Raw genomic sequence first — 63,656 nt, forward strand, 5'->3', positions numbered from 1 at the left:
CTGATACTACCCTGTTTACATTGCAATAATGTTCACTTAACCTATCATTGGGGCATCTGCCCGTCTGGCGTACGTATTGTTTACCACACGATAGCGGAATTGGATAAACAACGTTTTCTGTACAATCAACAAACATATTTTGATGCTTTTTTGTACACTCCAGAGGCATCCCCGTAGACTGATTGACATTTCTGCTAAGCTTAGGCAACTTGTTTTGAGTAGAGAAGACCACAGTGACGTCTACCCCCTTTCGTATTTTGTTTAAGCCATGCAAAACTCTATGTGAATACGGAACCACAGAATTTTTTTTTCTTTAGGCGCGTTTTCTACATTTGCATTGCCTTCTAATCTAATTTTCTTCAACAAGGTGCTTGCAATCGAGGCCAATATGTGTTCCGTATAATTCACTGGCCGAAGGCGGGAATCTTGAGCGTCAAAGCTCACCTGTACCTGATGGAAGCAGCATTTCTTCGAGGCATTCGTAAATCACAAACTTCCGATGCCCCTTTTACCAATTTAAAATGAGCGGAATGGTAAGATAAAAGTCGCTCTAGTCCACGGGGTTCGGAAAGCTAACAAACGTGCTCTTCTAAAAAAATGAAGACGGAGGTCGAAGAAACGTATGGACCCATTGGCAGCCAACTCGTGAATCAAGCACAATAGGGCCAAGCACTCACCAAACACAGACAATACACTTGACACCAAGTGAGTCACGTCATGCCTGCTACTATCTAAAATCACGAGATAGTCGTCAACGTATCTACAACGTTTTACCACATCTCAACCACTAAAAAGCTAAAAAGATATCTGTCACGTTGTGCGACGTATATGTCGCTGAGAATGGGGGCGATGCAAGACTCTACGCACACACCCTTCCTTTGTAAAAAAAGTGCTTTGTTCCCATGAGGCGAATGTTGATCTAAGATAAAAGGAGAGTAATTCGAGGAAATCCCCGACTGGCACGCCTGTCGCATTCTGGAAGGCGACTGACCCGAACCTATCTACGCGTTCCTCGACACAGGTCAGCGATTTCCCGTGGGGTACCGAATAAAACAAATCGTTCATATCCGAAGAGCATGCCTAGAAGCTTTGCCGTTAGGTTCCTTTAAAACTTAATGAGTTTGGTTGGAGTCCCTTAGTAGAAAGGATTTGTCATCTGCAGTACTTAGTTTTAACTTCTCTTGCAAAAACAGGGCAACTGATTTTTGCCAGGTCCCCTTTTTTGAAACTACTACTCATAAAAGGCACTCAACCTTATGGGATTTAGCAGTGAAAAACATGTTTAAACTGAGACTTTTTGCACTATCGATTGACTTGGGCAGACGACTTAAATCCTGCGACCGACACTGCGTTTGAGCTTCCTTCTTGACTTTTTCGAGTGAAGTCTCTTTAGCACATTTGAAAGTAGAATCAACGGCCTCGCAAGCTTTTTTGCCGTCCACGTCCTTTGACATGAGAACAAACCCCCTCCTTATCAGTAGATAACAAAGCCAAAGAATTTTCATTAAAGTATGGTTTAACCCTGTTTGTTGGCAGACAGTTTACAGTTGGCCTGCAGCGCAGCGAAACGTCAAAACCCCCCGACGTACGTCGATCACTCTCAGTCTATGGCGCACGTCTGGATACTTGCCTGACACATGTGAGCAATTCTGTTCCGTCTTCCTGGGCTCAACGGCGAACTTCGGTTCCTTGCCGAGGACCCGGCGAACACCATCCGGAAGCGTTAAGCGCGAAACACATGTACGACGAAACCGTCCGATCCGACGTGCGGACTGCCGCAATGACCTTGGGGGGAGAGGGTTTTCGTAGCATCGGAGAGCGTTGAAAACCCTCGCCTCCGACCGTCGTATTGCGAGGTCGGACGTCGGATCGGACGGTTTCGTCGTACATGTGTTTCGCGCTTTACGTCTCCTACCGCATGAACAGTATTGCATGGTGTCGAAAGCTTCCTGGGCAGCAATCAACGCAGATGGGGCGAGGTGTGACCCCAAACGAAGTTTGCCGTTGAGCCCAGTGAGATGGCGCCTGAATTGCTCACATGTGCCAGGCAAGTGTCCAGACGTGCGCCAGAGACTGAGAGTGATCGATGTACGTTGGAAGGTGTCAACGTGTTCCTGCGCTGCAGGCCCTCTGTAAACTCTCTGCCTACAAAACAGGTTGAATCATACTTAAAAGTAAATTCTTTGGATTCGTTATCTGATGATAAAGCGGGGGGGGGGGGGGGGGGGGGGTCGTTGTCTTGCCAAAGAAGGTGTACGTCAAAAAAGCTTGCGATGCCATTGATTCTAGTTTTAAGCGTGATACCGCGACTTAACTCGAGAAAATCAAGAAGGAAGCTAAGGAGTTGTGTCGGTCGTTGGATTTGAGCCGTCTGCTCAAGTCAATCGATAGTACAAAAAGCCTATGGTTACGCATGTTTTTCACTGCAAAAAACTGATAAGGTTGACTACCCTTTAGGAGGAGGAGTTTCAGAAAAGGGGACCAGGCAAGAATCGGTTGACATGTTTTGAAAAAGAAGTTAAACCTACCGAATGTAGACGACCCTTTTTTTTTGTAAGGGACTCCAACCAACTTATTGGGTTTCTAAATGAACATAACGACGAAAGCTTCAACGCATACTCTTTGGACATCAAAGTTTTGTTTTATTCGCTACCCCATAGGAAATTGCTGTCCTGTGAAGAGGAATGCATTGATATGTTTGCGTCAGTCGCCTTCAAGAATGCCACAGGCGTGTCAGTTGGGGGTTTCCTCGAATTACTCTCCATTTTTCTTAGATCAACGTTCGCCTCATGAAAACAGAGCACTTTTTTCCAAAGGAAGGGTGCGTGCATTAGCTCTTGCATAGCCCCCCATTCTCAGCGACATATACCTCGCACATTACGACAGAGATCTGTTTAGCCTTTTAGGCGGTTCAAATCTGGTAAAAAGTTTCAGATACGTTGACGACTATCTCATGATTTTATATAGTAACAGGCATGACGTGACTTACTTGGTGTCAAGTGTATTGTCTGTGTTTGGTGGCTCCTTGGTCGCTCTGGTTTTGACTCACGAGTTGGCTGCCAATGTGTCCATACATTTCCTCGACCTCCGTCTTCATTTTTTAGAAGAGCACGTTTGTTGGTTGTCCGAACCTAGTGGACTACAGCCACTCTTATCTTGCCAATCCGCTCATTTTAAATTGGTAAAAGGGGCATCGTGAGTTTGCGCTTTACGAATGCCCTGAAGAAATCCTGCGTCCATCAAGCACAGGTGAGCTTAGACGCTCAAGTTTCCCGCCTTCGTTAGCGGGTTATCCGCAACACATATTGGCGTCGGTTGCAGGCGCCTTATTGAAAAAAAATTAAATTAGAAGACGGTGCAAATGTGAAAATGGCTCCTAAAGAAAAAACAAAAGCAAAGCTGCCTTGTTCCCGTATTTACATAGAGTTTCCCACGGCTTAAAGAAAATAGGAAAAGGGGTAGACGTTACTGTGGTCTTCTATGCCCCGATCAAGATGTCTAAGCTTTGCAGAACCTCAAACTCTTTATTTCTCTCCATTTGGAGAGAAATAAAGAGTTTGAGTTTGAGGATGTCAATCAGTCTACGGGGATGCCTCTGGAGTGTACAAAGAAGCATCAAAAGTCTGTTTGTAGAGTGTACGGAAAAAAGATTTTTTTTTTTTTTAAATTCCGCTATTCTGTGCTAAACAATACTTAGGCCAGAGGGACAGAAGCCTCAATGATAAGCTGAGAGAACATTGTTACAATAGAAATAGGATAGTATTAAGACACTTGGGCATTCACTGTCGTGACTATGGGTGTGATGCGGAATTTAAAATATGTACTGTCATTGTAAGAAGTGTCAATGCCCTGACCAGAGAGATTATGGAGGCAGACGCGATAGCGCGCTTGGGGGAAGAGCGCGTCAGGGCCCGTCGGCTCTTTTGTCGGCTAAAGAATTAGATTTTTCTTCACGACAACAGCATGCGGGATTATAAAGCGGGTTTCAGTGGGGAGTCAATTGCTGTGTGTGCTTCCTTTTATTTGGTCGTGTATATAGGCTGCGCCTTTACGATTCAAACTTGAAGGGGCACTGACACATCAAAATCATATTTTTTGTTTGTTATCCGAAGCGATTGAAAACGATGCCGAGACATTACCCTCAAAATTCGAAACTTGGGAATTCAATATATCTGAACTAAAAAAAAAAAAAAAAATTCCAAATGCGGAATTTGAAGTTCCCGCGTGATCCGCGCCAGTGCAGTGAGTCAAAGTTTGCGGTCTCCTGCGACTCGACTTTCTTTGGGACCTTCGTTGCCACCGCGACCCAAAGCGAGGAGGTAACCAGGCGGAATAGAAGGGCACCGGCACGGGAAAAAACCGGTTTATTCCCCGACTCGCCGATAAGCCTCTGCTCGATAAGCCTCTGCTCGAGCGCCGCCAAGTTTTCCGAGGGAGGATACAAATCCAAGAAGCGACATCACACCGAAATCTGATTTTTGGTATTTCAAAAAGAGGGGCCGTAGTGCATTTGCCACTGCGTTAAAAAAACATGTTTTACGATTGCCGTTATTAAATGTTATGAAAATGTCGCCTACAAAGCTTCTAAATGTCTTGATTTTTGACGTCACTGATCAAAAGAAGCAAGGAGGTGAGCGCGGGAAATATAAACGCCAAAATAAAAAGACGCGCGCGCGCGCGGAAAGTTTATTTTCCCGATGCGTTTTTTTTTTTTTTTTTTTGCGTGTCTGTGACTATAATTTGCATCGTTTTAGACAAAAACATTAATACGACCTTTGGGGTGTCAGTGCCCCTTTCAGATATAAGTTGAGCAATTGTTTGTCTCCTTTCTTCCGTCCCGGCTGTTTCGCTGTACTTTTTAAATATTTTTTTCCATGGTTTTGAGTAGTGCTTTCTCGCGCGCCATGTTGCTCCACTTTCTTTTTCTGTTTTACTTCTTGTGCCACCTCATATTGGTTTGTTTTTTGTGACTGTTGCTTTTTTTTTTACTTCCAACTTCAATTTTCACAAACTGCATAAGTTGCGGTGGTTACCTTAGCTGGGACTCGTCTCGAGCGTGTTGGCTTCCTTTGTTAGCCGCGTTTTCAGCCACATATTCTGGACGACACTGTTCCTTGTTCCGGACGACATTTCTGTTAAAGGTTAGCACAAGATCTCCTGGAATCAGCTGAGGTACAAGGGGACAAAGGAGAGTCGAATGAGAACCATCGTTCGTCCCTAGGGACTTGAGACTTTGTATAAGCAGTTGCAAGAGATCCTGTAGTCGTATTAGTTCTCGGACGTCTTGCGATGTCCGAACTGGGTGCCGTTTTGCTAGTTTCATCATGTGGTCATTTACCAGCAGCGCTTCGTCTCTGTAATGGGACTTTATGATTTCCCCTGCATCTTCATAAGACCTGGCCGTTGGTGGCAATCCGGAAATCACTGCAGCAGCCTTTCCCGACAACGCTGATCTGAGGTAGTGGAACTTCTCGGCTGATGACAGTTGTCGGTTACCATGAATGACCCGCTCGATCTACTCCCAGAACGGCTGCCATTGTTGACGTTTTCCGTTCAATTTTAAGAGTTAAAGTTTTGGTAGCTTGACCTTGACTGGAGCTACGGTGGTTTGTTATGCTCTCTTGACAACTTGTACTTTTTCATTCGCGTAGGGTCCGCTCCATGAAGGTCAGTCTTCCCGAGTAGGTGACGGTACGATCGCTGTACTCGACGGTCCGAGCATAATCTTATTCAATGTCACTCTCTGCCAAGAATGGTTCGAGGGCAGAATCCGTTTCTGTAAGCTGACCATGTAGCACGTTAAGTTGAGTCAGTAAGACGTTGAACTCTTCCTTAACCGGCACTTCGGTTTGGGCAACTCTATCAATCTCCGCCAGCGGCTTTGTTAGCGGTAAACGCAGGGCTTTTCGTTTCTGTTTCAGCCTGTCAATGGCATCTTTGCTATGGTCCCTTGCGTTCTCGAGCTGGATGGTGTCCTGTCCTGTATGATCGTTACATCAATGCTTACAACACCCTCTCGTTTGGCACAACGTACAGTCGTGATCTCGGGTTTCAGCAATAAAATGTTGAAACAATTGAGCCGAAGTGCAGATGACTACAAGAAAAACACTTTTTTAATCACAGGTACCTGCGTTACTAAATTAGTTTTGTTCCAACCGAAACTCCTAGATAGAAAATGTAGCTCGCGCTCGGGCCTAGTCCGCACATCCTCGTCTTCTTCTCGCTCCGTTGAAGGGTTACTTCAGCCTTCATAGAAAACAAGCAATCGTATTATATTTCGACATAGTGTGCAACGAAGCAGCGCACAAACACAGCCACGATTTTTTTATGACGTCCTTTATGATGTTATGATATTTTAGCTTCACTACACGTGGAACTTGCAAAGCAGTTGGCGCTTGATATCGCTCGGAACGACCCTCGGCATATTGGGGCGTAGAATAAAGCGATCTAAGAGATAAGCTACATCCGTAGTTTTTCCTGCCAACAGAACAGACAATTTCAGTACCAGGTTTTATTCTCAGCGCTCATAACGAAAAAAAAAAAAAAAACCTACCGATTTCCTTACCATAACAATCTCAGAAGTCTAAGCAAGTTTATCCTGACGTATTTGAATGACAAATCGGAGCGCGGTAAAAGCTGTTTTAATTTAACAGGGCCAATAGTTGGACATTCTCGCTGTAGAGTCTAAATCGAAATGCGTAAATGCGATTTCATTTAAATTCAGCTAGTGAACGTGATCGTTTTTTCAGAAACTGCTATCAAAAGTAACGAGGAAACATTGCATGTTCTAGACAATTTCGAATTGTTTTCCTACAGTAGGGACGGGCGGATAGGCAGTGGCATTATGGCTTTGATTAACCAAAAACTAAAAGTAACTACAAAAAAAAGATAAAATTCTCCTCAACTGAGGCTCTCCACATACTCATCTAATGCATTGGAAAACAAACATCCGTACTAGATGTTTACAGAGACCCCCAGGGAAATGCGTATGAGTTTATAGTTGATATAAACGAATGGTTAAGCGAAAACAAAGCTCACGATATAAATGTAGCTGGTGCCGCTAACTTAGACATTAATAGCTTGAATCCATTGGCAAATCGAAACCTAGATAACATGGCGCTATAAGCTTGGAGACGTTGATAGAAGATTTCACATGGCAAGCAATATCCGGGAGAAAATTGACACAATCGCGTATAGATCACACGCATATACGGACCAAGGAAGAGAAACCTGAGGGTTAAGGTAATCCACTAAAGCTAGCCGACTATTATTTGCAGCAACAACTATTGCAAAGTTTTTAAAGGGGCTGTGCAATGATAATCAATTCAAATGTTTTTCACTTTACACGACCCTACTGGCACTAGTGGGACTCAAGGATACCCGCACGCAACAGCGCTGGCCAAAAAACGCATTTGTTGCAGTGAAATTTCAAGGACAAAAGTGAGCGGTTTCATTCAATCTCTCCTTCGCAAAACTTGATAACGTAGCTGGGTGGTCGCAGTACCGCCCAGTGACGGTATTTGAATGCGGCTCATAGATTGGACGCGAACATTGCGTGGGCACTCTATTTGGGTTCGTGATAATCGATATCTCGAGAAGCATCCGGGTAGCGGCCCATGTCCAATCGCGGCAATGACGACAATAGCCAAACCATAACAATATCTGAAACTCGGCGCTTTTCCTGTGCCTTGCCAACCCCAGCGTGTGGCTATGATCAATATTGGCGGCATATAATCGGCTCCAGGTCATGTGGCCGCTTGTTCTGGCTGCGAATTGAAACGTTAAACGCTGCTCGTTTTTTTTTTTTTTTACATTTTTTTGCGATTTTAATTGTGTTTGGTGTAAAACGAATGGGTTTTTCACAGGTCTTTAACGTCAGGGGTCTGTTCTAAGCGGTATTTACGAAAAGTACAAAAATCTTTGCAACGACCCTTTAAAACTGAGGAAAAAGAATACAGTGGAGGTCACTTTAAAAACAACATAAAGTAGATACATATATTAAAAAAGTGAAGAGGAGTAATATAGCTAGAGAACAAAATTCGGAGAAACTCTATGATGATACGATAGACACATTCAAAAACATATATGAAAAATCAACTCAAAAAGAGCAACATAAAAAAACGTAAGCAATAAATGAATGGATAACTAAGGAGAGTGGTGATTTATTAAAGGGGAAGAAAACGGGCATGGCGGCTCCTAAAACGCTTTCCTAATAACAAGAAATATGAAAACAATCATCGGGAAACTAGGAACAAAGTGACACCTTTGATGAGAATCACAAAAGGAAATTATTATTGGACCAAGTTTTACAAAACGAAAGATACAGCACAGTGTTGGTCATTAGTAAATCAGCTGTTATGGCGAAAAAAGAAAAATCGACTGAAGAAACAATCCAAACTAATTTTGGCCTTAATTATGACATAGAAAAGCTCGCTTGCGTATTTATTACAGAATAGGTACAGTCAATCGAAACTCTTTCTAGTTGACCAACAGAGCGACCGCATCATCAAATGAAAATTTGTGGTTAATTATTTATTCCAGATATGACTCAAAACGACATAATAGAAATAGTGGAAAAGATTAAAATGAATAAAGAACTAGTGTTAGATCAGATAAAGCCAAAGGATAATGTTAAAACCAGTGCTGATTCAGCTGTACGATTGTGTATTCTGTAGGAGTGTCATTCCTAGAAAAGTTAAGACAGCTGTAGTAAGTCCAATATACAAAAAGGAGAGAAAAACAAGCGTCTTAACTAAAACCAGTGTGTGTATTCTCGGTATTGAGTTATATAATAAAAATATATTAATAAAATACTTGTAAGCTTAATCATTAATCGTAATATAGTAATTAAGACACAGTATGTGTTTAGAATATATATTATATATATCCTGCGCTTCGTTTTAGAGCGCAGCTCTTAGGCGCCCGTTTCCGGCTTGAGCGGCGTCGCCGTCGCCGTCGGCGTAACCAAGGTCACCCCAAGGTCACGTGACCCCCAGGTCACGTGACCCTCCTAAGGTCACCCCCAGGTCACGTGACCCCCAGGTTACCCCAAGGTCATGTGACCTCCGAGGTCACGTGACCCCTCCCAAGGTCACGTGACCCCTCCCAAGGTCACGTAACCCCTCCCAAGGTCACGTGACCCCCTCCACCCCCCCAAGGTCACGTGACCCCCCTCCCCCCTGAGGTCAGGTGACGCCCGGAGCATATTAAAGAATGAGGGGAGGAGGAGGAGGAGGGGTCTACCCTCCCCACAGTACCCTTCCCTCCTCCTCCTCAAGAGCTGCGCTCCAATTCGGCGTTGCAGGGAGTTGTAAACGGCTTTCACTTTCTCTCTCTCTCTCTCTCTCTCTCTCTCTACATATATATATATATAGGAACGCGTGATTTAAATATTTTATTTATTACGTACGAAAAAATGGACAGCAAGAAATATATCGGAGCCTTATGTGTTGACTTCACTACGGCTTTTGAAACGATAAATCATTCGGTATTATTACATAGATTAGATAGTATAGGGATTCGGAACAGGGTAAATGATTTGTTTCAAAATTATCTTGTTGATAGACACCATCTGGTACGACTGGGTTCCAAGTATAGTAGAGAAATTAAAGTAAACCTCGGAGTACCGCAGGAAACAGTACTCGGCCTATTACTTTTAAATTTATATGCTAACGAGATATTCAAGGTCTAACTAACCAGTAAAGGCTTTCAGTTTGCTGATGATACGGTAATAGTCTACGCCCACAAGAAATATGTAAGCGCCGTGGGGGAGGTTCGCGAAGTTGTTTTCAATGTTCTTCAATGGTAACGTAAAAATCAAATAATTGTATATTTTCGCAAAACCCAAATAAAGTGCTTCCGAGACCCAAGAAAAAATACATATTGAAATACCAATAAGAATGCACGAGAATAACTATAACACTTGTTCTTGCTCGGCACTAGAATACGTCGACAGTGTAAAATACCTTGCAATGTACCGGGTGTTTGTGAGAGATCCGAACCCAGCTTTTTGCAACGCAAAAATAAACTAGACATTGCTGGGGGCTCCAACTCCGCCAGAACGTAGCCCCAGCCGTTCGAGCAAGATGCCAAAGTTTCAGCACTAACCCTTGTCTTGCTCAGAAATTATAATCGATTTTCTGAAAATTTAAATGAAAAATGGCGGCCGGAGGAGCTCTCGAACAGTGGAACTCTACGGAGCCAGAAACTGAAAACGGGTGAAAATAAACCCATTTCCCGTTGAAAGACTTAAAAAAAATTACTTATAGCTTTTAATAAGGTAACTAACTCTTGGTGCCTAAACTTTGGCATCTGGCTCAAAAGCTGTTGAAACATATATTTTACCGAAGTTTCATATCCAGCAAAAAATTATTTCACTGGATTATCGGACTCTTTTCTTTTCCGGTAAAGCCGGAATTTACCGGAAGTCACTGGATTCACCAGAAATTACTGAAAGTCACTGGATTTGCCGCAATTCACCGGAACTTACGTGTTTTTATTTTAGAGCGCAGCTCTTAGGGGCCCGTTTCCGGCTTGAGCGGCGTTGGCGTCGGCGTCGGCGTTGGCGTCGGCGTCGGCGTCGCCGTTGGCGTTGTCGTCGCCGTCGGCGTAACCGCGAGGTCACGTGACCCTTCCTCCCCCCCCCCCCTCCCGAGGTCACATGAGTCTCTCTTCCGAGATCACGTGACCCCCCCCCCCCCCCCCGAGGTCACGTGACCCCCCTCCCCCCGAGGTCAGGTGACCCCCCCCCCCCCGAGGACATTGAAGAGTGAGGGAAGGAGGAGGAGGAGGAGGGGTGCACCCTCCCCTCAGTACCCTTCCCTCCTCCTCCTCAAGAGCTCCACTCTAATTCGGCATTACAGGGAGTTGTAAACGGCTTTGACTTTTTTCTTCCGGACGTCGACGGAAGGCACTTAGGAAGAAGCCTGTGAATCGTGCGTGGTGTATGTTTACCAGATGCTGGACGATTCGGTAACAATTAAAGCGGTTAGTCCATATAGACCTGAAGGTTCCATATATTTATTTAACAGGGTCGATACCAGTGAACCAATTTGCACAGCTGTAGACAAAAACAATCAGGCCAAATGGGAGCAACTTCATTCTTTGTCGCAAAAAAATATCGTTCAAGGTAATCACAATACCGCTGGGTAAATTCCTATATGTACGGTAGTTCAACTAACAAAACCGAGCAGGTGCACCACACGGACACACACATACACTGTCAGTAGCACGTTTAGCGAAAAGTACGAACGCGGAAAACGAACATCAGCCGCCGTTGAGAAATAACGGGCACAGTTACTATGCCGTCCTTGTTCCCTTTGATGCCTGATGCCCTGATGCCGTCGCCGCGGGTGCACCACGCGGGCACATAAACACTATTTTTTAGACCACCTGAGACTGGTGCAGAGAAACACGACGACGTCTCAATCGTTGAGACGTCGTCGTGTTTCTTCCACCCAGTCTCAGGTGGTCTAAAAAATGGTAAACTTACACCAGCTCGCCTGCGCCCTATCTGTTTTACATAAACACTGTCAATAGCACGCTTAGCGCGAACGCACGGAAAGAACATCCGCCGCCGTTGGGAAATCTTGGGCACAGTCTTTTTCGCTCGCTGGATGCTTCTGAAGCAGGACGGACAAAGAGTCGTCGCACACATGGAACAGGAAGCCGAGACTGAGTGTCCGTTTGTGGCGGGCCGTCGCTGGTTGACGGACAAAGAAACCGGTTGCAAAAGGACCTGCTCACATTTTCCCTACGACCCCAATGCGAGAGAGAGAAGGTGCGTGGGGAATCGTCCTTGGTGCGTTCTAGGAACCATAATTACACATCCAGCACCCGACTCGTCTCGGCTTCCCCCTCCCCTCGCGTCGGTTTTCACGGAAGTTCGGTAAATGTGGAAACGAGTCGTTTGCTTCCGGTAAGATTTCCAGTAAAGCCGTGTCGTCAGGTAAACGAAAGGGGCTCCCGTTGACATTCCAGCGAAATCTGGTTTCTGGAAAATATTCCAAAGAGAGGTAAACTACCCTGGTTTCGGATCAAAACGGGTGAAACTTGACCATTTTTCACCAGATGTCACTGGAAGTTCGCCGGATGTCCCTCCAAGTTCAGCGGGTGTCACTGGAAGTTTTTGCTGTATTTTTCAATAGGGCGGGGCCACGTTCTGACGGAGTTCGAGCTCTCCGCGATGTCTAGTTTATTTTTGATGTGCGAAAAGCCGGGTCCGGTTTTCTCACAAACACCCGGTACATATATATAATCTTAAATGGAAAATTCATGTAGAATGCAAGAAATTGAGAATACTGACAGCACACATGTTTCATATTCAAGATATAGTACCCATTCTATACTTCTCATTATATATAATTCCTTAGGGAAATTTTTATTACAATATGAAGCAACTGTTCACGGGCACTGTGTCAAATACATGCAAATAAAAATCGAAATTTGTCAAAAGAAGATATTTATAAAGGTAGGACCTAATACCGATGAAAATGATTTTAATAAGTTTAAGCAAAAAGATTTGTGAGTGCTCTGCTTTAGTGATCAATTGAAGTATGACAAGGTAAAAAAATTAAATAATAAACATAAGAGAGAAAGAGTTAAGGAGAGAACGTTATATCCAAGCAGAATATATGTAGAACCATATATAAAAACGAAATATGAAGAGGCAACAAGAAAATAGTACGTATAAACTTTTTAACAGACTGTCTGAAGATATAACGCAATGAAAAAATCCCCATAAAATAAAAAAAAGAGTAGCTGAAGCATGGATGTATGAGGAGAGAAGAAAAAAAGCAGCCAAAAGGCAACTGGTTGTAAAGTAAATCAGAATCAAGGAAGCAGACCACCCATGCGACCGTGTCTATTATTATATATATTTTGTTTATTGCGATTTGTTCCACCTCAGATTGTTGAGAAACGTTGAAATTACACTTAATATTATAAAAACTTTTGTTTGCTTTGGTTTAAACTCGTACAACAAAGTTCAACATGTATACTATGGCAATAAACTATTGGGCATGCGATATGCACAGATTGGTTTTTAACATGAATGTGTGTTTACCTGAGTGTTCCTGCCGCGCCTCACGCACAAGCCTTATTGACCTACATGGACAAAGATTATAAGATCTTAAAAACTGCAAACAAAATGTATGTATGCATGCTCTACGTAAGTCCACGCTCGGACAATGCTGAAACAACCAGGCAACGACCGCGATATATCGGTCGCCATTGCAGGTAACAAGAAATAAAGGTAGTGGCAAGTTCAGCTGTTGTTTGCCCATGAGATAAAATAGCTGAACTCAGTCGTTTTTTCCTGTGTTCTGAGTCCAGTTGAATGCACCTTGCATTTGGGGGGAGGGGGGGGGGGGGAGGTAAGCGTAGGACTTAGGACTCTTTCGAATAAATCAGGGCGAGTAAAATTGAAACCGGCTTAAGTGTGTGTCTTTTTTCGTTTTTCTTTCTAATCATACTTAGTCAGGTGGCAGTGGATCTCACTCTGGTCCGCATTCATACGCACCCCTTTGGAGCGGGACCACTTGTGTTGTCTCCATCAATGTAAAAGATCCATTCAGAGCTGGTGGCCGAGAGGGCGGTTGGTGGGGGCGCTGCTCGCGCTTTGGCAGTTCCAAGTCCCTCCGAGGGAAGGGAAGGCGCTTCGCCAGTTCGTGCCGCTCGGCTGCGCTATCGTCAACGTTACTAGAACGCTCAGTTGGGAAACGCCCATAGAGACGGCTTTGAAAAAATGGCCCCAATCTTTCTCCGAGCACCGAGCTAATTTCTCCCGCGGCGGCCACTCGAAGAACTACACGTGATTTTTATTTTGGCTCTAAGAACAGATACAGCGGTAGAGGTTACGGGGGTGCCACCCCCGTCTCCCCGGCGGACGTGTCGCGTTCATTTACTGAAGTTAAAATGCACCTAGGGCGGGACGCGCTACCTGAAAGGCCTGCTGAGGCATGGTTGTATGAAAACAATACTAATTGTTCCGCAAAACCCTGCGAACTAAAGATGATAAAAACATCACGCCCCCATCATTTGGTACTAAACTCCAATAAATTTCATACAAAAAGAGTCTTTTCCGTTTGTTTTTACGCAAAAACAGGTTTTCAAAAAGCTCGAGGTGACCATAGTACAGACAAACGAAAAAGAGTGGCACTGTTGTCGCATTTAGCTCGGTCTCGGTTGACGCCAGCGGCCCAGGTTTCGACGGCGAGTTTCCCAACTGAGTGTTTTAGTAAGGTTGGCTATCGTGCTTCGCACCCCCCGGAGCGATATGGAACTGTCCACAGCGCGCGCCGCGCGTTCACCAGCCCCCGTCTCGGACACGCACATCGCGTGGGTCTCCCGTATTGGGGGAGTGTGTATGCACGCATTTTTTCGTCGTCGCTCGATCACTTTAGTTTAGTTCATCCAAGGAGTTAGTAGATTCGAGTTTCTTTTTTATTGTATTTTTATGTGACAGTGGTTTCATTGAAAGCGAGGTTGTATTACGTACCTCCATCAATGTTTGTTTCTTTTTTAAATATTTGACTAGATCAACTGTAGCTCCTGTCGCACAAACGACAATGCTTTCTCTCACAAAACAAATATATGCCCATTGAAAAAACAAAAAAATGGAGAGAGAGGAAAATTTCGGGTTTTCTACGATTGCCATTTGCGCCGTCTGGCGTGGTTTTAAGTTTGAACTAGTTAATATAAAGATATGACATGCTTAAGAGAAATCTGTTATCGCTAGCGTGAATTTCCTCACAAAATATTTAAACATAGTGGTTAGCAAATTGATTTAATATAACATATCCCGTTATTACTGGCTCAAATGTAGTCACATAATATGTCTTTACAAGCGAATTTAAATTAATATTTTCGTTCTTTCAAGTTCCTAGAGATTTGCCTTTGAAAATTTGAGGTTTTTCACATGCGTAAAAATTGGACATGGAAGAAAAAACTTAGTTTCTTATTTTCACTCTTTTAGCCTAAGTGTAGGTCATTAGCTACAAAAACAGTTTGAAAAGTCACATGGCTGAACGACTACTCTAGAATACGACGTTCTCAATACATCAACACGCACACAAACAGTTTGTAAACGCAAACTGCTACGTCTTATGTTTCGCACCTATTGTAGTACCGTTTGGTGACTGGGTGTAGAAGAGCTGTGGGTCGCCATATTGTACACGGCACGTACGAAGACATTTCTTGAAGACAACGCGAAACAACAAGGCTCACCAGAATCCTGAGTACCCGATCGAATCCAATTCCTGGAGACGATTCTGCACCGAGCTGCCGTGGCTTAGCTTCTCCACAGCGGAATGCGCAGAATCGCCTTTCCAGCTGTAGAAGTTACGTCGCAGAGTGCATCAACTTGACGCTCCCTCAAGTTTGCTGGCGCCGCTATTTTAGAATCGATTGTGAAAATCATCACCTCGCTTGGTGGGAGAAGTTCCTTTCTTCTCTTTGTTGCGGTCGTTCAAAACGAAATAATATGTCATTCAACTTGTCAGCGTAGCAGACTGCGTGTTTTTCCGTTGCGTGCTTGGCACGTCACGGCTTCTGACGTCACGGAACTCACGGTGCGAAGTAGTGATGTCAGGTTACACCGTGGTTTCAACAGCCTTATCGGATCTAGCGACGTTGGTTGTCGAGTCATCGTGTAATGTGACGTAACGTACCGCGACAATATGTGACGTGACGTGACATCCCGTGACAGCACAACTTGGCAGCGCTACTTGACACATCATGTCATACTCGACGTCACTTGATTAGTCGGAGGGCTATTAAAAGGCAAGGAATAAAAAATCAAACGTCAAATTGCTGGGCGATTGTGTTGCATACGTGAAACATTCTAGCATCACGTGGCACCAAGTAAGGTGACGTCGATTTCCCCTTCTAAAGTTAGCGGAGAAATGGACGACACGTTACTTCATGTCACGTGACCTGTACGCTAATTCAACTTCCCCGATAAATTTAGCGGAGAAACCGAATTGGTGCGTAGGCCTGTGGCATCCCACAATGCAACACTGCGCGCGTCGCATTATGTGATGTCACAGGCTACAGCTTCACGAGATGCGGCTTGCTGAAATGCGGCTTCCCAAAATCTGGAGCAACTAACCAAAGAACATTTCACGTAAAACAAAAAGACAAGATTTTATAGAATGCAATTTTGTTTATGAATATTCGTTCGATAGATCAGAACGCTAGTGTCATCTCGTTTTTTCGTCGTAGAGCCCACGATACACCAACGAGCGGCTCCGATGTCACGCCGCCGCTTTGTCGCTTTTGTTGTCGGTTCAGCGCGTGCTCTCACCGCTTCACGCAAATCGTTTCTTTTTTTTTTTCTCGAGGCCGCGTTTGCCCACACTTTGTGCGGGCAAACGCGGCCTCCTTTTGTATATGTTCGTGTTGGGCTATACAGCGTTAGCAATGTTTTCTCTATGTCAAGGCGATTCGTTGCGAAATAGAGCTATTTCGTTTAACAAACATCCTTACCGGAGTGTTGTTGTCTCAAGTTGTGCGTATTGCGCAGAAGGCAAAGAGAATTTAAAAAAAGAAAAACAAAACGGATTTGTATCGCGCCAGCTCTGGAGCGCACTCGGAAGCCAATGTGAAGAGGAAACGTAGAAAGATTTCTTTTTTGGGAGACATCAACTGAAGCGAAGATCTAAAAGCTGGTCTAAAACAGGGGAAAAAAATTCGCAGACATGTTACGTAACATTTTAAGCCACCGCCAGGTGGCAGTGGATCCACGGATAATTGCGATTTCAATATCAATCGGATAAAAAAAGGCGTTTTCGGCATCTTAATATCTGTTGCGTCAAATCTCCGTGCACGGTGTATAAGCGTTTTCCACGCAACTTGAGGCAAGGATTTAAAAATGTTTGTGCATTTTAGAACGACAAAACCAAACGAATAAGTGTGTTCATTGTTTGTAGGAACTCAGGCTTTTTGTTGTTTTTTCTCCAATGAACTAATTAATTAGGATGAATTAATTAACTTTTAAAATGTTCAGTTTAGAGCAATCGTTCCAAAGTCAAAGTTGTAGAGCGTCCTCAGAAACAACAAATGCAGTCTTTTTCAACAAGAACCCTCTAGCACGGTTCGTTCTTATGGGCTTTAAAAGAAAGTGTCCTAATTATTAAAAAAAAAAAGAAGAAATGCGAATGTGTCAACAGTGCCCACTCAAGAGTGCTCTATTCAGCATGCCGGCCTACTTTAATGAAACTACGGCTGAGAGCGCTGCAATTCGAGGTGCACGTGCGCAAAGTAACACGTTTTTTTTTTATTTATAATTCGCAAACAGTTTTTTGAAGCCCATAAAAAGGGTGTTAAGGTTTCTGGATACAAACCACTGAATTAAATGTTTCTGAGGAGCCTCGACCACTTTGTCATTGAAACTTTTGCTCAAAATTGAATATTGCAAAAGTTAATTGATTAATATTATTAAATACTTCATTGGGCAAAAAACAAAGATATAGTCTGACATGCTACAAACAATGAACAAACCTATTAGTTTGGCGTCGCCTTCCTAAAATGCACCAAAATATTTGTAAACCTTGGCTCAAATTACGTAGAATACCGTGTATATACGCAAAGAGAGTGTAAATGCACTCTTTTACGTAACGCATCCCGCAGAACATCAACCAATTCATATGTTACTTAATTTTCACATCGTAGAAAGCCAGTCATAAATATATTTAGTTAGTGAAACCCATCACTTCAAGAGGATGTGAGGAAGATCTAAGATTGGCTTATCTCTGTTTTCCTCAAACAGGGTGTATCCGACAACGTCAGCAACATCGTTCCTGGTAAAAATGTGCAACGCAATGAAGGTGGAACTTTATGTCGTATGCCGACGGGCCTATTTCAAAAAGGAAATAAGAGCGGTCGTTCTTATTTCTTAGCTACAGCGTGACAATAGCATATAAAAGTCATAATTGTAAATAAAAATGTTAAATTTACAATTATGAAAGTGTAACTGTCATTACTTCTTTTGAAAATTAATTATTCGCAATCACTAATTGCTCAGCAAACTAAAAACCATGACCTAACCATACAGCCCGACCGGTCCAATCTTGCCAAATATAAAAATTTAATTTTAGGAGCGCGAGTAATTATGATCGCATCCCTGACTCGAACAGGCACACGAGGTAGAGGAAAGCGAGCTTCAGATATTCCAGGGCAAACGATGATGTTCAGCGGCCCTTTGTTTCATTCAAAATCCGATGTGCCAGACGTCGTAAGTGCCATATGGTGTGTTTTACGATGCCTGCGCCGTTTCAGAATTTCAGGAAAAAATAATCTATCAACCCACCAAACAAGCATGACTTATACCTAGATGTTTTTTTTGTTGAGAGGATGTTTTTAACCTTCTGCGAAAATATATTCTCTCGTGGCTTTGTAGATCCGCAGATCGCGGGTCGCTGAACGTCCGGTCTTCGAAGGCTTGCTGCGAGTCTGCTAGCTTTTATTTATTTTATTCGAACTCTAACTAAATCGTGTTCCACGTGTTAGGCTCCGAACATGCTCCCAACTAGACATTTCTATACACGTTTCCAAAGCTTACAAATCCACAGCCCAGCGTACGATCTGCACAGCCCTGCACGAACCTGTGTATAGCTTCGGGACGCTCGAACATACGCTCGAACGCTGGAAATAGCGCCGGCCAGAGGACCTCGTATGGAATGGTTTATACTAGTGCCTCTAAATAAGCTACACCTCAGAGTAATGACACTTAGCCATAATGTGTCTTAAAATCATGGTTGCCTGAGCTTTATTTGAAATCTTAGGAAACGCTTTTCCGCCCTCCACAAATGTTTAAAGAGTTCGCGACAAAGCAAAGGAATTTTACATGAGCGTCTTAACAACGAATATAATGCTGAGGAAGTCGCACTTTTGAATCATGACGATCGACAGTTACGTTTGCTCTGCATACGAGCCAAAATGGCGACGCCCACAACAATGTCGGGGAACGGAGTGCCGATACTCTCAGCGCATCTCATTTAGTGGCTCTAATCTATACTGTTCGGACCCACCGATTTTTGTTTGTCCCCGCCCTCAACCAATGTCAGCGCGAGCTTGGCTGCCTCATCATTGCAAGTTCTTTACGCGCTCTTTGTGTTGCTCGTTTAGTAGCGTGCCACCTCCATGCGCGGGGACGCGTTTGGAAACGCCTCCTCGAGGTAAACAGTGCTTCATAACTAAACACTATTTATATTCTTTTTTTTTTTTTACATTTGTTCTTCGTATGAAGTAAAAAATAAAATATTGCAACCAGTTGTATTTTCCACGTTGACACAGAATACTTTTTTTTTTTTTTGGCAGAAGTAACTTCGTGAGAATGTAAAACGCGAGGGTGAGGCATGAAAGTGACTCGCAAAAGCGTTACGACCAGAAAACCGCTAAACTTCGTTTAACGATAACTTGGCGAGTTGTGGAGGCAAGGGTCCCGCGACCGAATAAGAGTGTCGGAGTGAGGCACGTGACCCGAATTCAAGAGAGCATTTGTGTCCCCACACCAAATGCGAGGCGCAAGGTCCGCAGAAACCGGCTGTCGTCTGCTTGCTAAGAGTCGTCTGCTCCGAAACCAACCTACTTCGGATGAACGTTCACCGCAATAACATATGCATCCCCTACAATAGCGAGCACTTCGGGAACAGTTCATGAGACAACCATACGCTCAATTCAGCCGTGAATCTCTAACGGGTGCTAATGCCAAAGCACAGTGCGATGTTTTGAGCGGACCGGAAGATTACACGGCTGCGATCGCCGGTGATCGCCAACAGCCACGGCGCTACGAGGCGAAAACAATCGAGCGGATACGGATATGACGTCACTTTTTGGTTTAAACATATTTGAAACTCATAAATTTCTGATTATCTACCTATACGAAAGAATAAACTGTCCCTTGAAGCGAACCGGCGTTATAAGCTTTTGAAGTCGCGCGCCAAACTGCACCTAAATTTCCCTGTCCCAATTCAGCGAGTTGATGGATAAGCTTTCATTGGCTGGTGCGCGTCATAGTTTTAGGAAACGTTACTCCCATTGGCCAGCGAGCGTCATCATTTCAAGGAACGCCAACCATGGCGCCGCGGACCCCGCGCCGGCAGCGCGCCGGCAGCGCGCCGGTAAAAGGAACACTGTTGCGCGCGCTCGGCCGCATCTGCTCCTCTCTACGACGACAAACATGGCGGCGCGTCAAGCATCTACATCGTCAGCGGCCGCACCCTCGACAGTAGCGAAACCTTCCCGTCCACGCGGGTACACCGCAGAATGCGGCAATACGAGCGAGGTGGCAGGCAACGAAATCGACTATCGCTTGTCAAGTCGCTGAATACACGGCGGGCGGAACGAGCAGAGGCGCAACGGGCAAGGAGACACACAATGCCTTTCGAAAACGTGAGGCGCAAGTGGATCGCGATTCAAAGCATCTCAGGCGGCAAGAGGACGAGGCCATTCGAGAACGCGAAGCGGAAGCAATGCGTCACAGGCGGAAGCAATACGTTGCAGGCGGCATGCTTTCGCATTCACAACTCATAAGAAGTGCTTAACTGCCTTCGGACTATTGTTTATTCTTCATATCGTCTTGTATGAGGAAGAGGTTGAACAGTCCCTCCTCTAACGGGACGCTCATGCTCTGGGGAAAATAAGCCGAGTATTTTTTGTTTGTCTTTCACAAAAGATATCGAAAATGACTATTCGAAGGCCTCTCCTTGAGCAACCAAAGCACAGGTTAAAGTGGAGCACTCGTTCACAGACCACGCTAGCCGCTAGCCGAGGTTCAATATCTTTGTTATGCTGCATTAGTGCACACCGACCTGTGGGGACAACAAGCTCGATAAAGTGCTTTCGATCTCCTGTCCAATAGATGGAATCGCGCGAGTTCAATTGCCCTTAAATGAAAAAGAAGCCTAGACCTACTTTTAGACGCGGAGGGCTGTGTTGCTGTGGCGGTAACGAGGCCCGGGTGGCCTCGACCAAGTAGTGCTATTACGTGCCTTGCTCCGGCGCCCTTATTGGGTCGCAGGGCCGCAGCCTCCACACACTCCAAAAAAAGTCCGTGCGTTTGCTTTCCCGCACAACACTTGGAGAGCCAATCACCACAACTTCCGGAGGCAGCTCAGCGAATGACGATGCCGGAACATATTTTTAGAAAAAAAAAAACGCAGTCTGAGTTGTGACATTGAGCACTGCAAAACGTCACGCTTGCATTGCTTTATGTCACAACTCATACTGCGTTTTTTGGTCTAAACATCTGTTTCGGCATCGTTATTCCCTGAGTGGCTTCCGTAAGTTGCAGTGATTGGATCTCCAAGTGTTGTGCGGGAAAGCAGACCCAAGGGCTTTTTTTAGGCTGCCATTCGCCAAGTTATAGTGAAACGGAGTATATACAGTGTCAGCGCCGCGACAGGGTGTGATTGGCGTCGCTCTTCCATGGACATTGCGAACACCGATTGCGTTCATGACGGAAGTCGCGGGAAGAGTTTTGGTAGATAAAAAGTAGCACCAAGATTTGCCACAGGGAAACGTGTCCCACGAATAACTATTTTGTCAGGCCCGCTTCAGACGGGCGATTTCTTCCATAAACTTGGCGTCGCAACTCCAGCAACACGGGCCGCCCGCGTTCGCACGCAGCAACCAAATTGCTATAATATTCCATTATCATTATTGTCTTGCACGTTTTAGACACACAGTTACGCGCTATAAACGTGTTTTATATTTCTAAGTTGCGTTAATTGAGAACACTAACTCATCTTTTTACAACGATTTATTCCCGAAAACGATTCATTCCAAACCAGATCCAAATCTTTCCTTGTCATCATCCCCACCACAGGGGTGTCACGTGAAAATATTGCGTCCCTGATTGGCTGCTCTCGCTTCAAACGTCTCCAAGTTGTCTGAGTTGCTCGTCCGGTTCTAGCAGGACTCGATCCCAGCAATTCGTGTTGAAGCGCAAGGGTCTAAGGAAAGCTAGGGAACAGCCCTCCAGCAACGTCGAAATCATGAACATTGCCCCGACTGAAGCGGACCTTAGGCATAACCAAGGTCTGCCGCAATTATTTTTTTAGCGGTGGTGGATATAGTTTGCTTTATCTAGCCAATTTCTTGCGACGCACATGATTTCGTCCAAAAGGGGGATATTGGACACATATTATAACATAACGTACGTGTTTTAAATTTCGTAGTAACAGCTATGATGTAAAGCACACGCACTTTGTCTTGATGTAAATCATGTTCTGGTCTGGGAAGAGAGAGTTTGGAGAAAGTATGTTGGGTCACTTCACGAAATTTTGATTGGATCTGATTGCTACCGCCAAAGGGGATTGTGAAATTTTATTTAACCCTGTTTGTTGTACAACAACTGAGTTAGCAAACATCAGTAAACTTGTGTTTTTTGGATTACTAATTACTAACCAAAAGGTTATTTATGAGTAGATTAACATTTACAAGTGATGCACCAATCCACGCAACTCGTTTTTAAAACAACAAAAAAATGTGGTTAACAACAAAGATATGTTACGCGAAGTGTGCGACATGCATCGGAGCAGTAATATTTTAAGCGCGATCTTTTCAGTGATGCTTTATGTGAAGTTGTGCAAGGCATGTCATGTACAGTTGTATTTTCTCGGGAACGGCATTGAACGGTCGAAAATATATTGAGAAATCCTTCCCCTCGTCACGTATTGTAACTGAAAGTGTTAGAAAAGAACCCCTGTCAAACCTGAATTGTTGTACACCATAGATTACAGCCCCATTCGTAATACTATACTGGCTTCCTTTTAGACTATATATATTTTTTCGTCATAAAAAAGGAAGTTGCTAAATAAATACCTTGAAATAAGCGTTCCTACGCAGTTACGTTTCGATATGACAGCAACTTCCTCCGTTGTAGGTTTTCTTCCGAGAACCGGGAATAACAGCCCATCGACAGAACACATCTATGCAGCCTTGTTGCTCTGCTTTCATAGCTTCGTTTTTCACGGGTGCCATTCTTGGGCAATCAAAAAATAAAAATTTAATCATGCTCTCGCTGAGAGTTTAGGCCCTTGTGATACTCAGTGCGTGTGACTAACCTGAATAAAAGTTAGTTACTTATATAGAAGTTAAGAATCCGCCTTTAGCACGTGCTCATGCCTTTCGCCGCTCCTTGGCTGGACGGTGCACAGAAGACACTGACGTGTTACGCAAGGAAGAATGCGTTTTCTCGAGACTGATCTTGTGGCGTATTATTAACTCGTGTCTGACTACAGCCCAAGTTTGTCATAGCATAAGCCCTGGAGTGAAGCTCCCTCCATAAAAAGTACAACCCCGCTGCCGTCAAAATGAAAACATATATAGCTTTTAAAAAATTAATTAAATTATATTAACTAGTATATCAAGTCTAATTCGATTTAAATCACTGTAGTGATTTCTTAACTAGATGCATTTTTCAACAAGGTACATTGATTGATGAATCATCATCCGATCAATGATAACCATGCAAAAGAAAAAATTACTTTAAATTTGAAGTCCTGTTTAAACAATAACTTTTCTATCGTTGTAGGCCCTGCCATACTAGAACAGACAGAGCGTGACTTTTGTAGTTAAATGAAAAACACCTTAGTTGATTTTTTAAAACTGCCAGCTTGATTTTATAGGGCCATTCTATTTATTGTTTCTTTTTGTTTCTTTATTGCGCTAATTTTGTTTTAATAGGATGTGACGAAGCTGACGAAAGAAGTGGAAGATAGAAATGAAGCTGAACATTCCAATTCGCTCATATATTTTTGCTCTTGTCCAGCCTCGTATACAATTTTCTACCTTGCTATTTTTTATTTAAGAAAATAACAGGCAAATAGAATATAAAAATATTTTCGAGATTACTTTTGCCAAGGAAAGGTTTGATTGATATCTTCACAGTAAAACGGGTATGATTTAAATCATGATTCAAATAAAATTTATGTTTATTCTTTACCTTTGCTGGCGCTACAGTGGCCATTGACTGGTAAAATATTCTTACTGGTAGGTGCTAAGCTCATTTGATGTGGCAATTAAAAATATATAACGGGTTAATCTATACGGAACCTGATATTGCACGCGCTGCTGGCCAAGTCGGCGGCGCGGCCGTGGCCAAACGGTTATTGTGCTTGCTTCCCACGCGTAGAGCTAGGGTTCGTTTCCCGGGAGTTACGCGTCCTTTTATTCATTCTTTCAGTTTGATGTTATGGTGAATTCGAGAACTCTGTTGCGTGTTCGGGGTACGAATGTTCTAGTCGACTGTTCCAGAAGCCAACGCGTGCACATATGTTGCTCCGCGTGACGATCAGCAGTCAGTTTCGCCCCAGCGTTCGACACTGCTGTCACGCCGACTACGACACCCACGACGCTCTGCTTTCCTCTGTTTCTTTTTTTTTTCCTTTTTGGGCACAAGTTCGCCCCATTAAACGTTTAGTTTCTTCAGTTATTACTGCCTCATCAATTGTCATTCGTGACGATATCATTACGGAACCATATGTTTCGTAGTGAATTGTTCAGTCATGTCTGAAAAAAACGTTTCTCGCCCATGTTCCACGGCTTGGCATCAACATCCCCTGCTGTTCTTTCAGGGGCCCCTTGGGCACTGTGTGTGGCTTCACCCTGTTCTCGATCTACATCAGCGAGGTCACGAAAGTCCTGCGCTCCACAGCAATTTTGTACGCCAACAACCTGACACTGATTAAGCCCCTAAACTCATCCCTGTCCTACCTCGAACTTCAAGCCGACCTAGATGCATGTCACATGTAATCCATAAGCTACCTACTCCCACTCAACGCCAAGAAAAGCGTTACAATGACACTCACCACACGTACAAAGAGCCCGACCCCCCGCTCCTTGTTTTGGGCTCTGTTCTCCTCCAGCGGGTCCAGAGCACTACTCTGCTCGGGGTGAGTTTCGACAACCATACTTGAAATTCGTAGGCGACATAAGGAGCATTATGGCAGAGGCGCGTCGGTCACTAGGCTTTGTAACACATGTCACACGTGGCATGCCACCGACCGCGTTCCGGCATCTATTCACCTTGGTGCTACCCGACCAAGAGTTTTGCTCACCTGTGTGGAGCCTCTTCCAGAAATCCTTCGAACAAGCCCTGGAGAGTGTGCAGCGCAGGGCTGCTTACACGCTCTACAGGCGGAGTGTCCCTCGTTCCGCACTTTCACCCTACAGGGACATATCTACGACAGCCCTCCTACGGGAAGCTAACTGGCACAGCCTTGCACACAGAACAAATGTGGCTTTCATCCGTATCTTCTTCAACCTGATGGGAACCTCATGTGAAGCCCTCAGACACTCCTCGCTTCAGCGCACGCACCGGAAAGATGCAGCCTCTCCTGGCACGTACGCAACGCCACCTGGAGTCGTGTTTGATGCGCGCAGCCAGGAATTGGCACTCTCTGCCCCCTGAGCTGACTGAATACATTCCCGTTGACACCGAGGACATTCGGGATCTCTGCCGGCAGGCCTCAAGTGTGTTTCCATAGACCTCTATGGTCCCCCCTCAACCATTCGGTTTGTTTTCATCATCAGGGATTTTCACATCAATACGTCATTGGCATCAGTATAAATTCATGACTGTTCAACCTTTTATTGTGTGGCGTCGCATGCCTCTACGGTACGGGCCATCCGCCTTAATCCACCGATCCAAAATATATGTATGGGCATCCGCCGTTCCAAAATATAGAAAATAATAATAATAATAATAATAATAATAATAATAATAATTATAAAAATATATTTTATTTTCACACAAAGTGGAATTCAAGTACTAAATACGGGCACAACAAAGCCTGCAGAGGGCTTGTATGATGACGCCCTTAAATATTCAAAAGGCGGTTATCGTGATTCCAAAATGTGAGACAGAAAGTCCAACTATAAAACACAAAAAAGCTTGACAAAAGAAAAAAACACCAAGAAAAAAAAGCACGAAAAGCGTTAAAAAAAAAAGAAAGAAAGCACGGAAGAAGAAAGAAAAGCGCCTAGAAGAAAAAAAAATGAAAAGCGTTAAGCAAAAACGAAGTAAGAAGGGGAAAAAAATAAACAAAAGGCGAAACTGAGTTAAAATTAACTTAACTAATTACAGTTCAAGCTCGAAGCATGCAGACACAGCAAAGAGATGCTAGATGAAATCAAAGTTGGTGCACTTGGGTTCCTTCTTCAGTTGTTTCAGTGATGTAATGTCGATGAAAGTGCCAGGGAGGGCGTTGAACAAACACGGAACGTAGTAATCCCGAGTGCATTTCCCGTACCTGGTCGAGCAAATTAACACTACAAAACGAGGAACGCGACGCAGTATTCGGAGAGATTGAAATGGTGTTTTAAACTCATTTGTACAAAAGCTACGGAGCACTACCGTTTGCATAAAAAGAGAACGCAGATTAGGCAATTGAAGACTTCGAAAATTATCACTGTTGCTGGAAAAGTTCGAATTATATGCAACGCTTGTCAGGATTCCTTTTAATAAAGAATTAACATTGGAGTGCCAACGACCCGAACAGTAGCGAAACACCGTAACACCGTATCGAAGGATACTGTAAGCAAGAGCATGGACGATTATTATTCTGATACCGACTGGCATAAAGAATCTAGTATTATAAAGCATACAAGACAAATACGTAATTTGCTACAAATATATGACATACGTATGTTCCAAGACATCAAAATCAAAATGTACACCTAAGTATTTCACGTGATCGACTGACTCGATTAATACACAGTTGCATTGAGCACAACTGGAGGGGTGAAGCAAAAACTTTACTTGAGCTTGGCGTCTTTTAAGAGGGTTGTGAAAACATACCAGCTTTCTCTTACAGCTGTTTATGTCTTGCAGGTTATCGCAGAACCAATCCATTATATGAGAGGCGTTTATTTCGAGTGTGTGGAGTGACTCAAAGAAATTAATAGGACGTGACACCAGGAGAGTGTCATCGGCATATTGGTAAATTTTACACCCGGTGATAACCTGGGCCATGTCGTTCGCAAAAATATTGAAAAGTAGAGGAGAAAGAACAGAACCCTGAGGCACTTTCGCCAGTAAGGAAAGCCGGGAACTCTGAAGTTTTCAATCTGGACAAACTGGGTCGTTTTAGATAGAAAGTTTTTCAGTAAAGGATAAAACGGACCACGAAAACCGAGGCGATATAAATTTGCTAGGAGCAACTGAATGCTGATAGTATCGAAAGCCTTGGACACATAACGAAAAGAGCACATGCAAACATATTACTTTCAAATGTTGAATATAAGTAATCAGAAAAATCAAGTGCCGGTTCCGTGCCTTTCCGAGTAATGAATCCGTACTGAGTAAATAGAAATATTTCATTCCTATCTAAAAAACTGTTCATAGTCAGAAAGAGATGTTTCTCGAGAATTTGTCCTAAAATAGGTAGAATCAAAATAGGGGCGATAGTTTGCAACATTTGATCGTTCTCCTCTTTTGAAAAGTGGCCGCACATTAGCAGCCTTGAACTCATCAGGTATGCTGCCAGACGTAATGAAGCCGTTCAGCATAGCGAGCAGAACGTTATTAACATATGTTAAATTTCTCTGAAGATCATACGCCCGGATACCATCAATACTAGGAGATTTTCTGGCTTTGAAACTAAATAAAAGAGGGTGCAGATCCTTCTCGTCCAAGCAAGGAAGGAAAGCTGACGCCAAAAATTCATTCTTTTGTGTGCATGAGTTCACAGCAGTGGTTCTTGGCACGTCAGAGTATTTAGCAAAGAAGTCGTTAAAGTCGTCTGCTAATTCTGAGGTAAGTAAGTGACCCAAAATTTCGTTCGAGGGTTTAGTCAATAGAATTTCCAGAACCAGCTCCTCGGAATTGATTAATCAATGTTCATATTTTGGCTGGACTAAATCTGAATTATCCGAATTGTGATTTTAAAAAAAACTGCCTCTTTGCTGAACGAATGACAGCGTTTACTTTATTTCCCAACTGCTTGAAATCATTTCGTAAATCTTTGTTGTTTGGATATCACGACACCGACTCCACAGGACCTCTTTTTTTTTTAATCATCTTAAGTATATTAATGTTTAGCCATTTATGATGAGGTCTCCGCTTTTTCAAAGCAACAGTTCTACTGGCAGCAACAGTAGGCGAGCGAAAAACTTGAACAAAACTTGAGTATGAATCAGCGTTGTTAACTGTACCTAAAAAGGCCTGCAAGTCATGAGAGGAAACTGACTTGTCGAAAACAACCTTATCAATAATTGGGGTTGTCTTGAACTTTCGCATTTAGAGTATGACGCCACTGTGTGTGTTAGTTGACACCCCACGAAGTAGTGATCTGCTCATTTTTCCTCAATCGCAGCAGATTACACAGAGACACCTGGTGCTCGTATTAAAATATGGTCCATGCAGCAAGTGACTAACTTTGTTCCCAAAATTTCTTCTCGGGTTCGAGCATCAACAACGCATTCCAATTCAAAGTTCGACAAAATGTTAAGATAGTCGCATACGATAGAATTGGCCGCTTTCATTGTGTCTATATTAAAGTCGCCCACGAACAAAATTGCTGTATAGAAGATAATGTGGAGAGAGTTGCCTTCAGCTCATTTAGAAACATTAAAACATTTTATGAAGCAGGCCGGTAGAAACATAACAAAGAAAATGAGAAGGTGGAGTTGTCAAATTTGATAGATACATTTTCGGCGTGATAAAAATCTAGATTAAGGGGAGAAACTTGCCACATTTGATGTACAAAAACCGCTATGCCTCCGCCACTACGGTTTGAACGCGTGAAACAAAAGTTGTTGTAGTCTTTGAGAGTGAATTCATAAAGCATGGAGTCTGAGACACTAATTTCCGTAAGTAGAAATGCACTTACATGAAACATAATATTTTGTACCATTATGAGAAAATGATACCAATATTTTCGAAGGCTCCGGATATTAACATGCTAACATGTAAAAGTCGCACCTTTTGGTTTATCTAGCAAGTTTTGAAAAGACGAAAATTATTACACTGGGAAAAGGTGGCTCTCATAGCTTGAACGATTTTTGCAATATCCCCTACGGAGCTGAACCGTAGGAGAGGTGAGCCTTCACTCTTTCGTCCATAGATGTGTGCATGTTTTACCCAGATGTACTTGTAATGGCTTTCTTTTCCCTTGTTCCTCGCCATCCAGAAAAGCTCACGGTTGGAACGAGTGAGATTGTCATTAAAGAATAGCTTGGGCTGACTGCCGACGTTGCTGAGCTCTCTTAGTCACCCACGGCATCTCATCCACTGCTCGTTGAGCGCAACCGACGCAAACCTGACCAGTATCAATGGAGCAGTGTTTGGTTTGTCTGCCTTCTTCGGGGGTAGACGGTGGACGGAGAGAACATCCGATGGCGTAAACTGTGACAGGCCGATGTTAGAGGCTAGGTCACAGAGAACCATGTTCAAGTTTTCTTTTGGCGTGGAAGGCATGCCCTGAATTTCCATGTTAGGTAGTCGATGTTGTTGCTCGGCATCATTCAGTTCTGCCGGAAGCAGGTGAATAGCATTTGCCTGCTCCTTTACGGTGTTTTGGACTGACTGGACTTCCTACTTACGGTCATTGGTTACTTTTTTTGCTCAGTGATTTCAGTGAGAGCCGAGTCGTACTAAGCACTCAGGAAGACAACGGAGTCCTGGACCTCTTGGACGGTTGTCCGCAGCAACTCAACTGTGGGTTTTAAGGCCAACAAGGCATCGACCTTCTCTGGAAGCGTGAGAAGAGAATCAACGCTCTGTTTTAACAACAGCAGCACGTCTAGCTTTTCGTTGACGGATGCTAGCTCGGCGGAGAAAGAGTGAGGTTCATCTTGAGATGTAGCCTCCACGTTTCCAGCGCCCGAGCGGTTGTCCCCGCTGTGACAGGTCTTGCAGCGCCACTTTTCTCGTTTAGCTGCTCCCATCGTCGTAAAGGTAGCTTCGGCCATCCCGGCACATTGACCCAAGTGAAGGGAACTATGGCACTCCATGCACTACATACATCTACCATCCGTCGACACACACACACCACACACGCCGCAGGCAGGAGGTGGGGACATAATGAAGAACGGGAGACCCAGTTGACAAAAGACAGCGATGAGGAAGAGGATGCAAAGGTTGGAATATGAAAGTATGGGCTCACGGAAAAAAACCTGAAGGCACACAACTACACATGCAGATACCACAACACATACATTGATGAAGGCGCCAATGATGATGTGTAGAAGTCTGGTTGAAGACGAAATCAGCGGAGAGTCGTATGTGGTTTAGTCCGCAAGCGGTCTCGCCAGGATGAGACCGACCATCGGCATAATAGCGGTGAACTTGCAGTCGACTGAGTAGTCGCCCCAGACGATCTCCCCACCTGGTATAGATGGAAGATGTTCGCCAGGAGCCTTAATTCGACGAAGCCATAGAAAGCCGAGGCAAATATTTCACAGCGGTGAAAAGGCCTTCCGAATCATGAGACTTCTTCTTCTGTTATTATTATTAGCAGAAGTAGTAGTAGTATTCTTAGGAAGAATAGCTTTATGTAATATAACTGGTAGAACTCTTTATTTTTTTATTTTTTTGACCCGATAGCACTAATCATATCTGAAGCAATTTATTTTGTCACTGGAAAATATCAAGGTGTGACGGAGGCAGGCTTTAGTGCTTCTTTTATGTTTCAGTAGTTTAGCAGATGTGGTTTTGAGGAAGGAATACACGCATTACGTTTTTTTGTTTATGTTAAGTATGCTGTTTTACCCTTCTTCAATTCAGAGTATAGGAAAAGCAAATATATAACATGCTACGAACTTTCAGTGCCACCTAGTTAGTATTTGAAATAAAATAAAGCTTTCCTCAACTCCTTGAGTGTTTCTTTCTAAATGAGTAAAAAATATTCGTAAACAACCTGTATGAAACTTTTAAAAAAAACTTAACGAAAGGATGAATTTTTATTTATTTTTGTTATCTTTGTACAATCCTGGAACTAGCTCCGCACATACGCCATCAGACGTCCACAGGAAACGCATGGGACAAAAAAAAAACAAAAAAAAAAAACGTATGAGCGGGCCTGCGGGACCATCTGTGTCGAAGTAGATAAAGAGCTCTGCTCTGCGTGGTAGTTCTGTAAAGGCACGTGGATGAAGCGCGGCTTTACATTCCTCACAGTACACTAAAAACCTCACGCTGGCCTTTAGAAACATATGGCTAAAGAATGGTTTTCCTTCCGCTTTTAAAACAACTAAGAACCCAAGCCGCGTAGAATGGAAGGAAATGAACATCTACGGATTACCTGCATTCTCAACGAATTCTCGCTTCGTTTGTAAGTGAATTCAGCCTTCTTTTCTTTTGTCTTTTAGGAAAGCTACCTAGCCAGATATTGTGTCGGTTTTTACGCAATAAAAAAGCAAATGAGACGTTTTTATTTGGTTATGAAATCGACAATATCAAAGTGGAACTTGCCAAAACTCAGCAATAGCCTGCTCTTGCTATTCCTGAAATATTGACAGCTCCCTTATGAAAGTTTATTTTTTATTAACGAATTTATTGTAATATGCTCCTTCAGTCTTCGTTTACAAAAATGTTTAAAGCTTGAATATAACGCAACCACGTTTGAAATCTCGCTGGTCTAACTATTTCTAAAAAGTCTAAAAAATTAAAGTTTGAAAAACCGTAATTTTTCGTTTAGTAGACCTCTGCGCCTTTTTGAAGGCCTAAACCGTACCTCTTCAATCCAAGAAAGTGAATTTCGGCTTTTTTTCAGTAGTGCAAAACAATACAGTTCTCTTTGTTATCATCTACAAAGCCCACCTGGCACATATTACGACAGAATTCCGCCTAGAAGTTCATTAAAATCGCTATCAAAGTTTGAGAAGCACGAATCCGCTGGTTTTCCGGCAGAATTTCCGCTTCCTCCGAATTCCTTCTCCCGGCACGTCTGTGACATGGTCAAGCACGAACAGTTTCTTTTTTTTTTTTTTTTTTTTCAGGGAGAGCACGGGTGGCGTTAGCGCCGTGAGAGACGTGAGCGACGCGCTCGGCCGGGTCGGCGCTCGAATATTGATACTAGTGATGGGCCGAACTTTTGCCGAATCGAAAGTTCGGCGCCGAATTTTGGGATTCGGCAAAACCAACCTTCTGCCGACTTTTTCCAGAGATTGGGCAAAGCTTCGGCAAAAATACATTGTTACCAGACTTAACGTTGAAATTTAGTTTTTTCTGGAGAAAAAAGGTTTTATGTTGTTTTTTTCTTAACTTAACTGCAACATGTGATGCATTTTGACAGAGTTATTACTAAGTAATGGGATATTCTACAGGATAATTGTATCGGTGTCGTTTTTGTGTGTTTTCTGGCAATTTTAATGACTCCTTGAACAAGTGGCGTGGTTGGGTTGGGTAAAAGCGAGCGTGGCGCAGTCACGAATCAGGCTACGAGAGTTTCGGTTTTGAGGCATTATTAGCGGAAGCCTGCACGTGTGTACATTGTTAAAATGAGGGAAATAACGCTGCGTTCTAGCTTTCTCTAAGTTTTACCGTTCTGTGTGCAAAAACGAATGCAACGGTTGCTGAGCCGTCACCAGATGATATAACGATATTATTGTAAATATGCATGTTTTTCGATTTGAGTCACTTGACGTCAGGTTTATATAAAGGTGTGCGTCTCATATGATCAAGGTCTCGTTTTTAACCTTTAAAATTCCAGTTACTGGTGTTAGGAAACACACGAACGTTTAGGAAGATAGGGAGAGTTAGAAACGTCGGATGTGCAACGTCGAGCTTTATAGTTCTGTGTTTAGTTTTATGCAGACAAAGGAAAATCGCGGAATAACGCTAATTGAAAAAGCAATATTATTTTGTTTTGGAACACACTACTTCTGACCCGAAAACAGAATTGTTATACCAGCGAGGAGTGCTTTAAATTAATTGTCGGCCAATGTTTCAACTACCTCGTTGCATCACCAGAAATGCCAAATGAGAATCTCAACGTCCAAAATGTACAACATCATTTGTTTTGCGCAGTGGACTGCTTTAATTACTGGCCGATCTTTCATTCCTAAGGCAGAAAATATTTAAGAGAACCACGCTCGCTCACAAACGCAGTTACCGTCAACCATTTCGTCGTTTACCCCGAGACTGTTTTTTTTTTTCGAAGAGCAGAAGTAACAGAAAAAACATACAGGTCTCAAACTCAGCTACACGTTTATTTCAACAACTTCCTCTTATATAGTTCGTTCTCGTCGTCATCAACCAATCACATACGACTTGTCCTTCGCACCGTGACTGGTGCAAAGGACAAGGCAAATGGTGGTTGACTTCCACCAGCTAGCCTGTACTTTGACTCTTTTCTTTTTTGCAGTTACCGTGTTACCTACTCACTCTACACTTCGCCCTAATCCCTGGTTGTACTACGTTTCAACACCGTGCACTGCACGATAGTAACCGTACGACTGCACGGCGTCCATTTGCAATCCATGGCCCCGCCCCCATCGCGTTCTCGCGCATGCGCAGACCTTTGCCGAATTTTGCCGAATCTTTGCCGAACTTTCCTTTAAAAGTTCGGCAATTGCCGAACTTTGCCGAATCTGATGTTCGGCAGATTCGATCCATCACTAATTGATACCCTACCGATAGGCCCATCGCCTCGTTGAGCGCGGCTTGTGCGTTCAGTCCGTATTGACGTGCAATGGCACGTGCTTTGCAGACGACGCGACGATGTCTGCGAATCGGATGTCCGCGTGATAGATCACGTGACCCCTCGTACATCACGTGGGTGTACATGCTTAGTGATGCCGAAGATACAATGTTGTCCGGCTTTGTCATCGTTTCGGTTTCGGTTTGGGATTATGGCTAAAGTAAAATAGCACGAATAATATTTTATTTTTCGCGAAACAAAGGATTGAGGATTGTTTTTGTGAGCTTCTCAAAGCGAAATCGGCTCCTATTTAGAAATTTTCCAAATTGAGTGGAGTTGCCTTTTAAGACGTAACACTCCGTTTTGTAGTTTCAGTTTCACTCCGATGAATAAAATGTTTTCTTGTAAATATCAAAATTTTAATTGATTTGTGCTCAATGATACCCACGCAATTACAGTCCTCAGGAGCATCATTATTGTTTCTCAAAAAATCTGAAATTGGTCATTTGGTTAGTGCAACGAACTAGATTCAATGCGAAAAAAAAAAAAAAAACTGTAGAGCCGTAGAATACAAGCTATACGAGCCCGAAAGTTTAATAAGTGATGATGGATATTTTAAGACCGCCATCTAAGATATCATTGGAATCATTGCGACGTTTGTTGTTGTTTGTTGTTATTGGACATCTTCAAGGCGTGAATGTCCAAGAAAGGTTGGGATGGGGTTACGAAAGATAAATGATCTTTCAAACTTTTCAAGATAAATCGGACGTTTCAAACAACTTTCAGAATTCCCCAAATATGATGGTTGAGTAAAAAAAAAAAAGCTCCTTGCGGGAACAACTGCCAGCAATTGAGGATATTAGGGATTTCCAGAAAAACATACTAATTAGATAAATATTGAACTAAAATTGCCAATTAACTTTTTAATTAGTGACAATTAACAAATGGCTCCCGTTCGAAAATTGCTAGGCATCATTAGAAAACCAGTAGATTAATTTATTTTTGAAGATAGAACGCACGTAGTGCATTCTACAAGGTTTAAAAAAAAAGCTAAATTTGACGCGTTTTCTAGATTTCGGGTTCCTATCGGAGCACAACTTTGCGTCAGCGGCAATATGGTTGGTTCTGCCCAGATATTTTTCCACATACAGATCTGCTAGCTCTCCCCCTGCCAATTTTACTGCATAGACGAACCGATTTCAACGGTGCCCAGAAAACCAAGGGCGCACCATGACGTTGCACTACATTTTTGAGGCTGAGGAAAACCTCATGTAGATATGGCATAACCATACAGGCCTTCTTTTAGGCTTTCCAGGGCAACCTGTAAAGGGTCTCGAAGCCCTTTTAACAGGCTTTACACCACTCCAGCCAGTAAGTCCTCTTGATAGCCATGCACCGTCAAGTGAGGCTTATTGTCTGATTATTAAAACTATAGTCCGTCTCACTAGAACCGTGCAGTACGGCCAAAGCTACAGGGGAGAGAGCGAATGCCAACCGTATCAAGAGGAGGGAAAGGGGAACGGGAAAGAGGGGCTGGAATTCCCCCGTTTTTTTCTTTTCCTCCTCAAGAACAGGTAGGGATACACTCTCTCCCCTGTAGCTTTGGCGGTACTCAACGGTTTTAGTGAGACAGGGCAACACCTCTTAGAAGAAAAGGCCGTAGCGCTAATCTCGTGAAGTCGCAAAGGAAGGCCATCGAGGGCGCGCGTCGAAGCGAAGGCAACGCGTGTTGATCAACCGTCATAACGCGTCTTATTAGCTAAAATGAAAGCTGGGCAAAATATTACACCTCTAAATAATTGGCATGAAATGGCACGAGGTAGGCGTATAAAAGAAAACATTGAGTTACGCAAGTATTGCTGAAGGAATGCATATTTTACGCAGAAATACTCCAACAAAATGGCGAGACACGCAGTGATTGGACGCAGCAAAACATATCACAGTTAAAAATCAGGTAGAAGTAGTTGACGCGGACACGGCCAGACAAGTGTCACTTACGATAGTGTAAGCATGTTATCGCGTGCAGTCGCTGAATTCTCGCATCATACCGTGGCCACATGGCAAAAATAATATAATTTCAACCGAATGACATTATGAGGTAAAAAAATCTGCTTGCGACGCTTTTATAATCACGCAAGACCGCGAACTGATTAAGTTCCATATTATTTAATGAAAATATATTAACTGTTCCGTGTGGCAGGGGTACTAAAATTAATGTTTACAGTCAACTAATTTACTTCTCGCAGTGGGCTCAAGCTGCCTTAGAACAATATGTAACTTATTTTGTATACAATAATACTATTACATTAATACAGTAAAGATTCTAATATGAACGCGGTAAAGGCAAACAATAACATTAGTATAAATAAACACATAAGCACAAACAACACACTTTGTATAATCACACAAACTTGTTATTTACCTTACACTGAAAACTGATATCTTACCACGCATATTTACAAACGTCGACGCAACCGCACACGGATAATGACGAACAAAATTTCATTCAATATCACGAAAAAAAAAAAAACCCCGACTGCAGCACTTTACTTGCGTCCCACATGACCAAGAAAACCCATAAATAAGTTGTTTCTTACATGTCAACCGTATCCATACGTTCCACAATACCTGCCACGAAAACATTTCAACACGAACTTTAAGTCTCTCTCTGTCGAGAAAGGGGTCTATCAATAATCGACCAGTGTCATCGTTGACTAGTTGCCACACATGTCACTCAATCCGTAGCATGACTTATTCTGCAAATCCACGGAAATGCCGTAGTATCAAGCGAACACAAAAAAACTACCCGAGACTGCGGTGACGACCAAGAAACGAAGGGTAGGAGGATCAAAAGAACCACACACACACACACACACACACACACGCACACGCGCACGGACACGCACACACACACGCACGCACACACACACACACACGCACGCACGCACGCGCGTGCACACACACGCACGCACGCGCGCGCACACACACACACGCACGCACACACACACACACACTCACGAGAGCAGCGGCAGCGGTGTGGGAGGCTTAACGTCGTCGACCCATCTCTTGCTCGTGTGCGCTCCCTGCGGCCATGACTGAATTTTTTTCGGTTTCCTTCCCTTCTAAAAGTCTCCATCTTCCTTTTTAGACAGTCAGCGACTAACACACAACGTAAATTTATCAAAAAGCCTTTTTAGACAGTCAGCAACTAACACACAACGTAAATTTATCAAAAAGCCGGGGGAAGAAAACGTCGCAGCAAACCGCTTCATTCGAAAAGTGTGGGGAGCTGCGGGGCTGCACGTAGTCCCGCGGTTACGGTGATAATCATAAATATAAATTTGGAACTTTCAACCTTGGGTAGCGCGCTGTATATTACGTTTATATTATGTATATAATAAATTGCACAAGACTGGCGCTTTTAAAACATATATTAATGTCGGATAAACGCTCACGAATACCACCGTGGCAGTCAACACAAAACGTTTTTTTTTTGTTTTTTTTTTTCACGTGGATGCGAGACATTTTTTCACGTAGTTGCGCCATGGACTTCCTTCTCCGACATTGTGACGTAACCACTCGAAGCGCTACGGCCTTCTCTTCTAGGAGGTGCTGGACAGAGCATACCCTTCTAGAGTATAGTCAGCATTCGGTGTGGGCATGACTTAAAGGGGAACTCTGCCGATTTTTTTTAGCTACATAATCCAAAGGCATCATCTGAATGTGGATGGCTTCCTGATTCCGAAATTATATCTCGTTCCCCCAGATTTACTCTAGCTAATTAAAAAAAGTTATATTTTGTTCGCTGCCGAAACCGAAACAACGTTATCGCTAGTTTTTCCTCAGTTTTCCCCCTCACCCAATTGTAACGTTACCAGCGGGCACCGAGGCGCGAGGCCGGCGATCGAACACACTCGCCCCGCCCCTCTCGCGTCTAACAGCAAAAAAAACAGGAGCGTCCGTGCAAGTTCATAATAGTCTCTATCGGCACAAAGTATGACCTTGGCCTAAGCGGTAAACTATGAAAAAGTAAAACAAGAAAGAAAGAAGAACAGCAAATTGGATTTTGAGAAAACCATTTTTGCCAAGCCGCGGCTCGCTAGTTTCGTGAAATCGCTAGCAAATCCGTTCTCCTTCCATCAGAAGCTGGCAGTTACTCTGGCAAAGATATGTGAACGAGTCAAGCAATAAACAGTTTGATAAATTACCGAAGCACCACAGAGAATGTTCGAAATGTGGATACAGCTGCTCCACACTCTCGTCTTATACCTGAAGAAACATGCCATTTGTTTTATAATTTCTTTAGAAAAAGTACTGTTGCAGACGCGGCATGTGTAACTACTCTTGTAGCATACATCAGCTCCCAGCCGCTTAAGCAGTTTAGCGAAATATCTACAGGCCGCTCCAGAAAAGCGCTTCTGGTCGGTGCCATTTTCAACGTTCGTGCTTGTGGTGAATACTTTGCTCGCCTTCCAAAACAATGAACATGCCCGTGCTGGGCTGTGACCTAACACACGTAGGCTGCGATTCTCATAAACAATGAAATGTATGTAATGATATGAACTGGATTCGTGTAGGACAGATAGCAGGTTTTAGTTTGTGAAGATCGCGTTAAAAAGAAACTGTGAAGAACTCCGCAACCCCCAAGCCATACATCAAGGTGCAATGAAAGGCTTATAAAATAAACAAATACACTATTCATCTTCAAATAAACAATTTTTACTTGAAATAGTGCGTAAAGTAAAAAGATGCTTCATAACATTTTAAATTATAAATAAGTTAACAAAAGTTACACCCCCCCCCCCACCCCCAAAAACATTTGTACCATATTTTTTATTGTTGGTGTCGAATGAAACACGCTCATCAAACGCTCATCCCCGAGTGCACATAAGAAATAGTGCAACTCTATATACGATTTTTTTAAAATTAAGTTTTCGTTTTTCACAGTTTTTATCAGCTATAAATTTGCTTGCCTCTCCTCAACGAAATTAATATTTTCATAATTTTAAGATCTTTTCAGCCCTAAATAACATTTCTCCGCAATAAAATAAGATAAAAACGCTTTCAACAGTTTTTCTGTGAGACAAAACTGCATGCCAACCATTTGACAAACTAGGGAATTGTTCTATCGTATTTTCATGGAGCTCAAGGCCTACTGCCTAAATATCTGTAATACCAGATACGAATAGCAATGTGTCGAAAGTCATATCTAAACTAAGACTTGAACTTTGTCTAGACGTTTCGCTTCTTGTCTTCAACAAATCGGTCGCGTGAGTGGAACTCCAAAAGTAGCTCAAGCTAGATTCGATTTCTAAAACAGATGTGATGTTTATAAAAAAAAGAAAATACATTGAAGCAATCGTGAGCAACAAATGAAACTGCACCAAATGTCGACTATAATGCTAGAATGTGCACTATTTTTTTCGATATTATTCGCGCTCCTCTTTGGACGGATGTCGTAGTGGTTACAGCCGGCATGAGTCAGCGCTTGTCGCTCTTTAAGCTGGTCCAGCTGCAGAAGGATACTCAACTCGCAGCACACGGCTATAAAGTATAAAGCGGTGTACTGAAGCCCGTAACTATTCCGGGCATAAGCGAGAATGTTTCATGCGATACTTGTTCTCTCGGCACACATTTCGCGCAAAAGCACTTCAAAGTGGCTGGCCTCCATTGCTGCCAGGAAGCGCATTTTGTTTTTTCTCCCACAAAACTAAGGGTAAAAAAGAAGCTTTCCCCAGGCACTGTTCCTGTACAAGCTATCACAAAGCACAGATTGCTACCCATTGCAAAGGAATTTTATTCTTGAAGCAGTGAAAAATTAATCTCGATCGCTGGCGCCCGAAAGCCGCTTCTGGCTGCCCGCGTTGCTCGTCCGCAGGCCCGCAGGGGACGTACACGGATAGGGAAAGTAGGTTTTTTTTTAATTATTGCCAGTAGAGACTCGTCTCCTGAAAACCTCGCAGCCGGCGTAAGTTTAAAACTCAATACCTTCAGGGGAAAATTTTACTTTTATCAAATGTTTTGACCATTAGTTCATGTTCCTTTTGGTTTGGTTAGTACGTGTTCAAAGGAGCAGTATCAGATCGGACACACCAATATCTTATTTAAAAATGAAAGACGTTTACAATCCTCTCTAATGCCAAATTAGAGCGCAACTTTCAAGGACGAGGAGGGGAGGATACGGAGGGGAGGGTATGCCCCTCTTCCCCGTTCCCTCCTCTTCTGCCTCCTCCCATTTAGCGGGACATTTTCGCAAAAATTCTCGTTAAATTTGGCGGGGAAATTTTTTCGCTAAACTTAGTGGAGAAATTCCCCCGCTAAATTTAGCGTGAAAATTTTTCCGCCAAGTTAAGCGCTGAAATTTGCTGGCTAAATATAGCGGAAAAACTTTTCCGGTAAATTTGGCGGGGAAATTTTTCCACTAAAGTTCGCAAAGATTTTCTTCCGCTCGCTTTAGCGGGGAAGTTTTTCCGCGAAATTTAGCGGGAGATTTTTTCCACTAAATTTGGCGGGGATTTTTTTCTGCTCGATTTAGCGGGGAAGGTTTTCCGCTAAATTTAGTGGGAAAGGTTCCCTGCTAAATTTGGCTAGAAAATTTTCCTTCTAAAGCCGCAGAAAGTTCCCCACTACATTTAGCGGGGAAATATTCTCGCATTTTCGACCGCAGACCACAGCACGCGCTGACGACCGTAGACAAATAGAGGCATAGATAAAACGACGATAGGTGATTATGGCAACAGCGCTGCTGTGGATGCAGAAGTCGACAAACTTCTTCCTGTTGATAAAAAAAGGGTCATTTTTGAATGAATGAATGCAGCACAAAGAACGTGGAGCCCAAGGCCATAGTATAGGGGCGGCTTGAGGACGGCATTGATGCACATCGAAGACTCATTCGGGAGTCTCGGACGACATGCCCAACAGCGCAAGCCACAGCAAGTTAGGCGATCCCGGTTCCACCATCCCACTCAGCAAAACCTCTAAAGTTGCCAGACACGCGAACAAAATACTGCCATTTGCGAAGATGTGCAACGTCAGTCGCATGGGGACTGTTTGTCCAGCCCGAGTAAAAGATTCCCCATCCCCCTCGAATGTCTACATGAGCTCGGCTGCGCGGAATTGCGGGATGTTGTTACCGCGTGATGCAAATGCTGGGGGAGCAAAGTGGGGGACGACAAAGGGAGTGAAGAAGCTCCTCCCTTTGTCGTCCCTACACAACTCAGGACAAGCGAATGAGGTTTGTGACGTCTAAAAGAAAAACACCTGGGTTCTTTTATTTAGTTTTTAAGGTAGGCGATCACAAAAACAAAGCTGCGGCTAGTGCTCCATGTGCCTGGGCGTTGTAAATTCGGCAGAATGTCTTGTTATGTGTGTGTGGGCAGACCCTTGACTGCATATCTTAAATTAAGGGCTATTGAATGGCAAATTGTAGCGGCATCGGGTCTCCAGGTACGACACACGAGAAAAAAAAGAAATTACCTTAGGCTTGGATGGAGACTACGAAAACATATAAAAATGTGCCTGCGCCACCCTTGACATAATGAACATTGTAAAAGCTGCGCGTGAAACTGTATAGATGGTATCAGGGATGGGCAAAATACAGGCAAATATGTATCGAAATACAAATAAAAAATACTTCATCAAAAATGTATTTAATTACAAATCTAATTACATTTCTAAAAAAGCATTTAAGTACAATATACAAATACAAACAAATTTATTTTGTCTTCTCCAAATGCTTTTCCAAATACATTCCTCAAAATTTGCGTCAGCGACTTCAGGGCACTTGCAACAGGTTTCTGGGTTTCTCATTTTAATTTTGCATCGCGCACTCAGGAGTTAGTGTGCGAGGCTCTAGTAACGTAATAGAAAATAATCACGAAAAAATGTAATCACCTTGGGCGTAATACGTGAAAAAAGTACAGAGCTTCAAGCAGCTTTTTTAGGGGCGAAGCTCCTTAGGGGCTAGCCATGTCCGTATGTCCGCCCGCCGTCGGGTGCACGTGCTCCTGCCCGTAAGCTCACGCGCTCACGTGCTGACGAGCACGTGAGCACGTGCTCCCGTGATCGTGTAGGGCAAAAAAAAAAAACGCATCTCCACGTGGTGAATGATGTTGATTGGGGCGAAGCTCTGGTGGTGCTTGTCTGCGCAGACGGTGAGCCGCAACATGCCGAGCCTTTCGTTCGTTTTCATCCATGTCGGAAAGAGAATGTGTGGTATGGAACGTGATTATATACGCATTTGAGCATTTGAACGCAGCGTGACATGGATGAAAACGAACGAAAGGCTCGGCATGCTGCGGCTCAGCGTCTACGCAGACAAGCACCACCAGAGCTTCGCCCCAATCAACTTCATTCACCACGTGGAGATGCAGTTTTTTTTTTGTCGATTACATTTTGGTATAGACCAACAAAGAACGGAGACGACCAAGATGCGCAGCACTAGCTAGAGAATTTTTTTATTGTTGCAACTCGCACCAGTTGCGAAAATCTGGACGACCCGCGCATTTAGAATGTTCCGGGCAAAAATATGGATGGATATCAGGATGGAAAGCATCACAAGTTGTCACAGGCACTTTTTTAGCCAGTCTGCCTGTGAACGTCGATTTCGTCACTCTCCTTGGCCTGGATTAGCACCGTAATCACAAAGTCACTAAACGCTTGTGCTTGATTGAGAGACACTGCATTCGGTGCAGAACGTAGTTTTCTTCCAGCTCTGAACTGTGACAATACATTTGAGGGATGTATTTTCTCCCACAAAATTGTATTTAATTACAATTGTATTTGAAATACCCATGTTTTAGTATTTAAATACACACGTCAAATACATTACCCAATTTGTAATTAAATACAAATGCAAAATACACAAAGTATTTGAAATACTGCCCATCCCTGGATGGTATTAACATGGCGTAAAATGTATAATGCGAATCTTTTTTCTCGATGTCACAGTGATGAGACTTATACACTTTTATGCAATATATAAATTTGAGGGAGTCATAAGAATCATTGTGATGGTGGCCGTTTGCACGTGTCATAAAACTCATCGCATAAAAAAGTGGTCGAAATTACGTCCGTGAATACATCCTATACCATTCTCATCAAAAGAAAATGCATTTGCAAGGGTCGGCAAAAAATGCGCACATGGAACACTATTCGGGAAACCGTAGCTTCACCCTGCCCTCTTCAAAGATGTTTTCGTTCACAATAAACGTGTCCTACCCGGTTAACAACAGGTGCTGAACGAAGCGAACCAAATTCAAGCAATGTCAACGGCGTTTCTAAAATCAGTGTGTTGGCTTCTACCACGGTATCTATTTTTTCTGAAAGAGGGGAAGCTCGCTAAACGTCCGTAGCACGGTAAAAATAAATGCGCATGAAAACAGATCATACACTGTTTTCGCGCTATCGCAGCGAAGGCTTCTGACGTTAAAGCACTAAGAAACGGTTGTTCCTTTACTCTTTTTGAACGCTGGAAACCGTTGAAATTTAGATTGCAATTGTTTAAAATATTAGATTATTCGTGAAGACAATTATATTGAGAGTGTCACTATATTTTTTCTCATTCTTACCTGCCAGGTGTACAATTGCTTTCTTTCTTGGTGTACAACAAACGACGGCCACATACCGGTGTGACCTTATAAGTTGGTTTTATTTGTCCGTAAGGATGTGGAAGGTGCGAACTCTTTCAAACCTAGCCGGGAAGCTTTATACATATATTTTGCAAAATAATGTCATCAGAAATGGGTGATAAAAAGGAGCCAGACAGGTCTAATGTTTCTCCCAAAAAATATGGCAAAAATGTGAACAGTTCCTTCCGACGTTGCATCACAAAGCGAGGAAAATTGATTGATGCAGTATCACGTGTAAAAGACCATGAAGTGTACCATTCTCTTTTAGTTTAAACCACGAGTCACACCCGTCATCCAGGTGCCAATCAAGTTAATATACGTGAGAAAATATTTTTGGTAAACGGAATAAAAAACCGAAACGCTAGAAATGTTATCACCTTTTTCTTATCATCCTGGGATGACCCACGAGTAGATCGGAACACCGAAACGAAGAGATAAGGTGCTCGCTTACTTTTGAGTCATACGAATATTTTAGTTTCTGTCGCCTTCGAGGTCGTAATTTGTTTTGTGGCTCATCTGCGTAGTAATCAGCAGTCAGGTAGGAGATGCACAACCAGCGCAACATCTACCCTTGTCGTCGTCTTTGTTTGGGTTCGAATAAGCCGCTACCGATTTAATTAACGGTAGTTTTACGGAAGGTCTTCATAGGCTGCGGGAAAGAACTGTGCGTGTCCGACCGGACAGTGCTATACCACAGCCTGCTAAAAAACTTGATTACATGATGAATCTTTTGGCGCAAAAATACACACGTCTTTCAACCTTCGCCTTAGACTCAAAAACATCCAAGCGTTTCATTTTCCGCAAAGCTCTTGAAAAAGTCAATCGTTGCAATGTTAGAGAGCTGAGCGAAGAAAGAGGCTAATATAATGTTTAGATCTAAGGAAACAGCCCGTAGTGTAACAATGATGAAGACCTTATGCATGTTAACATCCTGTCCGGTTTACCAGCAATTAGTTTACTTTCTACATAAATATATTTACAGCCTCGGGATTCGAAAAGGTCCTTCTGTAGTTTAAAGTGACCCGTTCTCCCAAGTTACGAGCGGGAAAGCAGACACAGCAGATTTCTTATAGTGTACAGCCTTGGCTTGGCTCCGAGTGATTTCTATGCTTTCTCCAATTAAATAAAAAGTAAATATTTTAAATCATCACCATTACAGGCCTCCCAATCGGATCCAGAAGACTGCGACACACACGTTGCACATTCACAGATGTCAACCTTCGGCACTTTTCCCAAGAATGACGCAGCAATTGGGACCGGCGTGCCCCTTTCCCAGCAGGAAACTTCGAAAAAAATACAAAATAACTGTTCATCTGGTATGTGCACCGTCATAATTATATATTGCTGAATTTGCTTCTACTGTTCCAAATTCCCTAGGAGTTAGTCTGTCAAACGCTTAGACTAGAGTCTGTGTAAGGACGCTTTGTAAGAGCTGTGCAGATTGCCACAATACACGGAGAGTTTTCTTCTTTTTATTTTTTTATTATTGTGCACGTCTTTCAGCCTCTCTTGAGATATCACCTATTTTAGATAGACGCCTTGCGCACAATATAATGTTTATTTTTTATTAGGTGTTCAACTCTGTTGTTCTTTTTCCCCTTTAACAAAATAGCATCTCATTTCATGTTCCCCAACGACAAGATAGATTTCCGACCTTCGTTTACCCTTCTAACTTAGAATCTAGTGCTCCATTGACACGCATGCAGTTTATGTATGACACGTTAAATAATTGTAGCGTGGACTTCTTCACTAGAAAATCTGAGGAGTTTCAGAGGAGCGTAGTCCAAATTATTACTCGCTAGTTTTTTTGTTTTTTTTTGTCCTTCGCATTATGCCTTCACAAATCTCCTTAGGCCTGCCAGCTAAGCGGGGGGGGGGGGGAGGGCAAAGTAAATGTGAACTGAATGATTGATTGATTAATCGAGAATAAATTAATTAAAATCCCTAGAGACCGGATTCTAGGCAAATGTCTATTTTGTTCCTTGCTTCATTATCAAGATTTTGGCATGGCTCTCGGCAAAAATAAAATATAGAGTTGTACCTTGGACAAAAACATTTTATCACTTTTCGTTTTGACAGAACGGAACGAAATGGTAGTGGCGACTTAGGTGGAGTTAGTACTGAGATCCCATCCTTTGTTATGAATATTTACAGTTCTCTTGAAATAATTTGGGTGTGTATTACCATTAGACATAAAAAGCTTCTACAGGGATGCTGTTATCGCACACCATCTCATGCTGCCGACTTTTCTAGAAAATAACATAATGCACTGAACCTCCTCTGCTATTGAGGAGCAATTTTAATGACTTGTCAATTGCTTGATGCCCGAGTGCAGCCTTGTCTGATTTATTTTCAGTTGACTGTGCCAAGTTTTTAGAAGTATTTTCCGATTTTTACTTGCTTCAAGTATTTAATAAGTAAACATGGATAACGGCTATTTTATCTAACGTTTTAAACCTTATCCTAACTACTGTGCCCAATTTGATCTGTTTAATCAATTATCTTCCACGCCTTAGCGACCATTTATAATTGCATTTTGCGGTGTGTGTTCCGTTAAACTGTGCCAAAAATCAAAACAGGTTATTCGAGATTACAGCAAAGTCAATTTATATGACATTAACGTTGAATTTGGGCGATTTCTTAGATGCATTTTTGATATATTCTGAAAGCGCTCTGTTGACCAAGTGGACATTTTTTAAAGTTAAGGTTACTTCACTTACTGAAACATACATACCACTAAAACCATAACCTAAAATCATAACACTCTGAGGTTTAACAAAACTCTCCTCAGGCTGTCCAACGACAAGAAACGCTTTCCCGACAGATGACACAATTATTTAGTTGCTGCTCAGTTCTACAAAAGTGCTGTTAAAAATGATTAGCTTGATTTCTTGGTTGAGGTTAAGGTTAAGGTTAAGGTTGAGGTTAAGGTTAAGAAATAACCCACGTCAATTTTCGAACGTAATGTCTTACCGTGAACGACCTTCCATTATCTCACTGCAAACGCCAGAAGAAAATTTGATTGATGAGTTACTATGTACTGCAACATTTCAGGAAATGTTGATTAAGTAATTTTCTAATACCTCTAACAATGCCAATTCAAACTAGCATTCTGACTTGTCTTCTGTTAACGAATTATTCGGTCATCATTCGTCCCTGATGGAGTTCTAAATCCTAAAGGGTCTGAAGCTGTATTCGGCAACCGGAATAGATAAAAAGTAACTCAAAATTCCCCAAAGCTACAAGTCAGTATTAGTCACTAATTCTGGCACATAGTTTTTAAGAATCACTTGACACTTCCTTTTTCCCTAGCGACTGGAAAGCTGGTAAAGTAATTCCATTTGCACAAATCTGGTAATAAGCACTCTTCCATTAATTGCAGTCCTGTCTCACCAAGCAGCGATCCCCGTCAAGTTTTTGAGTATGTAATTTATACACAGCCCGTTAACTTCCTAGAAATAAATTTGTTCTTTACACCAGTCCCACATGGATTTATGAAATATTATTCTTGTGGCGCACAACTCCTCTATATCACCAACGATTTTCATGTTACACTTGATCAGGATTCTTAGGTGACCTGACTCTTTTTAGATTATTTAAAATCTTTCGACAAGGTCTAACATAAACCTCAAGTGCTTAAGCTAAGTAAACTTTAACATTGACCCTAACCTGTTTAACTTGATTGTTTGATTTTTAACCACTCGTTCTCAATTTGTAAAATGTAATGGCGCTACCTAATTTCTCATCCCTCTCTTCAAGTGCACCTCAAGGGTCTATTTTAGGTCCCTTACTTTTCTGCTTTATATTAATGACTTACAAGTTTCCGTTTCTTTTTCAATCAAACTCTTCGCTGATGACTGTTACATTTACCTGTTATATCTAGTGACTCGGACTCACAAAAAGTGTAACGTGATTTAGATTCAATATTTTCAGTGGTGTGAACTCTGGTCGATGCAGTTAATATTAACAAATGCAAAACAATGCGCATATCATATAAACCTAAATGATCTGATACTTAAAACCTTGATCATACACCCTTAGAGCTTTTAGATGAATACAAGTTCCTGGGCGTCATCATCAGCGCCGATCTTTCCAGGCAGCTGCATGTTAATTACGTGACTAAGAGTGCTAATCGCATGCTTGGCTATCTCCAGCGTAACATCTACCTAGCTCCTTTATCATTAAAACATTTTCTCTATAAAACGCCTGTGATATCTAAATTCTAGTATGCAGCACCCATCTGAGATCCTTATAGTAATTATCTCACTGGCTCACTCGCGCAGGTCAGAACGTGTACCCATGTTTTATACTAGCCAATTATAATCGCATTGCAAATGTCACATCAATAAAAAATAACCTACTTCTTTCAAGTCTCGCATATCGTCGCAGAATGTTTCGCATTGGTATGTTTCATAAAATCTTGCACTATCTTTTTCAACTCAATGCACAGTTAATGATCTCACCGTAGTTTGTTTCGGCTCGCATTAATCCTCGTCACAAAGTCGGCGTCCCGTTTTTGCCACCCTAATTAATTTTTTTTGCATCCTTTTTTTGCTAAAACATTCAATGATTAGAATCGCTTACCTGCCACACTAACATCAATTATCAGCTACACTCTTTTTGTTTCAGTATTGCAAATTACCAGTTCACGAATGTTTGAGAATTTATTTTGCTCCCATTGTGCTTCACTTTTTGTATTATTTATTTCCCACTCCCCCGTATGAAATGCCCCGTTCCTTGAGCGCAAAATAAATAAATAAATATATCAGCTCAAATGGAGTGTTAATAAGACGTTTATTAGTTTTTATAGCGCCTATGTTTTACTATTTCTGATGTTAGTTCCTGTAACGGCCTATTTTCAACATCGGCGCCTATAAGAACACTATATAGCCTTCAGTTTTGCTTTACAGTGTAGTTTCAGGTCGTTATCCATGTTACCAGTCAACACTGACAGTTCTAAACTATATTTGGTTCCCGTAGGGTGAAGACTCGGGCGAGTTGGCTTTACATATCTATGGGGTTCAAACGGCTTCAGAAAAGCAACCGCTAAGGGTGACATGGTTGCTCGTGTCAGTGTATCCCGCCGCGCTGACATGCATGGCGCGAGCGGTTGGCGAACACAAAACCGCAGAGAGCCGTCCGAGAAGTCTTCGACCTTTTCGGAGAGAACAAATGGGGAGTCTATGGCATACTTTGTAAATGCATCCCAGAAAGTTCTGTACCCTGCACAAGTCAAAGACGCTAAGGTTTTGTTGCCCTACACAGACGCCGCAGCCTACATGTTCAAGGTTCATCATTCAGCAAAGACCTCCCACCCGCAGATAGTACATGGCGCGTGCCTAGCGCACGCGCTACATCGTGCTTGTGAAGAACAGAGGAAGAATCTCAATGACGTCAACGAACTTATTGCTTTTGCCAAGTCCGTGTTCCTGAAGGTGGCCTCTCAAGTGCGGTCCTTTCAGGAGGAGTTGCCGGACGTGATCCTTTCGCCAGAGCTGATCGTCACACTTGAGTGAACATAGCTAGAACCTGCTGAGTATTCCATATGTTATCGTTTGAACGTCAATTCCGTGATCAACGGCTTTTCAGGTGACGAGGGGGCTTCAGTCAAGATTTCTCAAGCTTCCATTTCTGTGGATAGCCTCCAAGGAGACCACGCACACTTGTACGCCAATTTTATGTTCTTCGGAAATACCCTCAAGAAACCTGAAAGTTCGAGTGAAACACTACTTAGGTACATTGCGCTAATTTTCGATGATAGCAAAATAGTTATTCAAGCACGTGTGAAGCTCCAGTCGGTCTTGGACAGGAACGGGGGATTTTCTGTCCTTAAAGAAGTTTCAGGAATTATTGCTGGTCAGTACTCTAGAATCCCGGCGTCGGTGAAGCTATCGAATGTTCCCAAGTACAACTACGCTCCAGTAACATCTGTCGATGTCGAGAGTTCCTTCTCAGCGTACAAGCTCATTCTCAGTGACAACAGGTACAATTCTAAATAATATAACTGGAGATGGTTGTGGTCTGCTATTGTATGCACTATTTTCGGAGTGATTTTTAGACTACGTTCCGCGTGCTCTTCAATCAGATATATGTGAACATGTGCAGTCGCATTCTCGTTTCTAGAAGCATACTGAAATCCAAGTATATTTTCAACACAACGGTTGAGCATCCGACACACCTTTGTTAGCAGATCACACCCATCTCGAAGAGCGAAAGGCAAAACATCACTGTGCTGATGCATTTCCATTCGCCTTAAAATGCACACGGCCGAAGAAACTTAGAATTCACTTAAAATGCGCACGGCACCTTTAGAAAATTTTTCTTCAAATGTTTGGGAGTGTATTTTGCAGTGCAGAACGTCTTGCCTGTACAATTTAGATTATATAATTGTATACGAGCAAACGGTCAGAGCTGTACCTAACATTCCTCATGTAACAACATGCTAATTGTTTAAGAAAATATCGTCCTCTTGCGTTTATTATTTCTGTCTGTTTTTGTTGTGTCGCAATATATATTTGCGTCAGGCAGAAATAAAATGTTTTTCTTTAACCAGTATTTTCAGTTTTCAAGTATTCTTTTTCACGCCTGTTTTACTCCATGCGGCGGCTCGAGCAAGCGACAGTGTCCATTGAACATGAATATGAGCAGTGCGCTGGTTAAATTAATCCAATTGGTCGTGTTCAGTCGAGCAGTTTTATGGAATAATTGAACGGCTGTGTTAAACTGTTGGCACCTTTGTGCCATTTTAAATAACCACTTTTTAGCTTTTTCTGTCGTATATACAGGTCGCGCACGTCTTAGTTTAAATTTCTTTGCATTTAAGTATAACAATTATGGTGGCAATATTTATGACGTTGGAGGCCTAAAACGTTTGTTTATTTGCCTATTTTCGGCGCCTAATACGCGTTTTTTTTTCATGACGAAATATTTGGCCTTTACTCATCACCTCTGGCCACAGCATTCTATGTCTTTTTTATGTTCACCTACTGTTTGTTGATCCGGTGTAGAGCTTGTAATCTGTAATATTAAGCGTTTATTATCATCAAATAAGTAGTTTGTGTATATACTGACTAAATTTTACCGAAATCATCCAATGGTAGGTATACAGACCGTACGTGATACTTGAATGTCAATTGAGAATTAATATTAATATGCATACGCCATTGTTTCATAATGTATTTAATCTACATGAGAGTGCACGTTAAAAGTTATATTCCTACAGTGACGAGCGTTAGAGTTATTTATCAAAAAGTAAGTCTCCGGTCTCATTCTTCTATCAACAACGAAAAGGACAGGACACACAGCCCTTGTGCACGCTATTACTTTTTTTTTATATGAGATCGTGGCCGGCGATGTGTTGTGGATCTTCATTTGCCTCGAGCTTGAGTGAAACAACTTTGCACCACTTGGCAGCAGTGCAAGTTTGTCCTATGTGCCTAAACCTACCTTAATGAAGTATAATCGTCATATCCACAAGAACTTGCACTTCAAGCCCTGCCGCTGAGCGCAATTTTTCCTAGGCTATACTAAAGAAATGTGAAGTGCTTATCTCCATGATTTTTTCTTCCTATTTAAATTATTAAGCCCTAAACGTTGATTTATTATGGGGTTCAAATGAAATGCGAACAGTGACAGAATTTACAGCGTACTACCGTCCAGGCCTGGGTTGTGGGTCAAACACATCACAGTACACACAAAAAAATATATCTATTTTGAAAGGTTCTTTGACACCTCAAGACTCTTTTATCTCGCGAAGTACGGTTTAGCCCCAAGCACTATATCTTCCCTGCGCACTAGAATGGCCACTGGGCGATAGAGAGCTCTTTCACATAACAAAGGAGCCTAAAAGCACACCTTATATGTTTGTATTCGAAAAGCCTTTTTAGGGAGTGCTAAAAATAAACTTTTTATGGTGCAAAATATTCACAAGCCGAACACCCCTAAGAGTTATTTTACGACCAGACTTTTTTCAGTGTGCAGGGCGCACACCCTCGCATCTTCCTACTTTGCACCACGCAGTGTCATCACTATTTAGAGGACTCCAGGAGGCGCATGATGTGAAGACGGCCACGCGCTCCAGAGCTCGCATTTTGTTCGAACCCGACAGTACACTATTTCGCCTCTTTGTTCCTCCGAGGTAAACGACCAATATCGAGTAAACTTTTTTTTCACACAGGAAGAATAAAACCGGCACATGCCTCTCATATACTGTGGTCGTCACGAGCGTTTCACTGCCCGGAACGAAGCGCGTAGTGTGTCGCAAACAACTTTTACACGAAGCGGATATTACGCTATTTCATTTCGTAAAACTCTGCGGAAAAAAAAGACATACTCAAGGCAACTATATGGGTTTTGACGACCCGGGATGTTCTTGATACCGGTAAAATTTGCGAAGTCACCCCCTTTAACTGACGCCTTCCACCGTTTACAACTCACGCATGAACTCCATTTGGCGGGTAAGGCAGTTGTATCAGTGCAAAGTTTACAACTTTAAAATGCATAACATATTCTCCAAGTTTTATCCCGACCTCACTGAGCTTCGGGTTGTCGTATAGTAGTTTCCATAAAGTACGACACTGCCGTTAGTGTATTCATTAATCCGAAAACAAAATGGTGATACCGTGTTTACTCGAGTAATAGCGGCACCATTTATGAACAAGGCCCTCGCGTCTACTATACGATGTTGTCTCTGTCCTGTAAACCGCTGGAATCATGCTGTCGAACACCGTGATTGGCAATCTGCGAGCTCCACAGAAAAGCGAACCCTTAGGTTTTCTTCTTAAACAGTGCGACTATTACTCGAGTAAATACGGTACATTCTAAGAAATGGCTGCGTGTCTACTTACCCGCAAAACACTCAAAGAGCCAATCTCTGCGATCTACGAAATCAGCTCAGCGATTGATGAGGCGGGACATCCGTTTAGACCTAAAACTCAAGTCCGCGCTGTTGCATTACGCAATGCAAGCATGACGCTTTGGATTGCGTAATGCCACAGCTCAGACTTCATTTTGTGGTCTAAGCAGACGTTGCGCCTCATCATTTGTTGAGCTGATTTCGTAGTTCGTAGAGATTGGCTTTTCGAGTGTTTTGCGGGTAAGTAGACCGCAGGCATTTCTTAGAGAGTATAGTTGGATCGACACGAGGTTTAATCGTATGAACGTAAATTAACTTCTACATTTTTCGCTCATATATTGCGTTGACAATTGGGGGCGCAAATGTGCGTATTGAACTGCAAAGATTAATACAGGTATTTCATATGGAGAGGTCTACGTTTTGGGAGTATGTGCTTATTCCTTTGTTATACCCTACATGTCCGAACTAAATGTTCTTGCGAAGGGGTTTGATAATAAAATGCCATTACCTCTGAGCCTTTGGAAAATGCATGCGACTTTGGGCCATATTGAAAGCATTGTCACGTGATAACCGTTACGCAAAGTTGTGTCTTTAATTTGTTTATCTGTGGAGTTTTACATGCGATCAAGGTTCTCAAGAAGTCGGGAGATTCAAATAAATTTAAATTTCTTATTATCGTCAATTGGTAGCCACCAACCCAAACACTTACATTTGAATCAAGGCATTAATTACCTAGCCACTTTCTTCTGTAAAATACTCGATATTGGTAAGTGTATCTTACGGTGTATCATATAAGAAACCCAAACCATACCTGGTGGCAAGATTAGTTGCTATAGAAAAACGCTGCACTATCCCTCCCGACAATCCATGCAGTCACTAATTTCCAGTTTTTAGCATTTAAGATTACACTTCCGTTGTTTGCTATATATTCTAAAGCATTCCCATGTGTATTCAAGTGCCTACGACAATGAGCCGCTTCCAGTGTTTTGGTCGTATAAAAAAGCATTTCAAGGTATAAACGAAGCGACCCTGTCTAGCAGTGATCGCATTGAACAGTGGATCTGAAAGCTTGAATTGTTTAAAGACATAAATAACTCAGTCGGATTGTAGACCGTAATAATTAATGTGGAGAGTGTCATAAAAAAAACTAAATCATGCAGATCTTACGCTCATCTGGTGTAGCTCATTTTAAAACATGAGTTCTAGATTTATTGTCATCTGCGCGAAATATATTCCCCGATGAGAGAGTTTAAAATGCCGGATGCTTCCCACAGCAATATGAAATCTGACAGCGAAATGTTTATGTCTATTTTAATATTTTGTCTGAGAAAGCTTATTTAATATAGTGTGATGGCTCAGGAAAAGCAGAATGTGACAAGTACAGAGCAACATATCACAGCTCGGCAGTTAACAAGACTGCGCCTGTAGAACATAAGAACGGCTGAGAACAAATCGCAATGCAAGAAGCATCAATGAGCATCGCCCTTGGTTTCTGAAGAAATCACTGACAATAGCAAGATGTCTAAACTTTCTTTCAGCCTTGATGTTGTAGTTCTATAATCTGGAACGAGATGTTATGGCGAATGCCTTGCAAGCCTTCCGGAACGCTACCACCTATTTAAGATCTAAAAAAAAATACTGGAAAAAAAGAGATTTTCACCAAGAAGTGTACAAAACATCAGACGCACCCAATGCTTTCTGACAATTTTTGTTATATCTTCTTTCCGCGCAGGAAAGCATGAACAGGGAAACACATCCGACCCAGGAAATATGAAACAAACCAAAGTTGTTGACAAGTACTGGCGTTTCACCATAGTGGCAGCCTCTGCCCTGTGCCTGAGTTCGGCTTCATTGCGGTCGGCCGGATACATATACGCGAGCTTAATTGAGGATTACGGACTGAGTCGTTCAGTCGCGTCTTGGCCGGACAGCCTCACCGCTGCCTCGTTTGAGATGTCAGGTGGGCTTTTCTTTTCTCGCATCCTGTCACAATTTTTTTGTTACTGCTTGTTTCACAATATATGCCGTTGTAGTAATTTGTGCCTGCGAAAATAGTTTACCATCACAGTTTGAGAAGGAATCCGAATAGCTAATTAAGGTGATGTTTTTATGTTTCCAATTAGTTTATGATTTTTCTCATCGGGTATACCTAAACTTTTGTCGGCCTCTTTTTGATAGTAATATGCTTAAGGCTGGCTACGTCCTTTCACTTTAAGTGTGTCAGTAGAAACACCTTAAAAGTGCCTACACGTAAAAGTTTTCCTCAAAGCACTGGATGAGCCACTTGATGCATACTACAGATCGAGCTCAAAGAGTTCAATATTATGATTAATCGTGGCTTAAATTATGCAGTTTGGTGCGTGCCGAGCATTTGATTATTGCTCCGCAGGGAATGGGATTTCGGGGTTAGCTCATGAGAATTCCGGAAAACACTTTGCGAAGCAGCAGACATGGAAATGAAAGCCAGGTTGGCGTTTCCTAGACTGTCAGTGAGATATATAAAAGGCTTCGACCTAAAATATAAGTAGCCTGCTGTGTCTATGAGCGCGATCAGAAATTTCGAAGCGTTACGTTCGATCCAGACTTGGAAAGTAACCGTTACACGTAACGGAGGACTTGTAAGTTGTTATTTTTTTATTAATCTTGTATTGTCACATTACTTTTTTCGGCAGGAATTCGTAATATAATTTTGGCACAAATATCTTTAACAGGTTACTTTATTTCCTCGTTACCTTTTAAAATATATAGTACAAAAATGAATTAATAAAAGTGGGCAATTCAGCAGCATAAAGGTAGTGAGTTCAGCAAAAGAATAACCAAAAATAAAACACGCTTTTTGTTTTTGTATGACCGGTCACTAGAATCCCTTTAAAAACGTGCAAGGCATATACAAATATGTTTAAAACAAAGATCAAGAAGACAACGCCGAGAAAGCGTTGTCATCCTGATCTCTAAACGAATGTAGACGCTGATACTGAGCATGTGCATCGCTAGCTTTGTCTGTAGAATTTCAGGGATAATTTCCGGTCACCGTAAGCTAGCGGGATTGCGGTATGGTTGCAGCTTTCGCTTCCTTGGCAGGTTCTCACAGCTGAAAGGAGTGCACCTACACTCTTTCTCTTAAAGGCGTCACGAAACGATATCGGGTTGGAATGTACACGACTTCGCAGAGGCGTACTGATCCTCTGGCCCTGATGTACTCGCACATACCGGTTCCGATTCACAAGCTTCTTTGTCGCGGGGAAATGGCGAGGATAAGAGGAGACTATTTATTTCAGTGTTGCCTTAGCAAAGCTTCATGACGCAGTCATGGTAACGAAACTGCTTACCTGACGACAGTCGAGCGCGGCTCATAGATTAGAAACGGGAACGGTGTGAGCACTCGACTTCGGCTCGTAACAATCAATGCCTCCGCGGGCACTCAGGTAGTGTCTGGTGTCAAACCACTGCGGTGATGAGGATAGCTGAACTCAAACAATGCCTGGAGCTCAGTACGACTTTTCAACTTTGCCAACCCGCAGAGCGTGGGTATGATTAAAGTTGGCGGCGTAGGATAGGCACCAAGCCACGTGGCCGCTTGTTCTGGCTCCCTGTTGAGGGGATGAACGATGCTTCTATCTTATTATTGTTTTTTTTTGCGACTACCACTTTTTAGAAAAAAAAAAACTCAGGCATATTTATTCATTTATTAAAGGGACCCTCCGGAGCTTTCTGCGATCATCTGTTTATGTTGTTACATTGCGTAGTAGGTGCAAGTTAATATGTATACAAAGTTTTAGATTACAAAACCGTTTATGAAGCAGATGGCAGAAGAAATATATCGGGACTATTTTCTCTTGGAAGACAATCCCCCATTCCCTGCCCATTGCTAAATCTTGACCAATGGAAATGCTGCATCTCGCGGTAAATGCGAACGTTATTATTGCAACACTTTTAAAGCTTGTTGTAAATTAGAGTTTGAGAAAAACGTAAACTGATCGTGGTGCGGGAAACATAGTCCGCAATTATCGCTCCAAAACCAGCGAACTATGTTTTCTCCCCGCAAGCTTGTTGCTAGGGGGTGATGCGTCGGCGCGTCGGCTCGTCTGCTTCCCGGGGCGTCTGCAGGCGTGCGTTTGCGGGACACGTGTTCCTTCTTGCCGTGAATCCCGACTCCGAAGCCAGCTTTGCGATCCTTCCACGTCAACGAGTCGAACTTTTCCTTGTCATCTGTGGAATGCGACAGTGTATTGCAGTAGCAGCGTGATGGTGCGGTGCGACGAACGACGACTGCCGAGCACAAAGTTCGGGCTCCTTGACGACGGTCCGCGCGTGTTCGAGAGATTCCTCCGCGGGTCGGCGGTCGGCCGCGTTGGTGACGCGCAGTGACGCTGGAATCCTTCGCTTGCTATTGGCTGACGCGTAAAGAGAAGCCCCTCCCGTTTTCTGGGGTCATCTCAGGAAAGGGGGCGTGCCGGGGTCTTTGATAGCAATTTTAATAAAGAAATCCGCCGCGCAGGACCGTAATTTTGTGATTTTTAGGATCCTTAGAGCCTGTAGATTGAGTTACCGCCATAAATAGACCATCGCAGAACGCTCCGGAGGGCCCCTTTAACGTTAAGCAGTGGTTCTAAGTAGTATTTAGCGAAATTATAAAAATCGTTTCATCTCTCCTTTTAGTACAAACTTTTATATTTACATGGATCACCCTAATCCGGGCGCTTGGGAACTCGAAAGTAAAGTTGCAGCACATCTCTAAAAACATCAAAATTGTTTCTATTCATTTCTTGACAAGTACAGAAAAAGTAACGTGTAAGTAATTTGTCACGTAACGAGTTCAGTAATCCGTTACTTTTCAGGTGAAGTAATTTGTAACGGTAATTCGTTGCATTTGAGTCTCGGTAATTTGTAATTGTAATCCATTACATTTTCAAGTAACGAGCGTAATTACATTCGATCACACACCACAGATTTATTTGTCACTAAAAACGCTTTATTTTTTTATTTTTTTTATTTTAGTGCCAAGTTTTGTCGTAAAGCATGCTGCATTCCTATCTAAGGGGTTTGCGGAAGAACAAACAAACCGACATTATATAAATAAAATCTGTATAAGTCTCTTGATTCATCAAGCAGTGCGCAAGTTAAAAAAAAATAATGTCTTTTTTTTTCAGGATTAATATTTGGTCACCTTTGCGAGCGCACAAGCCTTCTGTCGGTAATGGTGACTGGCAGCATCTTTGCATGGCTTGGAGTGATGGCGTCAGGTTTATCTGCCAACATTGTATGGCTGTCATTCACCCTAGGAATAATTCATGGTAAATAAGTTATTTCAATAACAAATTACTCGCAACGTTTAAAAAACCCTCAGCAACCAAGAAACAGAAAATTTGAAAATGTCTAATTTTGATAACCACCCTTTAGTTAGTATCGTCACGAATGACAATTGATGAGGCGATGATAACTGAAGAAACTAAACGTTTACGGGGCGAACTTCTGCCCTAAACAAAAAGGGTCAAAGAAAACAGCAGAGCGTCGCGGGCGTCGATGTCGGCGAAACCGCAGGATCGAGCGCTGGGGCGAGACTGACCCTGGCTCGCTACGCGAAGCCCCTTATGTACACGCGTAGACTTCTGGAATAATCGGCGCAGAGAGTTCGGCGACGAGAACATTGGCACCTCGAACAGGCAACAGGATTCTTGAATTTACCAGAACATAATGCACATTAGAGTCAACAAAAATTCGTACCCTGGCTTTCTGCGTGGAAGGAGAGCGCGATAACCGTTATGCCACGGCCGCGCTGCCTACTAGGCCAGCTGCGCGCGACAGTATACACTAAATTGAAAAATATCGGTGTCATGACTGCTGAGTGTATAGAGTAATCCTAGTTATTCTTCCCTTCTGAACCAGTGTAAAGGTAGTGTGAAATATTGTAGACCTAAACTGTACTCAGGAAAGTATTATACTCTTACGCATTAGGAACGACACTTTTCCCTGTCTCACACTGGCCCACTATAACTCCTGTCCCCGTGTTGGCTGCGGGTGCTGACTGGGTTGTTTTATCAATTCAGACGACGTAATAGATTTGACAGTCACTGAACAGTTGCCTGATTATGTGTACATTTATTACGTTAAAGGTTCAACCAGAAAATTTTATTTTTATATAAAAGCATACAACAGGAAATGCATTGATAAATTAAATACAGTCCAGCACCGGGATGAATTTTCGCGCTGCCTTACACGATATCCATTGCTACGAACATCAGAAAGGACGTGTTGTATGTTATACTCGAATAGCTCGCAGAATTGGTTGAGATGACTCTAGCGTGAGGTGGAACAAGTATCTTGCAACGAGCTGTTTATTCTTTCAGGTGTCGGCGCCGGTTTCGTCGTTGTTGGCCTCCATATCCATTTGAGCGAACACTTCGACAAATACCGAGGCACTGCTCATGGAATAATGTACGCTGGTTCTTCCTTAGCCTCGGTCTTTTTTCCAGAAATGCTCTTATATTTCAAGGAAATATTTGGATTCCGGAATAGCCTGAGCCTCCTCGGTGTCGTCCTGACCAGCCTCACGTTCATTGTCTTCCTGTTGGCCAAGCCACCCACGTTGAGCGAAAACATTGAAGAAGGCCCTCCTGGTCGCATCGTGTTCACGATTCATAGCGCCACTCAGACCGAGGCACCGACGGACGGGGAGAAGTCTGTCGATAACCTCCTGATGCGGGAGTCCAAGGTGTTCAGCTGTCCAATGTATTACGTCATCCTAGTCACCTGCGTCGCGTTCAACTACAGCGTCGATGTGTTCCAAGGAACCGTGAACGATTATGCTACAGACAAAGGTAGATCGCTCGGCGAATCGGTGTCGATAGTGTCAATCATATCAACGACGGACATTCTAGGTGGTGTGTTTCTTCCCATGTTGGTGGACCGAAAGTACGTGAGGCGGAGCGTCATGCTCACAGTCAATTACTTATTGCTTGCCGTGGCCCTGGTGCTCCTGCCACAAGCTGACTCTATGAACGATTTCTTGGTCGCTTGCCTCTTCATCTCAGCTTTTATGGGCTGTGGCACAACAATGTACGGGGTGCTAATGGCCGACTATGTGAGCCAAAACAGCTTGCCCTTCAGCTACGGAGTTATGGGAGTCCTCACGGGATTGCTGTTTGTGGCCAAGCCTTTCCTCGTGGGTGAGTCGATCTTCTGTTTCTTGGTGATATGCAGCGTATACCTTATATAACCAATATTTTCTGTAACATTTCATTAATCTTGCCTGTACAGAAAAAGAAATAGCCGAATAGGCGCCACATTTGTCTCTTACTGGGCATGAACCATTCAGATCTCCTCATAATTTTGTATATTGTTAGTATTAAAGTGTTACTGATGAGAAGAGTTGACTTGCCAGTGTCAGAAGCAAGATAAATTTTGTCATCAATAACGAGAGATTTTGAGACAAACTATGAAAGCAAACGTATTCGAACCTTTTGTCACTGCGCTTATGTAGTTTGTTACAGCGAAACATCGGTAAATGGTTATAACTTATCAAATGGCGTTGTGTATTATTTCTCTAACATATCATTTACGTTCGTCATCCTGTGAAATATAACAATCATCGTCTTTACCTGACTGTTTGAACTTTCTTTTTTTGCATTATGAAATTTATTATTTCGATTCATTATATTAGCGTAACACAACTCGAAACCAGTTGTGCACGTTTCAACACTAGTCAAATTTATAGAAAAGAAAATGTCTGTGACTCATTTTCTAAGTGGATAAAGGCAGCTTTCGAAATTGGTAATCGCGGTTTTCCGGTGGAATGCTCAGGTACTGATTGTTCACGACGAACTCGCAACATCTTACATTTTATGGGAAAAGCGTCCTTTCAGTTAACATTTCAATAGCTTTTTTTTCTTTTTCGCGAAACTGCATCATGAAAACATTTAAGGGAGGATTCAATTCCACTAAGAAGATCAACATATATTTTAGCATCTTTACACCTATGTTTATTTATTTTATTATTTTCAGGTTTTTTTAGGGACTACACCGGCTCTTACGATGGATTGTTCCGGCTGCTGGGAGGTTGCCTTTTCGGACTTAGCTTTCTGTGGCTACTGGTTGTAGTGTGGGAGTGGAAATCAAGCGGATCTTGGCACCGCAAGCGAAATAAAAGATCACTAAAAGACCTCCTGTCCGCCACCGCAGCAACCGAACAACCGCGCATTCTTAAGTTGAATAAAGCTGGCGAATCTGCCGCGTGATATATTGACAAGCGCATGTGCTTGTAGGTCCTCAGTCACTGTGTGGCTGAAAACACAACCGAACATATCGGTCGACCTGCCATATTTTTTTCGAAATACTATTTCTTTTACCATGTCACTTTTACGCTTTTACGCTAAAATGTAAATTATCAATAAATGGTGTCGAAATCTTGTAAATTGATATGGCAACACGCGACAGCCTCAACAAAAACACATAATTCAATGTTGTTCCAAAAACAGTGGAATTCACTGAAGGATGGTTGTTGTACGTCTTGCTATTTAAATATGCATATAAAATAACAATAAATGTTTGGTCTCCCCGTGGCAAATTTTGCCTTGATCAACATTGCTTTTTTGACGCCGGGAGGTGATGTTTATCACATTACCACGCTAATTACAGTTGCGAACGCACGCTACAGCAAACATCTATTATCCGCATATGTGTTGCTCCCCTCCTGCTTAGGCGCCAAGACAAAACAAACAGAATGAGCATAACAAAAGTTACTAATGGAGATCTGTACAGCTCTGCGCAACGCTATAGATATGATGTTTTCAATACGCGGCTCTGCTGTAAAGTCAACGCATTTTTTTTTTACTACAAGGTCGCCTCAAAGTTTATGGCAGATGATACAAGATTGTAAACAAAACCACACGTTCAGCTGAAGAAAGCTAGAATTATCAATCATTTATGCCCAAGCAAACGACGTTGCAAAATAAATACGTGTAGATTAGATTTCAGCAGCAATTTATTTTGTAGATTGGTAAAAAAAAATGGCCTCAAGAGTATTTTTCAAACTGCCAGCTGCGGTGTCCACATCAAGATTTAGTTTATTCGAAATCTTGCTAAATTAATAAGACACTAAAATTGCAGTTAATAGCACGTTTATTGTTATTTATTGCACTGTTTCCAGCTGTGGAAACTTCTGCAACAATTTTATAAGGAATTGTTGTTCAAAGACTTTAAAGCGTGCACCCCGGAACGTTTACATTAGAACATTTAGGGTTCCAGCAAGTATGTGTCGTCCTGTGCACAGGTCGACACAGGCATTCTTGGTGCCCTCTTTTTGCCTACAGATTCTTGCCTTACGTTTGTGGGTGAGCTTGAGTGCGTTCTGGTGTGCATTCTCAATCTGGTATACACGGGTGATCTGATGAAGAATTTTAGTGCTTTCATGACAGAACAGCCGGAGACCTTCTTAGTCCAGCAATCGGCTAGAAGTTGCTTCAGATGTTCTTCTATGAACCCTGGTGAATTTACGCCTTTTAAAAGAAGAGATCTGCAAAAACCTAATTTGAAAAGGTATGCAGCTGATAGGAAAGCACAGAAACCGTAAAACAAGTCATCTAATATCTAAGTAAAAACAAATAATTTTTTTGTCTACAAAACATTGAAGTTCCTGCTGATCAAAACTGTGGTAGTGCGATATCTTCTATAAATGCGTATGTCTTTCATTGCACTCTTACGTGTTTCTCGTGCCATCTGTTCTATTGTCCCGTAAATTGTATTATCTGTATGTATACTCTATTTGATGCATGAGATCTGTGTAAATAATAAAGAATGTATGAAAAGTAAATGTGTGCTCCTTGCTTCCTACCCACTTCAAGAGCAGCTTGTCTGAAGTTGCGCTACAGTGTATTATGAAAAAAGATATAAAAAAATGAGCGCGTCTCTACGTGGTGAATGATGTTGATGGGGGCGAAGCTCTGGTGGTGCTGATGATACTGATTTTATTGTTCATAGGTAGTGCTGATGTTGCTGATTTTTTTTATTGCTCATAGGAAGTGCTGAGTTCCGGGTCGCGTTTCGACTTCATTATTAATGCTTTGTGGTCGGTGAAATGCAGAGCCAGTGGTTCTTCTAGCTGATCAGCTTGGATCCGCTAGAAGCCGTGGGAACGCATCTCCACCGCTTAAGTCAACGGTCCATGTCACAAAGAGAATGTTTGGTATGGAACGTGGTTATATATGCATTTGAGCATTTGACCGCAGCGCCCTCTCCTGTATAGATGTTGAGCGTCAACATGCAACGTTTCATCCACGACAGAGACCCCAGCTCTTGAGTTACTACCACATCTCAGAGCCCCTTACTCGTCCCTCAGTCGTGGCCGAGTGGTTAAGGCGATGGACTAGAAATCCATTGGGTTCTCCCCATACAGGTTCGAATCCTGTCGACTGCTGAAACATTTTTTTTTCTTTTATGTGAGCACGGACGGCCGAACGGACGGACGAATAAGGCTAGACCCTAAGGAGCTTGACCCCTCATAAAAGACCCAGAAGACGAGAATAAAATCGAAGAGAAATTAAATCAGGCAAGCAAACGGTGGGGAGGGCGAAGCGAGCAGCGGCGAACCGGCCACCTAGAACGCGACAGCACAACTTGCGCCATCTAGGGGCAAGTAGGGAAGGCCCGGCAGCAGTAGAGGTAGTAGAGGCGGCGATTGTAACGCCATGTTTTGAGGCGGCGGAAACAATAACCCTGCGCTTGAGCGCAGAAAGAGCGCTCCGAGGAAACACGGATGTTAACGGTTGTACCCGTCCTAGTTGCTGGAGTGGGTGATCAACATAATTGACGTCGCCGTGACGTCACCCTACTTTTCTCTTTTTTTTCGCTCATCGGTCGCTCTTTTCTCGATTCCTAGCTCGGTCGGGCGCCCGGAGCGCATTACAATGGCCAAGGCTACGGCTGCGCCGGCCTGACCGAGCTAGGTTAAAGGGCCCATGAAACGATTTTAACATCGAGAGAACGTGCACATTATTACTTTTTTTTTAGTTTACTTTAGCACAAGGACCATAAAACACGACCACTTCTCTCGAAATGTCGCGAATGCGCTGCGTAACCGCAAAGAAAGGAACTATTTCTTGACTTCACTTCACCGTACAGCGGCCATAGGAACTAACTTCGTGACGTCACGGCGGGTGCGGTTATTAAGATCGTTCTTGAACAAGTATATTCTCAGTTTAATGGTAACGGTTAGAAATTATTTCGTTCCAACATAAACAAATGAATGGAAACTTTTATATTTTTGTTCAGTACATGGAGTTTTCGCAGCGCCATCTATCCGGAGTAAGTCAAAGCATCCCCTCCCCGCTGCCTAGCAACGTTGGCTGGCTGCTACCGGACGAGCGGTGTGATCAACGCGATATAAAAACCACGTTTCGGCAGCTGCGTGGTTCGTTTCCTTTTTCGTGCGCCTGGTTCGCCTGTCTGCAACTATACTCCGTTTCACCTTATGTTGCACCGCAGCGAAGGCTAGAAGCGCGAGCTCAAAGCGTTGGCAGCTGCCCTTGGTGCACAAGAGCTTGTACCGCCGAGGTGTGCCATAGAGCAAGGAGCTCGCGCTTTTAGCGTTTC

At 42.8% G+C, this 63,656-nt stretch overlaps 1 protein-coding gene across 1 annotated transcript; it reads left to right on the forward strand.

The window, feature by feature from the left end:
- The first annotated feature begins 31,093 nt into the window (after nt 1–31,093).
- On the forward strand, nt 31,094–60,312 carry LOC8037321 (hexuronate transporter). Its single transcript, XM_029978435.4, has 6 exons — nt 31,094–31,277; nt 44,376–44,532; nt 53,803–54,030; nt 57,221–57,364; nt 58,418–59,236; nt 60,072–60,312. The coding sequence occupies exons 2-6, from the start codon at nt 44,427–44,429 to the stop codon at nt 60,302–60,304; spliced, it is 1,530 nt and encodes a 509-aa protein (XP_029834295.2). The 5' UTR covers nt 31,094–31,277; nt 44,376–44,426; the 3' UTR covers nt 60,305–60,312.
- Nucleotides 60,313–63,656: the final 3,344 nt, after the last annotated feature.

The sequence above is a fragment of the Ixodes scapularis genome, unplaced genomic scaffold (assembly GCF_016920785.2).
Source record: "Ixodes scapularis isolate PalLabHiFi unplaced genomic scaffold, ASM1692078v2 PGA_scaffold1__304_contigs__length_218370807, whole genome shotgun sequence".
Classification (NCBI taxonomy): domain Eukaryota; kingdom Metazoa; phylum Arthropoda; class Arachnida; order Ixodida; family Ixodidae; genus Ixodes; species Ixodes scapularis.

Coding starts and splice junctions, on each gene's coding strand:
- LOC8037321 (XM_029978435.4), top strand. CDS start 44,427: ATGTCAACCTTCGGCACTTTTCCCAAGAATGACGCAGCAATTGGGACC. Junction 44,533..53,802: donor ACAAAATAACTGTTCATCTG/GTATGTGCACCG, acceptor CTTTCCGCGCAG/GAAAGCATGAACAGGGAAAC. Junction 59,237..60,071: donor GGCCAAGCCTTTCCTCGTGG/GTGAGTCGATCT, acceptor TATTATTTTCAG/GTTTTTTTAGGGACTACACC.